The sequence below is a fragment of the Tiliqua scincoides genome, chromosome 3 (assembly GCF_035046505.1).
Source record: "Tiliqua scincoides isolate rTilSci1 chromosome 3, rTilSci1.hap2, whole genome shotgun sequence".
NCBI lineage: Eukaryota > Metazoa > Chordata > Lepidosauria > Squamata > Scincidae > Tiliqua > Tiliqua scincoides.
Genome location: NC_089823.1, coordinates 29,689,949 through 29,761,559, shown reverse-complemented (window position 1 = coordinate 29,761,559; position 71,611 = coordinate 29,689,949). Strand labels below are relative to the sequence as shown.

The window sequence follows — 71,611 nt, the reverse complement described above, 5'->3', positions numbered from 1 at the left end:
AGATGTGTTTTATGGAAATACTTAGATATAACAACAAAGAAAGTTGAATGTCAAATGCATTAAAATTAATAATGGCCCAGTCTTCATGGGGCTGGGCGGCAGCACCAGCTATGAAAGGTCTTCCAACCCTCCACATGTTTCGGAGTAGTTGGAAGAAGCTGCTGACCGGTAAACTGGCAGGGGAGATGGGATGAGGTGAGGGGAGGCTGGATGGGCAGGGCATGGGCATATCAGGTCAGGAAAGGGTTAAATTCAGTGGTGGTGGTGGCTGCCACCTAATCCTCTTCCTGAACCCAATCCTGCAGCATGGGTCCATGCAGACCTGCATCAGTTATTTTGCTAGCGCAAATCTGAATAGACCACCTCTGTGCATGAAGGCTTACCCTTGGGTAAGGGAATGATTGTTCCCTTATCCAAAGGAGATCCCTGCAACTGCCCCCACCACAGGATGCAGCTGTAGTCATTTTGGTGCCACTGCTTTGGCAGCAGCAGTAGAAAAAATAGAACTGAGCTGTGAGATACAAAGCTACAAAAGTAAAATTTATGTTACAGTTGCAATCTTTCAGATCTCTCCATGGTTTCTGCATGCATTACTATGTATTAAACATTCCTGAGACTCAGAAAAGGAACTCTTTGAAGGACTGCAACAAAAAGGCAAAAAGCATGCAAGCTTTTGAGCTTCTTAGCCCACATCTACAGGCTGAGGGGACAGGGAAGAGAAAATGGGTGTTTCTGTGTTCTGCTGTAGTATTTGTGCTAGACTAATTCTGTCTGCAGACTGCCAACTCTTAGAACTTAGCCTCTTTCTTCCTGTATTTTATCTCATCATCTTCTCACTACTTCATGGATTAAAGGATGATAGATGGTTCTGTCACTCCAAAAATTAGTTGTCCTCCCCTTTTGATATTGAAGCAATTGTTGTTCATATTTTAATGTTCCAGGAAATGCAGCTCATTGTTGAATTGTGTTTGCCATTTCACACCCTAGCTATCAGCATTCATTAATAGCTTTCCTCCTACAGTATCTTCAGATCTCATTTTATTAACTTGCCTTTTATTCCATCTCAGCCCATATGTGCATAGATACCTTCTTCAGTCTACTTCATGCTATGGATAAGAAAGAAGGGTTCCACTAAATCCAGGAGAGTGCCCGCATGGCTAACCAGCCAAGTTAGAGAGGCTGTGAAGGGCAAGGAAGCTTCCTTCCGTAAATGGAAGTCTTGCCCTAATGAAGAGAATAAAAAGGAACATAAACTGTGGCAAAAGAAATGTAAGAAGGTGATAGGGGAGGCCAAGCGAGACTATGAGGAACGCATGGCCAGCAACATTAAGGGGAATAATAAAAGCTTCTTCAAATATGTTAGAAGCAGGAAACCCGCCAGAGAAGCGGTTGGCCCTCTGGATGGTGAGGGAGGGCAAGGGGAGATAAAAGGAGACTTAGAGATGGCAGAGAAATTAAATGAGTTCTTTGCATCTGTCTTCACGGCAGAAGACCTCGGGCAGATACCGCTGCCCGAACGGCCCCTCCTGACCGAGGAGTTAAGTCAGATAGAGGTTAAAAGAGAAGATGTTTCAGACCTCATTGATAAATTAAAGATCAATAAGTCACCGGGCCCTGATGGCATACACCCAAGGGTTATTAAGGAATTGAAGAATGAAGTTGCAGATCTCTTGACTAAGGTATGCAACTTGTCCCTCAAAACAGCCACAGTACCAGAAGATTGGAGGATAGCAAATGTCACGCCTATTTTTAAAAAGGGAAAGAGGGGGGACCCAGGAAACTATAGGCCGGTCAGCCTAACATCCATACCGGGTAAGATGGTGGAATGCCTCATCAAAGATAGGATCTCAAAACACATAGACGAACAGGCCTTGCTGAGGGAGAGTCAGCATGGCTTCTGTAAGGGTAAGTCTTGCCTCACCAACCTTATAGAATTCTTTGAAAAGGTCAACAGGCATGTGGATGCGGGAGAACCCGTGGACATTATATATCTGGACTTTCAGAAGGCATTTGACACGGTCCCTCACCAAAGGCTACTGAAAAAACTCCACAGTCAGGGAATTAGAGGACAGGTCCTCTCGTGGATTGAGAAATGATTGGAGGCCAGGAAGCAGAGAGTGGGTGTCAATGGGCAATTTTCACAATGGAGAGAGGTGAAAAGCGGTGTGCCCCAAGGATCTGTCCTGGGACCGGTGCTTTTCAACCTCTTCATAAATGACCTGGAGACAGGGTTGAGCAGTGAAGTGGCTAAGTTTGCAGACGACACCAAACTTTTCCGAGTGGTAAAGACCAGAAGTGATTGTGAGGAGCTCCAGAAGGATCTCTCCAGACTGGCAGAATGGGCAGCAAAATGGCAGATGCGCTTCAATGTCAGTAAGTGTAAAGTCATGCACATTGGGGCAAAAAATCAAAACTTTAGATATAGGCTGATGGGTTCTGAGCTGTCTGTGACAGATCAGGAGAGAGATCTTGGGGTGGTGGTGGACAGGTCGATGAAAGTGTCGACCCAATGTGCGGCGGCAGTGAAGAAGGCCAATTCTATGCTTGGGATCATTAGGAAGGGTATTGAGAACAAAACGGCTAATATTATAATGCCGTTGTACAAATCGATGGTAAGGCCACACCTGGAGTATTGTGTCCAGTTCTGGTCGCCGCATCTCAAAAAAGACATAGTGGAAATGGAAAAGGTGCAAAAGAGAGCGACTAAGCTGATTACGGGGCTGGGGCACCTTCCTTATGAGGAAAGGCTACGGCGTTTGGGCCTCTTCAGCCTAGAAAAGAGACGCTTGAGGGGGGACATGATTGAGACATACAAAATTATGCAGGGGATGGACAGAGTGGATAGGGAGATGCTCTTTACACTCTCACATAATACCAGAACCAGGGGACATCCACTAAAATTGAGTGTTGGGCGGGTTAGGACAGACAAAAGAAAATATTTCTTTACTCAGCGCATGGTCAGTCTGTGGAACTCCTTGCCACAGGATGTGGTGCTGGCGTCTAACCTAGACGCCTTTAAAAGGGGATTGGACGAGTTTCTGGAGGAAAAATCCATTATGGGGTACAAGCCATGATGTGTATGCGCAACCTCCTGATTTTAGGAATGGGTTAAGTCAGAATGCCAGATGTAGGGGAGAGCACCAGGACGAGGTCTCTTGTTATCTGGTGTGCTCCCTGGGGCATTTGGTGGGCCGCTGTGAGATACAGGAAGCTGGACTAGATGGGCCTATGGCCTGATCCAGTGGGGCTGTTCTTATGTTCTTATGATAAAGGAGTTCTGGAAATGATCATGCCATATTAGTGAACTAGTGAATCTTTAAGGTGCCATGGGAGCATTTTTGAACTCAGTCTACACTGATGTTGTTTTGCATAAGTGCATTTGAAGTGAACAGGAGCTGCATGAGATCACATTCAGTTGTTCTCATTCTTCTCAAAGAGCCAAATTTCCTGTGAATTATTCTTGGTGTCTTTTTGCTGCAAGTAACTAATCTATTGAAGAAGATAACTTCTTTTTATCAAAGTCTTAGGAACCAGTTGTGTTCCTTTTTCCTATACTTCCCATATCAATGTCTGTCTGTCTGTCTGCCTGCCTGCCTGCCTGCCTGCCTGCCTGCCTGCTTGCTTTCTTTCTTTCTTTCTTTCTTTCTTTCTTTCTTTCTTTCTTTCTTTCTTTCTTTCTTTCTTTCTTTCTTTCTTTCTTTCTTTCTTTCTTCAGGACACTCTTCTGTTTTTTTTTCTTTTGCGCTCCTTTATATTTTTAATGCATGCAGTAGTCAAAAGCCTGCCTCTAAAGTTTGCCCCTGGTTAGGTTGCAGAAAAGCACATTATAGCAACTGATGTCCCAGAACTGAACCTCTAAGCAGACATAACTACTTGCAGTTTGTGGCTTGTGACATTGTAGTGGCAGAGAAAAATATACTTTAGCACAGTGTTTCTCAAGGTTTGTTCTCTGCCGCACTGGAAGTATCTGGTGATGACATCATTGCCAGTCACTTCTGGGTTGGGAGGCCAGATGCCACAAACACCAAGAAGAGGCTCAGGGTGGACGGGAGGGCTTTTTGAAGCACAGAAAAGCATGCTTTGGAGCTCTGCCCATCGAGTCAAGCCTCCTGCCAGTGTTTGTTGCATCATATTTCTGGTCTTGCTGCCAGACGGCAGGTGTGCAGGAGTCCTGTGAGTACCATGGGACACCACTTCAGGTATCACTGTGGTACTCATAACCACTGGTTGAGCAACACTGCTTTAGCACATTTTTTCCTTTGAACGTTTATTGGGCTGCAGGACCATATCCGATGCACCAGTAAGTACCCAGATTTATCCAGGATAAGCATCCACATTTGGTTTTACTGCTTGTAGTCTGTTCTGCCTGCTTATACCTGAGGAGGCTCACCTTACACCCAAGTGTAATGTGAGCCTCATTGGGTGTAAGCAGGCGGGCTAATTGTGGTGCTTTTCCACAGACAACGATGGGGCAGTTCTGTCTCAGCTGCCGCTCTTGTGTCATACATCCCTGGTTTCATGAGAAATTGTGGTGTTGTTTCACTTATAACAAAGGTTTGAAACAGTCTTAATTTGGATCAGTAACAGCTTTTTCAAACACTTTGTGACAAATCTGTTATTTATGAAGTTTTCCCCCTTTGAAAGCTGTGATTCTGATGGTATCAATCAGTATCAATTGTATCATTACTGTTAATAATATTTATGTATGGCACTGCAAAAACATTGCCTTCCAATATATCAAAATACCCAGACAAATCCACAAAGTCCTTCACAAGTATAGATTTCTAATGGTAATGTTAGAATGTACTTTGGTTAGAGTGAGTGAGTGAGTGAGTGAGTGAGTGAGTGAGTGAGTGAGTGTTCATGGTTCTATTCCCCACCCCCATGTCTTGGCATTTCAGTGGCACAGTAATCCCATTGCTGCCCAGTTGGCAAACAAAAATGAGTGGGAAGAGCTATATATTTTTCTGTGGTCCAACCCACCTAACATTAAGATGCCACATGGCTCCATGGGTGGGGATACAACCGCTCTGATGCAATTATTGACTGCAGAAGCACAATTCCTAAGGCCTCCTGCAGTGACTTCTCCTGTATATTGCAGGCAGAAGACAGCATTTTTTTTTCATTAGTTTAATTTGCTTTGGAAAATTTGACCCCAGTTTTCTGTGGTGTGGAAGCCCCATTCAGCTGCCAAGGTAGAAAGAAGACAAATGGTTCTGTGCCACTGTGGGTTCACCCTACATTCATATGCCAGCATTATTCAGTTAACCATCCTTTGTTCTTTGTACACATGCTTCTTCTTCTTTTCTTTTTAAAGTGACCCAGCTATCTTTCCCACAATTGGTACTAAGTTCTGTTGAAATTGAAGTACTTAGACACAGAGCAGAATGTAGGCCTTAAGGCCAAAGTCTAGAGAGCAACAGGACCAGAGCTTTTGGATTTATTATTTGCAGGGTAAACAGCAACTCTTTCTCCGCCTCCCTGTCAGGCAGACTAATGAAACTCAAGGGAGTTTTGAAAGCAGCTTGTAATATAATATGGAAGGCTGCTGTTCAAATAAATAAAGGCTCGTTGGGAAAGCACAGTCCCTTAGGTTTCATTTAAAGGAGCTCTTTGGGTTGTAGTCTAAATGGCACATTGTGCCCTAAAGAAGTGACACTAGAATTTTGCAGAATTCTTCAGATCGATGGAGTGTTGATTTTCCTGCAGTATCTGAAAGTCTGATTTTTTTATCTGAAGACAGTAAGACATTGACCAGTTGTGGTAGTGGTGATTGTTGGTGTACATCCACCCACATTTCTCAGCAGACTGGACCCATTATATAAAACACCAGTGTTATAGAGCTTTGCAGATTGGGGTATCCTCATATGTAAAGTCACCATCAGATGATTTGGCATTTTTGTGTAATTCTGCATTTTTTAAGGGCATCCATTATGAATGAGCCTTTAGGAAAAAAGTATGCTGTCCAGATGAAGAGCATTTGACAACTCTAAATGAGAGACCCTTGAGAGAAGATTAACAAGCCACTAAGAGGAGGAGGGCATATGGTTGTCACCAGATTTGTTTTTCTTCCCCTCCTGCAGAGGTTTCTGTGCTTTCAGTAGCTACATCATAGACAAATCAGGTGCAAGTTTTCCTAGCATAAAGAAGTTTATAGGTAAAATCTGCATGTTCATGCCAATTATGGTCAGATTTTGTTTACTTCAATATCATTGTTTAAGAGCTCAGAGGTCCCTTGTAATGACAGTGGTGGCCTTGGATTTCTCAAGTTTAAATCATCATACCACCCTTCAGAACACTCTTTATTTCCGAAATAGGCTACCACAAGCTACAAGATAGACACTTACGTTTTGTAAAGCAACTCTGTTATAATAGAGTTGTTTAGGGCGCAATCCTAAATAACTTCCCAGCACTGGCATAGCTGTGCCAGTGGGGCATATGCTGCATCCTGCAGTTGGGAGGCAGTCACAGAGGTCTCCTCAAGGTAAGGGAATGTTTGTTCCCTTACCTCAGAGTTGCGTTGCCTGTACCTTGCTGCTGGAAAGTTGGTTAGGATTGCACCCTTAGTTGTTTACAAATAAAAGTTCTTTATCAGAATAATATAATAGTAGTTTATAAATGTGTGAGATACAAAAATATATACTGTGTAGATTTTACAAATATATATAGTTTACAAAAATATATGCAGAAGTTCTAGGCATTACTTTGACTAAGAGCATAATCCCAAAGGAACACTTGGCTGGCACAAGTCCCTTGCACTGGCCTGGGAGGGTTGCAAATGTGCCATAAAGCATGTTTGCACCTCCTTGTGTGTCAGCTGGGCTGGCGCAGGGACATGTGCCAGCCCGCAGAGGCCAGATCCAGCCTCCATGCCTACAGGGACGGTTGGTATTTAATTTATTTAATTTAAATATTTAATTTAAGTATTTCATAATTTAAATTATTTTGTGGTTTCTGTTTTCCTTCGCTAAGAATTTTGTCTGGAGGCACTTGGATATACAAGCATGCCCCCCATCTACGGGGGATACAGAAATCATGACTATCAGAAACATACCCCCCCGCACCCCTGTGTGCCCATTAACATGTTTTAGAGCCAAATCATAGGCATATCTACTCAGAAGTAGGTCACATTACAGTCAGTGGGGCTTATTTCCAGGTAAGTATGGGTAGGATTGCCACCTCAGAGGCTTACCCCAGTAAAAATGCTCTTGCTTAACGGTCACTATAAACATACAAGCTTATTGCAACACTCGGGCTGCCTCCTTGCATCCTGGGCACTTAAAAAAAACCTAGATTGAGGTTAACAGGAAGTGGAAGTTACCTGCCACTTTCGTAATGGATCTAGTATCATTGCAAGCATTATTCCCTTCCAGCCCTGGTAGTGATTTGAACTGCCAGTCTTTGGGTTCTAGTAATAAGCAGTGCCTCCATGTTTTTCCATCATCCAGCAGTATATAAGAGCTTAGTGAGACATCTGTCTAGACAGTCCTCTCTTGAGCCTGTGGATTGATTTGGCACTTTTGGTGACATTGAGATCGATGACATCATCCAGCAGCTTGTTTCTACCATTGTATCTGAGTCATTTGTAAAGTCATTCAAATAAAATGAAAAATCTTATTAGCTCAGTAATATTTCCAATAGTTCATTTGTTTTAGAGAACAGCCTGTGCTTTATAAAAACAAAGATTAAAAAACGCTCCTGTCCTCCAGAGAAATATAATAATATAATAATAATAATAATATACAGTATTTATATACCGCCTTTCTTGGTCTTTATTCAAGACTTTATTCAAGGCGGTTTACATAGGCAGGCTTATTAAATCCACGCAGGGATTTTTACAAATTGAAAGAAGGTTCTTTCTTTCAAGAACCACTACATATTCAAGGTGTTACACTCCGATCTGGTTTAACATTCTGGCCTCCATCCTCCCACGCTCCGAGCAGATGGAACAGCTCAGCTGCAGCTTGCCAGCTGCTTCAAGGTCGCACAGTGCCGGTGGCCTCGAACTGGCGACCTTGTGGATGTTAATCTTCAGGCAAATGGAGGCTCTACCCTCTAGACCAGACCTCCTGCCCTCCTGGATAGAAACTTCATATATAATTGCATCACATGTGCATATATGAGCAGCACACTTGTCAACATACTTTCCCACTTACTACCCTGGCTAACCTCCTTCCCATCACACACAACATTGCAAGATTCTTTATGGTTCTGTCACACTTTTTGCTACTGTTGTAGCAAATGCTTATATTTTGTCCTACCTGCTTGTGCAAGATGGAAATACATGTTGCATGTAAAATATGAAGTTGTGAACCCCACATTTTCATCATAACTCCACAGGGAGAAGGAGCACTTGCTGGGGTAAGAGCTGTGGGTAGGAAGGAGTACCTAACCTTTTCTGGACTCAGCAGTTCTCTGCAAATGTCACATGCACACCCAGGCTCTTTAAATAATTTTTTCACTAAAGCATGATCCAAAACCAACAGTGAGGGCAGTTGCAGGGAAAACAACTAGTGAGGAGGAGGAACATTTGCAGGGGAGAATCATCAAGCTCAGGAGGGATGAAGTACATTGTCTTCCTGTCCTCCAGTACTCTACAATTGTATCAACTCATTTGCTAAGGTAGTGCTAATTTCTGCCTTCAGCAGGCTGGATGACAGCTTTCAATGTTGTTTTCCTTCTGAGAAGAGAACACTAAAACTATGGTTTAATGTTTTTACAGTGATTCTTTTGTTTGCAGTAGATATTTAAAATTTAAGTACAGTATCAGTCTACAGGTTGTGTAGGCTACCTGCAAGCAAGCAGGAAGCAGCAGTTGGGTATTATCTCCAAATGAAGAGCATTTGTAACTCTAGATGGGGAGACCCTTGAAAGCGGCTTGGGTATTAAAACAGAAGAAAGCAGTTTTTTTACTAGTTTGCTCCAAAAAAGATAGAACTGTTTTCTCTCCCTCTGGCAAATTCCAACTACTGTTAGATTTCTTGGCATAGAGAATCTCAGGCATGGTCTCTCACATCCACATAGGCATATAATCCTGATTTACGTTCCTTATACGTAGGGTAACTGATCATCATCTTCAAGAGCCATCCATGAACAGCAACCCACAGCAAGGCTAGGACAGATGTTTTGCAGAAAGTAGCGTGCCTGTAACGCTTGTTTTAAGATTTGCAAGAAAGTTTTCAGTATAAAATGTTAGCACCCACAAATATTCTTGTAACAGTAATTTAAATTAATTTTTCTAGCTGACATCCTTTTTGTGGTGTGTGGTTGTCATATTGTTTCTCTCAACAATATTTCCCGCATTTTTTCTGCTGTCCTTTACACTGCTAGTAAACAAATCAGGGCCCAATCCTATCCAATTTTCCAGTGCTGGTATAGCCATGCCAATGGGGTGTGCATTGTATCCTGTGGTGGGAAGGCAGGCACAGAGGCCTCCTCAAGGTATGAGAACATTTGTTCACTTACCTCAGGGCTGCATTGCAGCTACCCCTGTGCTGGAAAGTTGGATAGGATTGGGCCCTAAGTTGACACCAAGTCAGTTTCCAGGGTGCTGAAATTCTGCTTTGCCCAAGGAGAGCTGGCAGTCTTTCTCATGGCTTGTGCCTTAACCACAGGCCTTCCTAAGTGTTTCTTCCTTGCATTATATATCCTAAAAAACTGCTTCACTTGTTCTTTTGCAAACACAAAAGTAGAACTTGGGTCTCTGTGTGTTAGCATCATACATATAGGTCTGTTCCCTCCTGCATACATGCTGTGCCCAAATGGTTGACTGAAAAAACTCCACAGTCAGAGAATTAGAGGACAGGTCCTCTCCTGGACTGAGAACTGGTTGAAGGCCAGGAAACAGAGAGTGGGTGTCAATGGGCAATTTTCACAATGGGGAGAAGTGAAAAGCGGTGTGCCCCAAGGATCTGTCCTGGGACCGGTGCTTTTCAACCTCTTCATAAATAACCTGGAGACAGGGTTGAGCAGTGAGGTGGCAAAGTTTGCAGACGACACCAAACTTTTCTGAGTGGTGAAGACCAGAAGTGATTGTGAGGAGCTCCAGAAGGATCTCTCCAGACTGGCAGAATGGGCGGCAGAATGGCAGATGCGCTTCAATGTCCGTAAGTGTAAGGTCATGCACATTGGGGCAAAAAGCAAAACTTCACGTATAGTCTGATGGGTTCTGAGCTGTCTGTGGCAGATCAGGAGAGAGATCTTGGGGTGATGGTGGACAGGTCGATGAAAGTGTCGACTCAATGTGCGGCAGCAGTAAAGAAGGCCAATTCTATGCTTGGGATCATTAGAAAAGGTATTGAGAACAAAACGGCTAGTATTATAATGCCATTGTACAAATCTATGGTAAGGCCACACGTGGAGTATTGTGTCCAGTTCTGGCCACTGCATCTCAAAAAAGACATAGTGAAAATGGAAAAGGTGCAAAAGAGAGCGACTAAGATGATTACCGGGCTGGGGCACCTTCCTTATGAGGAAAGGCTACGGCGTTTGGGCCTCTTCAGCCTAGAAAAGAGGCGCCTTAGGAGGGGCATGATTGAGACATACAAAATTATGCAGGGGATGGACAGAGTGGATAGGGAGATGCTCTTTACACTCTCACATAACACCAGAACCAGGGGGCATCCACTAAAATTGAGTGTTGGGAGAGTTAGGACAGACAAAAGAAAATATTTCTTTACTCAGCGTGTGGTTGGTCTGTGGAACTCTTTGCCACAGGATGTGGTGATGGCGACTGGCCTGGATGCCTTTAAAAGGGGATTGGACAAGTTTCTGGAGGAAAAATCCATTACGGGTTACAAGCCATGATGTGTATGCGCAACCTCCTGATTTTAGAAATGGGCTATGTCAGAATGCCAGATGCAAGGGAGGGCACCAGGATGAGGTCTCTTGTTATCAGGTGTGCTCCCTGGGGCATTTGGTGGGCTGCTGTGAGAAACAGGAAGCTGGACTAGATGGGCCTATGGCCTGATCCAGTGGGGCTGCTCTTATGTTCTTAGGTTCTAACTGAACCATAGGGTGGTAGATTTATATTCATTCTCGTTAGGCACAGAATGATCTTTAGGTTCTTTATGGATATAGCTTAGACAGATCTCATTGTGCTGCAACTGCATTTCTTACCTGCCAAGGATGGAACCTGTTCCTCAAACTATAGTTTTATGTAGCTCCTGTGAAATTCAGAGGAGTGTTAAGGCAAAACTGTTTTTCCAGGGCCTTACATCATCTGCATAAGATAGTATTCTTTTGAAGCACGTCAGAAGCGAATCTTGTTTTAACGATCTTATATCTTTTAATTTCTTATTGCTGCCATTTATTTTCCACCAGTGCTATTACGCATATGGTATACTTTGCTGATCTTGCTGACTCATTGTGGCACGCTGTATCCTGGATGATAAGGGCCACTGTGTTATAGGTGTTGGAAGTGGAGGATCTTGACTCAGTGCCAGGGGCTGCCCTTGTCCTTCAGATACCTTCCAGTCCTGTAGTTCTATATGGTGCTGAATATCACAGCATTTACATCACTCAAACAAAGGAGGGCTGGATGTTTCAAAACAGAGGAGGAAATCTGCAGGGACACTTAGGGTAGATTGCTGAATACCTCATTGTGTTACGCAGCTTAGAAACAATAATACTAGAATCTTCCAGTGATTGTAGGTTTACCACAAAGTGCTTTCACTTTTAATTTATTATTTATCACAGTTGAATACCACCCTTCCTTCAAAGAGCTTGAAGCAATCTATAAGGGGCTATCCACACATTTTGTCTGCATAGCAACCCTATGAGGTAGGAGTGGCCTGAGAGGTGGTAACCTGCCAAGCCTTCCCAGAGAAATTCATAACTGAGAGGGGGTTTGTCGTGAGAGTCTCCATATCCAAGCTAGCAGTGAGCCACACTGGCTCTCCTTTTGATATTGGGAGCCAAACAACATGTGATATTCAATGTGTCATTAGCCCTGGTAGGGGTAGTTTTTCTTTAATCTGTAGCAGGAACTGCTTCCCCCTCCCTGAGCTAAGGACCATGTGGGGGGTGGAGGTTTAACCTTGCACACAAATGCACATGCACAACTGCAGTCCAACAGAAGCTTTTTCCAGGGTAAATAGCAGCTGGAATGGGGATCAGATCCTGGGGGTGGTTTGCGAAAATTAGGAAATTGCAAAATATACTCATTTCTGACTCCTAGCAAATGGCCTGCATGTGTACTTTTATTCTTTTTCCATAAATGCTTATAGCAGTGGTTCCCAAATTCACTGGGGCTGTGGGCCCTCTGCACTCATAGGGGTGACATGCAGTGCCCCTGTGAATGCACCGCAGTGCCCTGGGGCACCGTGGGGCGCGCTCTGGGAATCTCTGGCTTATAACATAACTTTCTCCTAGCAGTTGCAAAGTCATGCTGATGTCACAGACGACATTTCAGTCTGAATGAATGAGATAAACATGTTTATTTAAAGTCTTCTTGAAAGCAGGAGGGAAAAAAATACCTTAGGAAAAGACTCTTAAATGGAAATGTTTGTTCTAGGATCTGGTCTGATTGTATGACTATGACTAAAGTATGTAAGACTAAAGTTACATTAGCTTATCAGGAAACTCAGCAGTAAGTATATTAGCTGCTGTGTAATTACAGTACCTACATATAAGAAGTCTAACTCTCCCCATTCCTCTCCTCCTAGAGTTCATTCACAGAGCTGGAATGCTGTTCTCTCATATAAACTATTTTATACCATAAGCCAAGTTTTTTTTCCAATGCCTGCAATTCTTTTCCTATTGAATTTTGCTTGTGCTTCAGAGCCTGTTTGCCATATTAACTGGAAATGTGACCTGAAAGACAAGAGTATCACAATTTTTTTTTTTACACTCAAGTGAGAACAAAATGTGGGGTGGGTGGGGAGAAATAGGGTGCAGTTTCAAGATACATTAAAAATAGTTCTGTTTGAGGTCTGACCACATACTAATTTTGTTTTGTTTAGTTCATTTGCAGAATCATTCAAGATTTGAAGACACTGGAGATCAAAACTATTTCCAACAAGACCCAGGATATGCATGGAAGCATCTGAACGTGAGGGCGACTGCTCTTCTAAAACTATAATCCAAGCCTTGTACAAAAGAAAAGAGAATAGACCTTACTTTGCAATTGTACATATAATCTCTAATTCATATGCACTCCAGCACCCCTATCAGTTCTTTGTTCTCCTTCACCAGCCCAGCTGTGAAGAGACTGCTGGGTTGGAAGCAAGGAGATGAAGAGGAGAAATGGGCAGAAAAAGCTGTAGATTCTTTGGTGAAGAAGCTGAAGAAAAAGAAAGGTGCCATGGAGGAGCTGGAGAGGGCGCTGAGCTGTCCTGGGCAGCCCAGTAAGTGTGTTACAATTCCACGCTCTTTGGACGGGAGACTGCAAGTGTCTCATCGCAAAGGTCTGCCACATGTCATTTACTGTAGAGTATGGCGTTGGCCTGATTTACAGTCTCACCATGAATTAAAACCATTGGAATGTTGTGAGTTCCCATTTGGCTCAAAGCAGAAAGAAGTGTGCATTAATCCTTACCACTATCGGCGTGTTGAAACCCCAGGTAAGCATCTATAGATAATTTCAGTGAAGATATCACTGCATGGCATTTTGTATTTCCTAATCAATCTCTCTTTAAAACTCTCTGTAAAATTAGAAGAAAGATCCAGAACCCTTGGTGAAACAGTGAAATTGATTCTGTACTGATTTCAGCATGAGATTATGGCTGCTATCCTAGATGCACTTACCTGGGAGTAAGTCCCACTAATGGGGCTCACTTCTGAGTAGTTATTCATAGGAGAACACTGTAAAACTCTTAACCATTTATGAGGACTCTGGTCCTACAGCTGCTGGATAGAAAGAGCTTTGGTGGTTCAAACCATCTAACCCAATGTGCTTATTCTAGCAGAGACCAGGAAATATATCATGCTACAGAGCAGTAGTGAAAAAATCTTGCTTTTGCAAACTTACTTATGAAGCTCTTTTATATGGTGTTAGACCGTGGATCCATCCACCACTGTAATGTCTACGTTGAATGGCAGTGGCTTTCCAGGGTTTCTGATAAGGCTCTTTCCCCTGTGTAGAGATGCCAGGGATTAAATCTGAATCTTTTGCATGTACAGTATACATGCAGGGCCAGCATTATTTACAAGGGTTCTGTTCCAGGAACCCCTGCGGATACAGAAACCTGCAGATGTTGAAATATGTAGGTCTTAGGGGTCCTCTAATCCTCTTGAGGCAATGGGAGCAGTGCTCCCATTGCCTCCAGAGCATGTTCTGAGGGCAGGGAGGCTGTGTGCAGCCTCCCCAGCCTGTTAAGGCTCTCCAGAAGTGGAAGTCTTCCAAAGCCTTCCTAAAGGTGGCCAAAGGCCTCCTGAAGGTGCCCTCCCACCTTCGTGATGGTCTCCTGGAGGCCTCAGAACACCCTCTGGAAGTGACTAGAGCACAGCTCCAGTTGCCTCTGAAGGGTCCATGTTGGGCCGTTCAGGACCTGTACATGATCAAATCTGTGGATTCCAAATCTGTGGGTATTGTGGGTGGGGCCTGTATATGCATTTTAAGTGATAGCCCCATCCCCGATCCTTGTGGCACTTTCATTCTTGGGAATTTCTAAATAGAACAGTGCATGCACTATGTGCCCAATACAGTTAAGAGCCACAGACTATCTCATTTACTATAGCTAATTCACATGGCCCAGTTGGCACAGTGAAAATGAGGGTTGATCATATCTGGACTGAGCTACTATAACAAAATGCTTGTGCAATTGTTATGCCATTAGCATGTCTTGCAACTCAACTCATATTTATTGTGCTTTTGCAAAACTATTGAGAATAGGTTGAGACGTAGCAAACTTTATTTGGCCTTTGAGTTCTACTTACACCAAAGCAAACACATGGCCACATGACCAGAAGTACTCCTAGGCCCAAGATACACTCACAGCTCATCTTCTCGACATGCCAGTTTGATAATGAGAGCTAGTCATCTGTTTTTTGTTTTTTTTTTGAAGGATTGTATTTCACCAGTTGCTGCCACTCTACATGAGGGCTCTGTGCACTGACAGAAGAAAAAAAATGTTTTCTTCTTAAACATCACCGTGCTAACAAATGCTTGGAATGCAGATGAAACAGCAAAGAGCTGCTTTTCATTTGCTTTTTCAAAACATATGTCATAGTATATGCCTTTCTCATAGCCTTCCTCATTTTTGTACTTGTCCAGGGTGCTGAAACTTGGGAGTGTCTTAGCTTCCTATTTAAGGCCAAACTACATATTAAATGGAATATGTGTGATAATCTCTCTCTTTCTCACTCTCTGCTGGAAAGTGCTCATGGGCTCACTATTGGATTAAGGCAGTGATGCTGGGAGAGGGTGTATCTAGCGCTTTGCTCCGACACTGTTTAGTGCATACAGTACTAAGGTCCTGAGCTTGTTCCAGCTTGGACATACTCCCTTCCCTTTTTGCTGGTATAGTTTAGTTTTACAGTGTTTGCTGGCATTGCCCTCCTAACCCAGGTATTAATCTTAACTTTAATCTTTGTCTTTAAAAAATGTAACAATATTACTCTGAATCCTAATTCTCCCCCCCCCCCCATAGATAAAACTCCAGACTAGTCAAAGCAACATGCACTCAGGTGAAAAGGCAAACCATAATTTTAGAAAAAAATGAAATGATAGTATTTATTAACAGCCCAGTCCTAAGATCCCTGGTGCTGCCAGGTGCAGTGGGGCCAGGGAGGCCACTGAAGGTTTCCTCGGGGGAAGGGAACTTTTGTCTCCTTCCCTGAGGAAAGCCCCAGGCCCCACAATGGGGAAACTCGAGTCTACACCAGCTATTTTGCCAGCAGAGGCAAAAGAAGCCCCATGTCAGGCTTTGAAATCTGATGCAGGAGATGGGACTGATGGAGGCCTCCTCCACTGGATCCTGTCCCCCTCTTGGTGTTGTATGTGCATACCTGGGGAGGATAAGATTGAACCCTTAGGCACATCCTCCTGACCAAAAACAGATAGCATCCTTCCTCAGGTATCCACAAATCTAAAGATTATTTGGGTTGAACTATCATCTGGAGGCAAATCTGATTCAGGAGAGGGTCTCATGTAGAAGGGCATGCCTGAACACTTCTGGAATTGGGTACTTGTGCTAGATTGCTGAGCAGTGGAGCCTGTACATTCCCTTGATTCTTTTGTTGCTGGAGCTTTTTCTTGCCCCTAGAGCAGTGGTTCTCAAACTGATGGGTTGTGACCCACCGGTTCCTGTAAAGGTTCCCCTGTCCCTTTAAAGGGTGGGGGAAGGGGAGAGGCAGGGAAGCAATACCCAGGGTCACTATGGGGGGGGGCAAAGCAGGGTGCTTTCACTAACTTTATGTAGGTAGGGCTGCAGCAGGCTGCAGGAGGTGCGGAAAGCCCTTAATAGCTCTCCACAGCACTCCCTGAGGCTTGGAATCTTCAAGGGGCATAAAGCACTTCTAATTTGCAGGAAGTGCTTTGTGCTCACTTTTAATGAACATTCCAAGCCTCAGGGAGCACTGTGCAGGGCTCCCCACACCTCCTGCAGCCCTACCTATGTAAAGTAAGAGAAAGCACCTCCCTTAGCGATTCAATCCTGGTGATCCTGTTGCTGCCCTAGCCCCTCCGCCTCAAAGACTTACTGAGGGAGTAAAGCTTCCTCAAAGTTTGAGAAACACTGCCTTAGAGAACACTTGGGAAGCATTGGGGCTCCCTGAAAATTGGGCATAGAGTATGCCTGGTCTCTGAGACCATGAGCACAGGATATGCCTGTGTATAGTGGAATCTAGAGATTATATGTGTTTTACTGTTATGAGTTAGCTATAATCCTTTCAAATGGATCTTGGACTTTCTTTTTGGTATTCAACCCATTGTAGGGAGACTTTGAAATGCTAACTTGTTTTCCTGTTTACTTGCAGATTTAAAGTAGCATTTACTTTACAGCAACTGGGGAAGGAGGTTGCAATTTAGATCAAGAAAATGGTAGCAAGAAAAGGGTAAATGCCTTAGTATCATTTCCGCCCATTTGATAAAGAAAATGTTGGGTGATCAGTCATGAATCTCCTTTCATAAAGTTTAATTTGGCTCTGAGTTATCTTCTGTCCATGAGTCAGCAATTCTTCCTTTTTCAAATGCATTTTTTATTGCACCTGTTAATGGAGTTAACAAAATGTTGAAAATGCTTTATTGTGTTCTGGAATAAATCGGTTTGTCCCTGGATATTTATTGCCCTTTAAAGATTTCATAGGTTCCCTGATTTCTTCCATGACTGTTGACTTATCACATCTAGTATTTTTGGCTCTAGTTTGAGATGTTTTATAATCATTTGCAAACATTTGTAAATTCATTGGGCCATTTACTGATTATCGTCTGCAATAGAATGACCTTTTTCTGATGGAATGTAGAGCTTTCTTTTTATGTTTTATTTTATTTTGCTAGTTTAGAAGTTAGTAGTTTCCCAATTTCTTTTTACATTTCAAAAATTTTTCTTCAACAGGGTTTTCTGTAGTCTGTATGTTAGGATTCAAAACTTGGAAAATTTGTGGCAGTATATTTATGATCTTTAACCATTTTGTAGAATGTGGTGTCTACAATATGGGTACATATTCTTAGGGCACAATCCTAACCAGGTCTACTCAGAAGTAAGTCCTATTTTGTTCAATAGGGCTTAGGAAAGTGTGGTTAGGATTGCAGCCACAATTTTTTCAAATAGGATGTTTGGAATAAGTGATATTTTTTCTTATTTGAGACGCTGTACTCCAGGGTTTCTGAAACTGTGGGTTGCAACCTGATGTCTGGTGGGCCTTCCCAAATCAGAGCCCTCCAGACACAATTGGAAGCTGCACTTCCACAGGCCTCTATAAGCATTCAGAAAGTCACTTGAGAGTTTGTGAAAAGGACTTCCAGTTGCTTCCAGAGGCCTGACACCGGAGAAGGAGGTGGGTCATGGCATCCTCCAGTGCAGAACCAGTGGGTTGCAGGGGTGGGGGGAGTTTGAGAACCCCTGTTGTACCCTGAATTTATAAAAATCATCAAAAATGAGTGCCTGGGTAATCCAAATTCTATGCCTAGAAAAGCTGAAGTCTATAACCTGGATAAATTATGCAAGAAGCTAATTTGCAAGTATCCACTTATTTTCAGTGTAATTCTATGCATGTCTGCTCAGAAGTAAGCCCCATGGAGTTCAGTGGGACTTACTCCCAAGGTATGTGTAGGACTGTAGTCTTGGATTCTGTCTAGTCATAAGGAAGAATGAAGACTTTGGCATGGGGCTTCAGTCTTGCTTGCCAGTTTGCTCAGTTCTCTCTCACTGATATCTGAGAGTTTAAGGGCAATCACCAACATATTTTTAAGCAATTGAAAAAAAATTGAATTGGGTTTGTGACAGCTGTTTCTACTGGTTCTTTTTTGTCCTGGCCCCACTGGAGTAGTGGGAAAAGTGACTTGCTGCTGTGGGGAGGTCAGATTATGCCTGAATTTTTGAGGGTAAGGTGGTCCTTTGGCAATGGCTGCTGGTGGAGTCACTCATGAGTAAGCCAGACAGCCTGTTATACAGAATGATAAACATTTTCTCACAAGTACGTGCCATGAAAGTGTGTGCCTATTCATCTATAGGTGAGGCCTCAGTGGGGTAGAGAACTGGAAATGTGAGAAGGGGGAAAGAGAAAGGAAGTGTGAGAATCAGTAAGGAGAAGGTAGTAGAAGGGGAATCCATGAGGTTTCACAGGTCTCACTGCCTGTGGAATTCCTAAAATGTACTTACAGTTTGAGTCCACAGGTTTGTGTCAACATTCCAGGAATAACGTGAGAGAGAACGATATTTGGATAGCACAGCTGATGTGCCAGATCCCAGAGGAAGCACAGCTTGCAGTAACTCTTGTGAGAGTTGGTTTTTAAGTGACATATTCTTCTCTTCTTTTAGTGTTGCCTCCTGTGCTGGTTCCAAGACATAGTGAATTCAACCCACACCTCAGCCTCCTTGCCAAATTCCGGAACACGTCCCTTCACAGTGAGCCACTGATGCCTCACAATGCAACCTACCCTGATTCTTTTCAGCAGCCTCCCCGTACCCCTTTTCCACCATCACCTAACATGTTTTCTCAGTCACCTGGCAGCCTAAGCTACCCTGATTCCCCAGGAAGTTCTTCTGCACCAGAAAGTCCCTATCAGCTCACAGGTAAGAGATAACCTGCAGTCCCAGGACACCTTTCCTGGTACCCATGAATGGTACTACAGTGAACAACTTTGCATCCATAAGTTACAGGGTTTTCAACAAAGAAAATATAATTTCTAATGTGGCTCTGGGCTCATAAAAAGGGCCAATTGGTTCATATAAAGCAGTTTGTTTTGGCCCTTTCCCAGTGAACACATGATAGTCAGTGCCATGCAAAACCTATATCTTTCTCCTGTTTTTATTTTCCCAGTTGAAACGCCACCTCCACCTTACAATGTCAGAGATACACCAGGAAACCACAATGGAAACCGCCCTGTGCATGCGACGGCAGACAGTCAGTTAGTGCTGTCATTGCCCAATGGAGGTAAATCCGCTGGTGGAGAACCTGAAAGTATGTAAAGAAAAACTTGTGTTGTTTTATAGGGGGAAAGACTTGGGCAATGCCTGATTTATAGACCTCTGCTTGAAAAATATCAGCTGTTTTAACAATGGTCTTTGCAAAATTTATTCTTAACAAAAGTCCTTCTAGCTGACCTCCTGAAGCTGCTTTATTCTCCAATAGATCTGTTGGGTTTACTGGAATATTGGTAGGATTGCTGTACATGAACTGATTTGAAGACCTCAGTCTTACATCTGGGTTTGGACGGCAGATCACACATATCAGCCAATAGCAGAGAAGCCCAAGGAAATAGAAACTTGACCCAATAACTTCATGGCTAGACTTGGTACACCTTTTTTTCTTTAATAAACAATACTTTTAAATATTCACCAAAGATCAGCAAATCTGTCTGAGACAAATGTTGCATCTCTGAATATGGAGACAATGCTTCTGGCTGCCATGGCTAGTAACCTTTGACCTAGTATACAAAGAGCTACTGTAGGTTAGCACAACTTGGATCTTTGACTTTTCTTTTGAAACTTGACTCATTCTCATAAGCAGTTTGCCATCTAGCAGACATGGGGGTGCTGTTTATAAAAAAAATAAAAACCAGAAATGCCATCCTAGGCATGTTTATTCAGGTCCATTGCATTCAATGACGCTTACTCCCAGGTGAATGTACAGAATTGCAGCTCAAAGCTCTCTTGAGCATATTAGCTGTGTTGTTCTTTGGAACCTGGCCATTATATTTAAAGCTATATTTTAATGGTCCCTGTAGCATCCCATAATGGTGAATTTCACAAAGTATTGAACCACTTCCTTTTTTTTGATTTATTAAGTTTACTGCTGCAAGAACCTGGGATCTTACATTTTGGGAATGTGAATAATATACCTTTGTTCTCTCTCTACATCAAGTTGTTTTCATCTCTTTTTCCCCCCTCCTAACTAAACTTCTCCTTAAGCCTATCTTCCTACATTTCATACTGTGTCTTGAGCTTTGGATAAAGTGGGGTGTTACTTCTTGATCTATTGTTCTTTGGGTACTTACCTTCTCCATCACTAATATTATTTTTGGAAAAAATAATAGAGTCTTGTGGAACCTGCTGAGCTCTGGTCCACAAAGGTTTATGCTGAAATCAATTTGTTAGTCTTTAAAGCAGTGGTTCTCAAATGTTTTAAGCCCAGGACCCACTTTAAAATGAAACTCTGTTGGGACCCACCTAGGTTTACCAGACTTTTAAAAGAGATCTAGAAAGAAATAACATATTTTTTGCAATAAGCAGAAAAGAGACTCTCAAACATGTTGCCTCAAACATTTATCTTCTTGTTATCACATGCTTGCAATCTGCAGCAGCTAAACTCTTTGCAGGGTAGTTAGCATCTATCTTGCAGACTGCAGGAGCTGAGCTTTTTGCAGGGTTATTAGCAACTATCTGATTTTTGAATAGCTTCGGGCTTGAGTCAATTAGTTATCTGATCTTTCTGTCACCCTTATGTGACCCACCAAAAATCAGGTTGCTACCCACCAGTGGATCCCAACCCACAGTTAGGAAACCACTGCTTTAAGGTGTCACAAGTCACACTGTTTTTTGATTCAGCAAACATGTCTGCACCCCTGAATTGTATGACAACATATCACAGAAAACAGATGAACAGGTGTGGGCGCACAGAAGTGGAAGAGCCTTTTCACTGCTTCATGTCATACACACAACCACACTGATACTCTGTTTTAGTGTTGGTTCTTTTTTACAGGAAGGTCAAATTTGTTTGCCCATTTCACCACCACAGCTCAGTTGATGTTATGAGAATGCCTTGTTCTCAAGATCTCTTTCCTGCATTTTTATAGCTGAAATCAGTTCCAAACTATTGTACCTGCTCCCTGGGGTGCAAGTTGCTACTGCTGTACTATATTGAAGGAATTATATTAAGTGGCAGCTGTTCGGCTTATAACTCTCAATTTGAGTCTGATAAATCTGTTTCATCACTAGATACTCTTCAGAAGTGCTTCATCATACTTAGTGCCAGAATTCTCACCCACTAGCAAATAAAAGTAATACATTAACTCATTTCTGCCCAATTTCTGCAGCTGTAATTATTTGATCCCTATTGTGTATATGCAATGTTGAGCAGAAATGTCTTAAGGTATGCGCAGGGGTGCGCAGATCCACTTCTAATCACAAATGAGCTGAATGCATATCATGTAAAATGAATCAAGGTAGAGTCAGATGACTGAGAGTCACATGGTAGCTACATAAAAGCGTACATCATGTTACTTGGAGCCACATGGGATAGTGATTGTCTGCAGGGCTGTCTGCTTAGTTAATTCCCATCATTGCTTCTCCATGTAGACACACAGAGAATCTGTGGAAGTTAAGGCTGAGATGCTGGCATTAACTGCTACAGTGTATACCTTCCTTAGGGTGCAATCCAAACCTTTAGATAGGCATGTTTGCGCCTCCTTGAGGGGAAGTCAGGCCAGTGCTCTGAGAAGCGCCGGCCTGTGGAGGCTGGCAGACGCCTCCACGCCAGCTTGTGTCAACCCGCCTGCGCTGACACAAGTGGAAAATGTAGGGGTGGGGAGAAGGAGGGAGGGAGTTGTTCTTGGGTCGGGAGAGGGAGGGCGATGGGCGGCCCCAGGGGAGGGTGGGTGAGGAGAGGGAGGCGGGGCTGGGATCCGGCAGTTATGCCAGATCCCAAACCTCGTCCCCGGAGAGAACGGAGCGACTTCAAGCCACCTCTGTGCCACCTCTGGATGTGGCACAAGTCTGAGGAGACCCACTGTGGCCAGCAGCCAGGGGTAAGAGGAAATTTCCCCTTACCTCTGGCTGAGCTGCTTCTGGCCACAATCCTGCGCTGGATACAGTGCAAGCCTCCTGGCTTGCCTGTTCCAGCGCAAGTTAGGATTGCTCCCTTAGATGCATAACACTGTAGATGTAGAGGCACCACAAACTTTACAGGTAAATTTTAGAGCAGCTCCCTGTGACACCTATGTTTCAAAATACTACATAATAACTATGCTTGGGAACGATCAAGTTAAAAAAATCAGGAAGGAATAGAATTCCCAGGGACGCACCTGTCAACAACACATGTAAATAGTCATCGTGCTGTGATGAAGAGAGATCTTTGTTATCAGCACCACCCTTGCAATTCGTCTTCACCATTGTCCTCTCCTTCCAGACTTCCGACCTGTTTGTTACGAGGAACCACAGCACTGGTGCTCAGTAGCATACTACGAACTCAACAATCGAGTAGGGGAGACCTTTCAGGCCTCTTCTCGAAGTATACTTGTAGATGGCTTTACAGATCCATCAAACAATAAGAACAGGTTCTGTCTTGGACTGCTCTCGAATGTCAACAGGAACTCTACTATAGAAAACACCAGGAGACACATAGGAAAGGGTAAGAGCAAATGCCTCACTTTGATGATAAAAAACTGTTGTGCTGGAAAGCATTATATGAGCTTGAAATGTGTGAGGTTCTTCAAGCTCATTTGTTTATATGGCCCATGGGATAACTGAAATGTTTATACCACTGGATATCATATACCCTGCATGAAGTTCCCAAATGTATTTGCAGCTGCCTGTTGGGCTTCGAGAATAAGAATGTGCTCTGTGCAAGTGACACAGCGCTTTGTGCATACTGTACTTAGGAAAATGCATTCTAGTTGGCTTTTTTATCATTCTAATCTTGCTTTGTTCAGTGTTGAAGGCTATAGAGAATTACTTTCAGGTTTTTGCCTTCCTTTTTAAGGTGTTCACCTTTATTATGTTGGAGGAGAGGTTTATGCAGAATGCGTGAGTGACAGCAGCATTTTTGTACAGAGCCGCAACTGTAACTATCAGCATGGTTTTCACCCGGCCACTGTCTGTAAGATCCCCAGTGGCTGCAGCTTGAAGATTTTCAACAACCAACTCTTTGCCCAGTTGCTCGCCCAGTCTGTCAACCATGGCTTTGAGGTGGTGTATGAGCTGACCAAGATGTGTACCATCCGGATGAGCTTTGTTAAAGTAAGGACATCTTTTCTCTCCTACAGTTTTGTACAGCAAAATGTGGACATTCAGTCTTTTTGTTGTGGGAGCATTTTGCAATTGCAACCAACTCAAAATGTTGAACAAACCCAAAACCTAAACCTTATTAGTTTTGATGTAAGAGGGTGTGAGATATTAAAAGGCACCTTCATAGCTCTTTTCTTCCAGCCGTCTACCAGGGTGCAGGTATTGTAAATAGAATGAAATAGTGAAATTTGTGGTATTCAATGCCCCATCACAGAGTGGTATTTAACATAGGGATGGTCCCTCCAATTGCAGTTGTCACTGCCAGGAAACAAAGAACATGGGTTTCAGAGGTTGGGGTACAGTGCAGAAGAAACCAAGATGCCCATTGGCGGGTATTCCCAACAAACAAGGAATATATTGTCTAGTGAACTTTAGCAAGCCAAATTTGCTACATGCTACCATAATAGAAAACAATCTGAAAATGTTATCCAACCTGCTTCTTAAGATTAGGAGCGTCTTCTGTCCACTTTCTTGGCACTTTCTGTATCAGAAAGACTCCTGCAAGGAAGTTCAGAAAACCTGTTTGAAGGATAATAAAGCTATTTCCGGTTACAACCCTAAAACATTTTGCAAGCTGAAACAAGCTGGTGGGTCTTTTTTGAAGTTGCATGCAAGACTTCAAGATACTGCATGCAATATCAAGCTCTTGCTGCTGTTAGTGGTCAGTGAGCAATATTGACTCACAGGTGTGTAGGCAAAATTTTGTTCATTTGAAGACGTGAACAGGCTTGTTAAAACTACAGAAGCAAAGCCAGTTTCACCACAGCTTTTCTGTTTCCTCCGCATTTTCTCTGATAATATTCTGTATAGTTAAGTAGAGAAAAGTAGATCATGTGCTGTTCCCTCTATCACTTGGCATGATGGAAATAGTTGAAAACCATGTAATTCCTTGTTAGATCTCCCCCTCCCCCCGCATTTTTCAGTAACTCTAAAATATAAACAAGCAACCAAGGGACAACATAGTGATAGTTATGACAAAACGGATTTATTCCTGCACATACAGGGTGGCCACAAAGTCCGTATATGGCAGGGGTAGTGGTTTAGGAGGTGGACTTAGACCTGGAAGATCCAGGTTCAAATCCCCCCTCAGCCATGAAGCTTCCTGGGTGACCTTGGGCCAGTCACTTTATCTCAGCCTCACCTACCTCACAGGGTTGATGTGAGGATAAAAGGAGGGGAGCAGCTGTGTACACTGCCCTGAGCTCTTTGGAAGAATGGAGGTATAAAAATGTAAATAAATAAATAAATAACTAGGGTGTTGCAACCCCCCAGCCAGGAAAGCCCTGTCTCTGCCCCCTTGAGGGAATGGGTGACCCGATTGCCATGATCGCACCATTACCGGAGACAGAAGGAGAGAGATATACAGGGTGGCCACAAAATCCCTAAGCAGGCTTATGTGGCTTCAATTCCAAATCCACACATTCACATATAGCAGTGGTTCCCAAACGCTACAGGAGTTTGGGAACTACTCGAAGCCTTGATAGTGGTAGTTTGATCACTACAATTGCACTGCTGCAAAGACAGAACATCTTTTTTAACTTACCTCAGCCAGCGCTGGCCTCTGGGGATGTGTGCAGGGAGCCCTGTGGACTCTGCCGGGTTCCTCATGCCTCAGAAAAGCTAAACTTAGTTATTGAAACCTACGTTCAGTTTGCAATCACCCCTGTTTGGAGAGTTCGGAAACTGAAGCAATTTAAGCCCATATAGCTGAGGTATTCAATCTGTGCATCCCGCCTCCCTAGGGCGTCGCCAGGCATCTCGGGGAGAAAGGTGGCTGCAGCTGATTCTGCAGAGCTCTGCTCTGCTCAGCTGCACCTGCTGCCTGTTGACTTGCTGCTTTTCTGCAGCTGTGAAAGAGGTGGGTGGGGCAGCATGAGGCTGGGAGGGCTGTGAAACATGGTGGGGGGAGGTGGGAGAGAAGGCTGGCTGGGCATTCGCAGAGGTGCCGCATCTCATCATGGAGCTCTCTCCATGTGCAACCTCATCCCAGGGACTACATTTCCCAGTGTGCCCCTTGCCCTGGTCATCCTGGGATTGGTCAAGGCTGGAGGAGAGGAGAAGAGTGTGGAGGTGCTATATCTCATCAGCACAGGGTGCACTCCTGGCAGGCTTCAAACTGGGAGGGAAGAGTAAGCGAAGGAGGGAGCCAGCCTGCTCCTATCTGGTAGTGGAGGAGAAAGTGCTAGTGTTCTGTTTCTTCCTTTGAAAGGAAATAGTTTCTGGATTCTGACTTGCTGAATTTGAGATATGTACAAGAATGAACAGATCTCATTAAGCCAAATACGTTAACTGGCAGAAAAACAGAGGGGCCAGGGGTAAACAGTTTGCCCAAAGTCAGCTATCAGGACCATGTACAGAAACTGTGCCTGTGCAGTGCTCTGTACAAGATTCAGAAGCACAGTATGGAAAATTCCTAAAGTTTCTGTTGTACTTTGGAAAGAGGACTGTGTAATTCATAGCCCCAAAATCCAGGGAGAAATTCAGATTTTGGAAGCATTCCTAACTTAAAGGCTGGAAACTGCATTCTACAAAACATACACAATTAGAACGATATGTGGTTTGTACAGAACAGACACTTACATAAAGCAGACTCTTTTCAAACTGCCACAAGAGGGCGATGGAGAACAGTTTAATGAAACAAGAACTTGATAAGCAAGATGCTGTGTCAGCCAGTCTTCATCATGAAAAGTCAGAAGTACAACTAGATGCAGTGCCACAGATAGTCTCTTGTCTACACAGTGTAACTGCTTTCCTTCAGTGTGCTCAGATTCCTTAACTCTTAGTCCTACAAGCATCTTTTGGCTTATCAAGATGCATGATTGTAATAAATGCAAGCATCTCAGAAATTAAATGTGAGTGGTCTATGGAAGGGTGGTTACAGACCATTAACTGAAAGCATATACATTCAGAAATACACATTCGTTTAAGGATTTGGTAAGGCAAATCTTTACCAAATCAGAATGCCTGAGAAAAGCCTTTCTTGAACAGGAGAGAAATGTTACCTTTCTCATTGACAGTATAAACTGTTAAAGGTAACTTCTACTTTAGCATTTGACTCATAAGCTGGGTCAAAATGTGTCTACATTTTCTATAAATGTGTGCATGTACTCACTGAATGGTGTGCTGCATGTTAGGTCTGAGAGTTCAGTCACTTTTTGCTGAAGTGGGAATGGAATGGAAGGACAGGATTCAGTCCTCACTTCTTCCAAAACAAATAATTAGTCAGATTGTACTGTGGTAGTAAGAAATGCATTCATTAGTCAGTCAGCAGGGCTCATTGATCCCTGGCCATGGCATGCAGGGTTATGTTGCATGACCTGACAAAGATTCTTTTATATGTACCCATGAGGAAGATTGTTCTTTGTGCAAGTCATTTTTGCAGGATGGGAGAGCTTGTGAGTAAAAGTTTTGCACTAAACAGAGCTATTGGCTGATAGGTCTTGGCAGCTTTTTTGCATGGTAGATGTTGCTCACCACCCTCACTCCTGTCATTGGTCTGTCAGGATTTCTTCTCTGTGAGGATGTGGTGATCCATGGAAGGTGTAGCATGCTGCTGCTCCCTGTGATGCGGAATGAGCCACAGCTGCTTGAGGTTTGTTACAAGCCACTGTGGAGGTGCTTGGCAGTGATGTTATTGCTATGCGCCTCTGAAACTCAGCCAGGTGACAGCTCACCAGCTGTGTATTGGTGGCAGCAGGGAGCTGGTACCAGCCTTCAAAAGGGGCTACTGCTGAGGTATTCAATCTGTGTGTCCCACCTCCCTAGTGAGGCTTGGCTGGCTTCCAGGGGCTTCGCCAGGCATCACGCCAGGGAGAGATGTAGCCGGCAGCTACTCTGCTCTGCTGCTGAGCTCTGCTCTACGTGCTGCCTCCTGGCTTGCTGCTTTTCTGCAGCTGTGAACAAGGTGGGTGGGGCAGTGTGAGGCTGGGAGGGTGTGTGAAACATGGTGGGGGGAGGCAGGAGAGAAGGCTGGCTGGGTAGGCAGGCAGAGGTGCCGCATCTCATCATGGAGCTCTCTCCATGTGCAACCTCGCCACAAGGACTACATTTCCCAGTGTGCCCCTCACCCTGGGCATCCTGGGATTGTTCAAGGCTGCGTGGGAGGGAAGGAGCCAACCTGCTCCTAGGGGGGGGTGTCCAACTGCCCCACCCTGCACCCTCCGTCTTGCCTGGGAGGAACAGGGGTGGCATCTGCATGTTGGGTGTGTGTGTGTGAGCAGCCCCCATCTACTTTGGGGTGAGTTGTAATCTTGCTGTATGTGGTTGCAATCCTTTCCACACTTTCCTGGGAGTAAGCCCCATTGACTCAAATGGGGCTTACTTCTGAGTAGACCTACATAGGCTTGGGGTCTGTGTCAGCTTAACCCAGGATCCTCACCTTTTTCCTCCCCCCCAAAAAGAAAAAAAGCCACTCTTGATGGCTTTGTCTCCAAAAAATTGATTAAAAATTAAAATCCCCATTCCTTTTTAACCATTCCCCTTTTTCCTCCTACCTTCTTTTTTTTTGGGGGGGGGGAGGGGGGTACTCTGTTGGCTGCTATTGTAAGACAAAAGGCACAATCCTAGCTAGGTCTACACAGAAATAAGTCCTAGTGTGTTCAATGGGACTCACTCCCAGGAAAGTGGGGTTAGGATTCCAGCCAAAGTCTCTAGGTCTCAGTTTGCAATTAGCAGATGCACACAAAACAAAGTCTTCCCCTCCTGCAAATTCATCACTTCCCCCCTCCCTTTCCCAAACCCTCCAGGTGTGCGGCTAACAAACTCAGGGCACAATCCTAACCAGGTCTACTCAGAAGTAAGTCCTATTTTGTTCAGTGAGGCTTACTCTCAGGTAAGTGTGGTTAGGATTGCAGCCTCAGAGTGCTGGCAGCTGTTTTTTGTTTCTAGTGTATAACACCTTCATCCCCATTTTGGGGGTAACTGAGGTGAGGTGTTGTAATGGGGAGCCATGGCCAATGGCTACAAGAATCAGGGTAGGCACGAGCTGGAAAAGTTCATGAACCACTGGGCTACTGGCATGGAAATGGGGCACACAGAGAGGCAGAGATGTAAAAGTGAAAGAGGATGCTATGGGGGGTTGGAGAGCACCACGGCGGTAGGGGAGGCAAGGCAAAATGAAGAGGGAAAGGGGTAAGAAGAGAAGCAGTGCTGGAAGAGCAGCCAAACACTGAAACAGAACTTAGGTGGGAGAAGAAAAGGGGAAAGATGCAGAGAAGGAAAGCGGAGTGCAAACAGGAAGGAAACTGCAAGGGAAGCAAGAGGAATCATGAGGAGCAGACTGGGAATAGGAAAGAGAGCTGTTTGTCTACTGCAGAGCTTGGGGAGGCACCAACTGGCCAGGTGCAAGTACCAGCTAGGGGTTGGTGACTGGAGAGGGAGACCCAGTGGCCCATGCCATCCAGCAAGCTGATTGGAACTTAATGTTTCTCCTCCTGATTGGCAACAGCTCTCCCAGGACACAAGCAAATGCTGTTTCCAGCATTGCTAATTGAAATTCTTCTAACTTGAAATACCAAGGATTGAAGAGGAACTTTCTTTATGGAAAATGGGTGCTCTACCATTTTGCACGGTCCTTCCTTTAAAAAGTTCCTTCTTTTCACAGGCACTGTTCCTGAAGTGAGATGTGAACCCTTCTCTTGAGGTTTCTCCATTCACCCCAAGCGAGCTGTAGGGCTATCTGAAGTTCATTGATAAGTGCAGTATTTAAGTGATGTATGTGTGAATCAAGTCTGAATAAGTTCTAGTTATTCTCAGATCTAGACCTAGACCAGGGACATCAAACTAGTTTCATACACAGGGTGAAGTTAGCGTTCATGGTGCCTGCTGAGGGCCAGAAGTGACATCATTAAGTCGATGAGGGCCAGAAATAAGCACATAGAAACTCATTCACTGTAAATGACAGAAAATGTACAAATCTTGTTCATATTTTCAAGATATGTGAGCCCAATCATACTGGGAGAACCCAATTATAACAAATGCCGATAAATTGCTTCTGGGGGCAGCATTTGGCCCGTGGGCCTTATGTTTGATACCCCTTGTCCTAGACAATGATGGGATTACGTTTAAACTCTCTAAAATACAGAGATAATGCTGTGGGCCTCAAGCACAATACTGCAAATTGTATCTGGTCAATGAACAAATCTGCTCTTGCTGAGATTCACTTTTTTATTTTGTTTGGTCAATGGCTAAACTATAAAACTCCTGACACTGCTATTTTTCTAGAATGTAGCAGATGTTATTTTCACTGCATTCTGCAAAACTGGACCTTCTTTGATGGGATGAAGAATAAGATAACCTTTAACCTTTGTGACTATGATATTTGTTCATCTCTTTGAAGGGTTGGGGAGCTGAATATCATCGCCAGGATGTCACAAGTACCCCATGCTGGATTGAGATCCATCTGCACGGACCATTGCAATGGCTAGATAAGGTGTTGACACAAATGGGTTCCCCTCATAACCCAATATCCTCAGTCTCTTAAGAAACAACTCTGCAAACTACCTATGGAACGAATGCTATTGCAGGCAGTGGCTTGTAGAATTGTCATATTCTAGCCAACTTAATTTTCTGTATGTAGCTGTAAATATATGAATGTGTATATACATAGTTTATCTGTTTTTTCATGCTTTATTTGTGGTTATTAGTTAATAAGAAGTGAGTAGGATACATTGTGTTGCCAACTGATAACAAAGTCGTAGGCATTTATGTTTAAGCATACCTGTTTCTGGGTGTGGAAAGGCCAGTTTATATGTGCAAAATTCAATTATGCCCGAAGCAAAGCTAAATTCTGCAGTCTTTATAAATTTGGCAAATCAAATGATTTGGCATGTAAAATCATAAGAATGTCCTTATTAGGTAAGACCTTGGACATTTGCCTTTGCATGGGAAAGGTGGGGTAAAAAATTTTCAAATAAATCATGTCCACATTTTATTTCCAGCAACCATCAGCCAGATCTTTGTGGAAGCTCAGAAGCACTGTATGATGGCTTTGGTGTGTGTGCCTGCCCACCCCATCCTTATTGTCCATATCATGTGGTACTGAAAGGATGCTGTTTCTATCCAGGGAGATCCCATCATGTTATCTATTTTACCAGGAATGTAATACTTGTCCATTCAGTTTTTCATGTGTTTCCTAATTTAAGCAACTTATTTTACCTCCGCTACATTGCAGGGAGGGACAAAGCTGTGCCTCTTTTGAACTGTTCCTCCTTTTACTTACTGGAAATTGTGCTGATGCTTCTATTCCTGCCCCCCACCCCCTCCCAGGAAGCTTCTGAGATTTAATCAAGCATTTCTCACATAATTTCATGCCTGTCTTTGCAACCTTAGGGTTTAGAAACTTACCTGAAGGAAAGGTGAAACTGGAACTGTGCATTATGTGAAATGGGTAGTTGCTCCTGAAAATAACATCCATGTCTCACTTCCACATCCTTTGTGCGTTTTCCCAACACTGTTCCACATCATTTCCTAGTGGAGGGATGGGAATTACATCGCTAAATGCTTGGCATTCCCAAGTGCATATTTTAATTCCTTGTTTTGTAAGGTTCTGGACAACTTAACAGTGTCCTGATGCCAAGACATAGCGCAATACCTTTTTGTATCATTTTCTATCACAAGTGGGAAATGCAGTGCTGTGCTATCAGAACCTATGTGATTTGTCCAGGACATTTTGGGTGGGGGGGGGGCAGGAGGAATTAAAACAAAGCTGAACTGAAATGGCACTTCCCATATTTGTTGCTGGCAACAAAAATGACGGGTAGGGCCACAATTGGTGCAAATTCAAAACTCACAGGTGGCACTGTTTCTCCTAACTGTGGTTATTGCTTCCCATACCCTCCCCCAAAGTGCAATGCTATATCACATAGTGTCCTTACTAGGTGGGATTCTAGGATAGAAGACGAAACTCCCATTTTCTCCAGAACCACTTCATGAAGATGTGATGTTCAGATGGAGGCATTTTGTGGGAGGGTGGAATAATGGCTTCTGGGACATACAGTTGCTTTTCAGAGAAGCTGCTCTGCCTTTCTTGTGACATGTAGTTATGTCCCAAGACTCCTAGGAAGGAATATTTTGCACCCAAAACATTCAGCTCTGCACTTGGTCTTTGCGATCATGGAATAAACACAGCCCTGAACAAAGACTTCCTTCTCCCAGGTGAACTTGATGATAGATGAGCATTTCGATTGTGAAACTGGGTTCTTGTTATCCGTAGTGATGTACCTTTGTGTAGCATGCATATATGCAAGTTCATCTTCAACTTGTAGCATGTTGCTTGCTTGAGAAGTCACTTTGTACATGGATGGAAGTTTGCAGAAACCATCTTAAAACCCAATTTTGTGAGCCGCCACTGTGGCAGCATAGGGTCAGGACCAAAGGTTCTTTGCCTGGATGGCAGGCTACTTTAAGAGGCTGATCAATGCAGTACCAGATCACCAACCACCATTTGCTTTTCAAAGTCGAAAGTTAGTTACTGAGTACTTACTAATTTTTCTCCTTTTGTCAAAATATTTTGCGTACTCGGGGATACATTACAAACATCTTACATGGGTTTGTCCTGTAGCTGCTGGGCCTTGGCATCTGGTGGGATGTTCAGGACTTGACATGAAGGAGTTGTAGCAGAGCATCATGGAGCAGCTCACTCATTCTAAGCATTCTCATTAAGTTATTCATTCTTTGATATTCTGAGTCTACAGCTCAGTGGAGATAATTAATTTCATTCTTTAACATTTCCATTTCAATTTAACTTTAAATACTTCATTTTAGAAGGAACAAAAAATAGATATAATTAAAAAGTAATTAACATTAATTTGGTCTCAAACCTAGACAAAAGTGTATCATTCCAGTAAGCCAGATCTTACTCTTCAAAGTTGATGTCTTGTTTTTGAACTAGAAATGTCTGTAATTAAAGTATTTGTGCAAATGTCAAGGGTAGGTATCAAGAGGGGACTCAACCTGTGATTCAGAAAAGGGAAAGTAGGCGGTATGTATGCGCACATGCACAGTGCGCCTTACATATACATTTTTCGTACTGTGAATCTGAATAACAGTATAGTATTTATCATGTGATATTGCCTGTACTAGGTCCCTGGCAGAATTGGGAGCAACAGATTCTTAAACAGAAGGGGCTGTAAGAGTGATAGAATTCTCTGCTTTTATAATGTGATATCCTCAAAGAGTTTCCAGGATAATTTTCATATCTTGAAAGATTATTTCAGGCAGATTATTTTTATTACAGCCACAAGTTTGTTTCTCTGCTCCTTGTCAGGGGTTTGAGTGAACAGGAAAAAAATAGCCAGGTACAGAGAAATAGCCAGTTCAAAAAATAAAGTAACCATGGGCAAGTTGTGATTGTATTTCATGCACATTGCATCTTTAGATTGGCAATCTTAGACATAATTTGTCCAATCTATGACCCAAAGTTTTGTGCCTATAAACGTTTGTTAACTTTCAGAACTCATTTTGAGTTTACATATAAAAATGGGGAAGAACTTCCAGAGTAACACTTCCATGAATGTAAGCTCTCTCCATTCATATGAACTTGCATTCATAGTGTGCTTCCATTCATGGAAGCATTACTCTGGATTCTGCACTTACGTTTCTGTATTTCACCTAACTGGGTCACTGAAACTTTCCTGAAGAACTGGTTTGTTCTGGCCTGTCTCTCATCACACAGTATCTAGGTTACTTATTTCACAGTCTAATAAAGGAAATGTTTTCTGAAATCTTTACGCACCCGCTGTGTTAAGAAGAAAACACAGGCTCTTTTTGCACCTTCTAGAATCTGTGGGCTATATGCTAACAGTGATCTTTATTAACACTGTGTATGAAATTTCAGTGAACTTCCAACAGCCTTGTTTCAGAGGTTTCTAATAATGGAGAGCCTAATAACTACTAAATCATCTGCCACTTGTCAGTCAAAAGCTCTGTTCAGCTTCCTAGAAAAGAAGCTACTGAACTGCACACAAATTTCTGCCCAAGTACAGTTGAAAAATACCAAAAAGAGACCATTTGCTTCAGTATTTTTTTCAGGCTCCTCATATAAAAATGATAATCTTCCTTCTTGCTGCTGTAGTATCTCCCCATTTAAAATGGTACTTTTTATCCAGAAATGTGCATGTAGCTATCAAGCAGTATTAAATGTAAAGTGTTTAATGTTCTCTTAAAGACACAACTTTTGAGATAGGTTGCCCAAAAGATTTAAAAGCCATTTACTATAGAAAACCTGTTTATTGAAGCCAGTTTAAGGACAAGAAAACATGATTTCTTAAAAAGCAGTTATGGGTGTCAACAAGTTCAAAGCACATTCAATCTTCTTATAAATAACCTTTATTTGTTACTGGGAAGCAACCAAAAAAAAAATTCATCCTTGTTTTCAGGTCTGCTATTTTCCTTTCAAGGTATTGGTATTGGAATCTCCTGTAAAATAGTTTCCAATAGGCGGAAGGTAGCTTAGCTACTACCAACGTTTAAGCTATGTGAATTAAAGCTTATCAGTCATCCAAGGGATGCTCATAGATAATTTATTCTAAGCCTTTGTCTGCCTTAGTTGTCTGTCATGACTTAGTAAACTAGCTTTGCTGATAAATAAATTAATCCTGTCATTTGTGAATGATCCAGGGGGATATTAACGATATTGTGGAGAGGTGTCAGACAGTATGAAGAACCTTGTGTCAATGAAGCTTAAAGATTGCACTGTTAGGCCTGGGAGAAATGGAGATTGAAAGGAAGATATAGTAACTATGATTGTGACTGTGTTGGCAGCACCTAATTTGATCCAGTGGTTAATCTGAGCCTAGCTATGGAACAAAGTGAAAATTGGTGAGAAAATAAGAGAGTGCCTTTGGGTATGTGAAAACTGTTTTTCCTTCACCTGTCAATAGCTACAACTAGTCACAAATGTCTGGGATTAGAAAGAAAAGGTTTTCTGATCAGATGAATCAAGCTTTGTGGAAGTTTGAGGCCTAGGTCCACTAATTTTAGAAATTAAGCACAGAATGTTATTAGCCTTCTGAAACACTGCCAACTGTTAGCAGGGATGAAAACAGAAAATTCTCTGGCCTTGTACAGCTAGCTCACACAACCATTGCAACCTAGAAGTAATTAGGGAGCTGACAAGTAATAGTTTCATGAAAGTCAACAAATATTAGGTTTCAAGGGCAGACTGTTAATATGTTACAATTAGAAGCAGGCAAGTTTTTAAACTTGTAGATAGACAACTATGCTGGATGAGGATGAAGGTCCATTTAATACAATATCCTATTTCCAACAGTGGCCAGAGAATGCCTCCAGGAAGCCAACAGGTAGGGTATACAAGAAACATCTCTCCTCTGCTGCATGACTCTAGCAGCAGGTATATGGCACCACCGAAGATGGAGGGAATCATTGCAAATAACTATTGATCAGTGATAGTCTTATGGTAGCTTCTGGTGGGGGGCCGGGGCTAACATCAGCTTGGGGCTTAATTTGCATTGAATAAGAACAGCCCCACTGGATCAGGCCGTAGGTCCATCTAGTCCAGCTTCCTGTATCTCACAGCGGCCCACCAAATGCCCCAGGGAGCACACCAGATAACAAGAGACCTGCATCCTGGTGCCCTCCCTTGCATTGGCAGTCTGACATAGCCCATTCCTAAAATCAGGAGGTTGCACATACACATCATGGCTTGTAACCCATAATGGATTTTTCCTCCAGAAACTTGTCCAATCCCCTTTTAAAGGCATCCAGGCCAGATGCCGTCACCACATCCAGCAGCAAGGAGTTCCACAGACCAACCACACGCTGAGTAAAGAAATATTTTCTTTTGTCTGTCCTAACCCTCCCAACACTCAATTTTAGTGGATGTCCCCTGGTTCTGGTGTTATGTGAGAGTGTAAAGAGCATTTCTCTATCCACTTTGTCCACCCCCTGCATAATTTTGTATGTCTCAACCATGTCCCCCCTCAGGTGTCTCTTTTCTAAAGGCATCTACAGCAGTGGTTCTCAAACTGGTGGGTTGCAATCCACCAGTTCTTGTAACACTTCCCTTGTCCCTTTAAGGGGAAGGGGGAGGTAGAGGGGGGGAAAGAGGGGTGCTTTGTACTTACAGTTAACTAGATGGGACTGCTGGAGTCTGCAGGAGGTGCGGTGCTCTCTGAGGCTTGGAGTGTTCAGAAAAAATGGGCACAAAGTACTTCTATTTTACAGGTGCTTTGCTCCTGCTTTTTCTGAACGTTCCAAGCCTCAGCGAGGGCTGTGCAGGGCACCCTGCACCTCCTGCAGTTCCATCTAGTTAAATGTAAATACAAAGCACTCCTCACCCCTCTTTGCTGCCCTAGCCCTTCCCCTGCAAGGACTTACTGAGGGAGTAAAGCTCCCTCGAAGTTTGAGAAACACTGATCTACAGCATATGAAAGGATTAAATACCCCTTTCTGCTCACCATAATCCAGATCATAATAACTATTACACGCTGCTCCTATTTCACTTAAACCAAATATGTGTGGTTAAACCATGAATCCAACATAACATGAATCCATGTAGGTAGATGGTAATTGGTTGAAGAATGATTTACAAATCTTGACAATCAAGTTTCCATTTTGACAATCAAGTTTCCAGTTTCCATTTTCATTGACAATTGAATGGGTGAATTACTTTTTATTTAAGAAAAGGGAGTGCTAATTTTCAAGAAAACATGATTTTAGATATAATTTTTAGACAAAGTTATTTGAAACAGGTTGTTAAATACATCTAATAATACAGGGCCCAATCCTATTCAACCTTCCAGCACCTGTGTAGCCATAATGCAGCACTGAGGTAAGGGAACAAATGTTCCCATACCTTGAGGCCTTTGACTGCCTCCCCACCACAGGATGCAGTGCACGTCCCATTGGCATGGCTACACTGGCACTGAAAAATTGGATAGGATTGGGCCCACAGAGCATTACATGGCAGACTGTAAAATCCTATAAACATGAGTTTTCAAAACCCACATCCTGAAATGTGGCTTCAGGAACAAATTTACACTTTTACAATTTAGGGACTTTGAGGAAAAATGCTGTTTATGATAAACATTTGTATAATTGTTTTGTAATTTAGTCACTATAATCTTTCTCCTGCTTTTCTTGGAAAAGTTCCTATCCCAAGTTAACGTGCTGTGTTTATGTGCTAGCTAGGCCATAAAAGAAAGCACATTCAGAAGAACTTTGCAGTTCTATGGTAGCACTATTCCTTCTGACTGCATGAAGGAGACAAGACAATTATAATTCACAGGCACATCTGCATGGCTAATTTCCCATGCTTTCAAGTTAGAGTGTTGATGATAAATTTAAAATGTAGGCAGCAAGCATCTCATAAGTAATGGGTACTATCCTTTACCTAGGACAGGGGTCTCCAAACTTTTTGGCCAGAGGACCACATCAAATATCTGGCGTGGTGTGGAGGGCTGGGGAAAAAATTTAAATGTAAGATTTAAATAAATAAATTAGAGATGGAACATAGATGAGTGAATGAATGGGCTCATTTATTCAACGTCTCTTGACTCTCAGAAGACACCCCCCCCGTCACAATCAGCACAGTTCTGGTCACGTTCAGTTGAGTGGGCCAGAGGCTTTCAGGGTTGACGAGGTTGGCCGCGGGACAGAAAGAGGCTAGCTGCAGGCCGCATCGCCCCCGGGCCGGGGTGTAGAGACCCCTGACCTAGGACATTCCCACACTGATAAAGCAACAAGTGTTTTTCAGACTGCATGTTGGATTTATAGAATCTCCATTATCCATGTGAATAGATAAAGATTGAGAACAGACTGAAACCTGTAAGTGGAATACAGACCACGATACTCAATTCAGTTTCCAAAATTTACATGCACACAGCAACTTTGTATTCTAGCAGTGGGGACCTAGAGCAGGTGGAGCAGCTAGCTTATTTTAAGTAAAAGGAGCAAAGATCTCAATTCCTACAGTGGTACTAGGGTTCAAGCCAGGGCCTCTATCCTTCAAGTGTTTTTGCTCAATCTCAGAGTTCTCTTGAGTAAGATTTGTCAATGGAACTGTGCAAGGAAGAATGTACTAAGGAGAGCCCCCTATTTCAGCACGGACGCAAGTAAGCATTCCAGCAGGTCTCAGTGGGCACATGTTGAGGCTGAAGAGCTCTGGACCTGCCTTTAGTCAATAAGAAGGCAAAGAAAAACCCCAACAAAGGATCATTAAATTGATGCTATTTGGCTAGAAAGAGCAACGTATAAATTATTTTAAAAATTGATTAAACTGTCCAAAATAAGAAAAGTAAAACTACTGTTCTCCGAAACATAGTATTGACCCAAATCTTGAGGAACCCCAAGTTTTTTCCTTAATTATTCTACAGGTACTATAGCAACACACACTTGTACAGCCCTTGTTCCTAAAGAGTGGTTTTAGCTTTCAGTTACAAGAAAGTATCATCATCTGTTGGATATTTTCCTGCTAGTAACTTTGAAAACAAACAGGTAGAGAAACTTACCACACTAATAATTGATAACTATGGTTTTTACTGTTTACCCATGCAACTATAACTAGAACATATTACTCCTTCCAAATATTATCCTGTGATTCATTGTTCTGTCTTGTGGCTTTGGTGTGCTTCCATTGTTACCAATGTGAACTAGGACAGTTATTCATAAATATTTTTAATGTGCAGCATTTTTCACTCTCCATCAGACTGATTCCATCTCTTGAATGAGATAAACTCATAACATGTAAATAAATTCATCTAAATGCCATTGATATGAAATCCCTGTCCTTTGCACTGTTATGTTTATGATGGCTCTCTGTAGCAAACAGTTTTCCATGCAGAATGGGGTGCACAACCTATGGCCTGTGAGTTGAATGTGGGCCACTACCAAAAATAATCCTGCCTGTACTCCCAAAAAAGATGTATCTATCTGGTCCATAGTGGTCCTAAGAAAGAAATTCAAGATTGTAATTCTCTTTCTGTATGGCTTACAGTGTAAGCAGACCAATGGCAGAAGCTTTCTTTGAGCATCTTTCTCTGTCTGGGCACATGTCTCTTTGCACTGTGCCCATCTCTTTTGTTCTTTAGCTATATGGTCTAATCAGGAGGTTCATGCATGCATTCTTATTATTGGTGCCTGGCCTCTATGCCAACCCCTGGTTCATTAATTCACACATACAGCATCAATACCCTTTGTGAATAAGTGAACAAATACAATATAGATACACCAGAGAGATTACGTTCATTCTGGCTACTTAAAATAAATTTTAGTAAGTATTTTGTAAGGTATGAGTAGATGTACTCTTGTATACTCAATAGTGATGAACCGGAGTACATACTACTAATCCTATTTAATCTCAAGAAAGCAAGGAGGGGACTTCCTTCTCCCTTTTTCATTGGTAAAACTCGGCAGCATACTAACAGCACATACCTATGCATGTGACTTTGTATGGTTTGGTTTTGCCTATCAGAAATCATAGCAAGTTGAACAAAAAATCCAGACAGCAACTGGAATAAAATACAGTTTGCTATCTCATTAGTTTCTACACCCTCCTTTGCTAGAACAGCCAGAGCAAAGCTGTTCTAAGTTCTTGTGAGAGGTGTTAATAGCATACTGCAGACAGCTCAACAGATAGTGTCACTAGTATCTTTTCCTCAGGAGATTAACTCAAAACTCTTTTTTTAGCCTAAGAATTCAAAGCCACTAAATACTGCAACAGTCACAGAAAGCTCTGCAGTACATGACTTCTTGCTATCACTATAAGGCTACTAACCTGGTTGCATAACAAAGTGGGTGTTTGTGTTGTCTAGTTTGGTGTTTTAGAGACTGGCCAGTAAATAAATTTAACATGCCACCGCCAACAAATTCCTTTGACTAGACTTGCCCTGCTGTAACAGGAATCATGCCTTGTTTTTACTGTTAATAAAGTTACATCCTAAATAAAGTACACTGGTTTTATATTGGTTTTCATTGTGAGATTTACAGCAAATTTTGATTATACAGAGAATGTACCACATATTGTATGGGGGGGGGGGAACAGGATTGAAAAAATAAGTACATATTGAACAATGAAGATGCTACTAAATTGAAAAGCTGATGATAGTGACAATTTATCCCATGTCACTGCTAATCAAAGAGCCGATACTATGAAGCTGCTTGTTTCATTCTCTTTGATAGCTGAAGTAGCTAATACCAATTCCTGCAAATGCTGCTTGACTGCTGTATGAGACAATTGCTCCAGGGCTGTACAGCAGACAATTGATAACACTTGTGTTGATAAGTTACAGGTTAGTTATTCATCACATTCACAGTTTATTCAAAACAGATACCATTTCATCACTCTCAAAGTCCCTCTTAAGAGATGCTTTCATTTAATATTCCATTTTGTTTTTAGTAGTATAAAATTTCAAATGGTATAAACTATTTCTAATGGCTTTTGCTACTGAGCAATAGAATTCTGTGCAGTAACCACCTCTTCAAAACTTGCAATTTTTAAATGCATGTGATCACAATTGGTTTCAAGTCCAGTCAATACTTGATTGTTTCCAGTCAATAAATAATAAGGCAGCGTTCTTCTGGATAACGAGAACGAAAAACGTCCAGCCCATCAGTTATGTTCTTTTTTTATTTTATTTGCTGTTTGTACTTATTCGCAGCACTGATAGTGTCTGGCATAGTTTTTACTCAACAGACAAACATCTTTTAAAAGTGTAGCACTAATTGGTTCTGTAGTTTCTAATCTACTTTACACACTACAGTATAATGTTATTTTACATAATGTTAGTGTACAGAAACCAAAACTATGCACTTCTCTCTCAAAGATGAACACGAAAAAGGGAGCTGCACACAACACAACAGATAGGTTTGTAGTAACAATGTGGGCAGGTTACAAACATTAGAATGCAATTTAGAACCACTTCTTATGTCACTACCTTGAACAAAGTCTGCTTTGAACTGCCATTATTTTGATTGACCCCCATCATGTGGTTTGCCTCCATAATACCAACAAGCAATGTTGGCTATTTCACATGGGGCCTCATGCAGCAGCCATATCATGACAAATGCTTCTTATAAAGCAGAGTTACAACAAGATCCCTATTCTTTGTTGCAACTTTTAGTGGTGATAACCAAACACTGTCCCTCCTTGGATAATTCTTGCAAGCATAGAGACTACACTGTGTTCATGGAGCTTCCTTGCACACAATGGATTCCCCATTAATTTTATTTGCATTCATGAGTATGACTCTGCAACTAATTAAGAACATAAGAAGAGCCCTGCTGGATCAGGCCATAGGCCCATCTAGTCCAGCTTCCTATATCTCACAGTGGCCCACCAAATGCCCAAGGGAGCACACAAGACAACAAGAGACCTGTATCCTGGTGCCCTCCCTTGAGGTGTGTCTATGCAAATGAGTCTTGCATGTACTGACTAGGATATAAATAGCTACTGTATATATAAAAAGGTACTTGACTACACGTTTAAAGGAATATCTATTTTAATACAATTCTCAACTCTTGTCAAGCATTGCCCCAAATGCTGCTGAAAAGAGCCCTTGTGGATATCTCTGTTCTATGTTTGCTTCCAAGTGAACTCTGAAAGTACCCAATTCACCTCTCCTTACATATCTGCTTCCAAATCAAGCAGTCTTAATTTTTACCTCCATATCTGTTTGCCCCTGGTTCCTTAGCAAAATGTATCTCCTTGGTTCCAAAGTATACTTTCCATTAAAAGTCTCACACCTTTTACTAATCTCAATAAATACTGTAGGGAAGGGCTGACCAGTTATTCTCACTTAGACCTGATAGCATCTCCACTACTATTGGTGAGGGAACAGCCAGTCTTGCGTGATACAACTGCAGGATGGGAACATGTTTCATCAACAAAGATAGAAAGTGGACATCCAAGGAAACTAAAACTAGTTTTTAGCAGCAAAGGGACAGAACTTAGCAAATGCTGGAACACTTTCACCCATGCTTTTATCCCACTGCAGACTGCATTCAATGAAGTGTCTATCTATAAAAGCAGGCAGGCATGCAGAAAGTCTCTGCAAACAGTTGTATTTTATTTAGCCATTTTTCAAGTAGAATTAGAAAAAAAATCGTACCCAAATTGCAGATCTTCACAAACTGAAGAGTAAAACAGGTAAGCACCACATGCATTATAAATTTGATTATAATTTGTATCTCTTAGCACAGCTTAGGACCCAATGCTATCCAACTACCCAGCACCGATGCAGCCCCAAGATAAGGGAACAAACCTTCCCTTCCCTAGACGAGGCCTCTGGCCCCCACTACCACAGGATGTAGGCCACTGGCATGGCTGCATCAGCACTGGAAAGTTAGATAGAATTGAGCTGTCAGAGAGCAGCCTAAAATACCACAGGAATAATTTGTGCTTAGTCACAACTCCTCAAGAATTACTAAAGACAAAACAAGCCTACATTACATGACAAAGAATAGTTACAAACAAAACAATGGAGTACCAATTACATACAATATATACAACTGAAAAATGTACTAAAAGTTTAATTTACAAAAATTAACTTAATGATCCATTTGTTTTCCCAGAAAAAGTTAAAAAATTCACAATATGTTCTGAAATAGAATGAAAAAATTACAGTTATAAAAATGGTATCTTATATCTATGTATGAACACAATTTTGTTATTTAGTACAAATAAATCTTATTAAAATATAAAATTAATATAAATAGGCTCAAATGGATGCCTTTTAAGTGAATCATACCAGTAATATACTGAAGTATCCACAGATACTTAAAACCATGTTTACAAAATGCACATGAAATACAAACCTAGGATACATTATTTTATAATGCAACACAGAAAGTGATTTACTAGACTGGCCAGAGGGACAAATCTAAACCCAGTGTTAAGAGGAAAGGGCTAAACTTTGCTGAGCTCCCCACCCCCCAAATGCCCATCAATTCCCTCAGCAAAGTATGCTACTGGGTTGGCTCAAAGATTACATTTTACAACTTCCACAGAAAGTAAATACTGCTTTCTTCAATGACAATCATCAAAGAAATCACTTGAAGCAAGGCATTAAACTTTTCACACAACAAAATGTTTAGGTATACAAATTCATTTTATCTATTAATTTTTATGCCTCTCGCAAGACTTCAAATAAGCTTCCAGAATATTAATGGAAGACTTCAGTGGAAGGAGAAGGCAATAAAAAATCTTTTAAAAAACATCTGCCCCAATCTCAAAAGACAAGCCAAACGCTATTCTGAAAAATAAAGAGCTAATAGATTCCTCCAGGAATTTGTTGACTTGTTCAAGAAACAGAAAGTGAAGTCACACTCTACAACATCTAAAGCAGCTCACTGATATATGTTTAGATTTACTCCATCCACTTATCTGACATGAAACTGAGGGTCTTTGAACTCTGTCCCATCACACCGGTGCTCCTGAAAACTGTTGTTGTCTTTGTTCCAAAGCTTGTTGGCTTAACAGCTGCTGTCGTTTTTGAAGAAAATGCACAACATCTGGACTTCTCAGAAGTGACTAGAAAGAGACATATAGGTTGATGTTAAGACAACAAGGCTTCTCTTGATGTGACCAGCAGTTTCAGGAGATGATTTGGTGTCGGGACTCAGAGGTGTGGAAAACTAGATGTGCTAAAAGGAAGAGCACCGGCCTCATCTTACTATGCCTAGTCAAATGTACTATTGCACAGCTAAGAAACAGCAGGGAGAGGAAAGCTCATGCATTATGGCTACAAAAGCTTCTCTGTGTTCTCCTCTATGTGCAGAGGAAAAGAATAATAGTTAATGAAATACAGGTGCTATTTGCATTAGTCTTTGGGCAGATTGTTTGAGCAACTTCCATGGGAAGATCCCTTTCTTATTTTGCAAGAAGCAAACAGCAATGTACTATACCTGTTCAATGAGATAATCCAGTGGTTGGGGCCATTACTTTGGTTTTCTCCTTTTATTTCTCCCAGTTCCCATCCTACAGGTTGGTCATTATAATTTCATATGTTTTCAGAACCAGAAGGACTAAAAACTTAAATTACAGACTACTGGAATTCTGAACATGAAATACCTCAAAAACTGTATACTGTCCACCACTCCTAACATTTGATATTTGAAGCATCCAGTTTGTATGCAGAACCTACAAGTGCTACCAGTAAGGTTGGATATATTGTGTTTATTGACTGAGAATATTACTTGGGCTGCAATCCTATCTGCACTTTCCTGGGAGTAAACCTCATTGAACACAATGGAATCTACTTCTGAGTAGACATACATAGGATTGCACTTTCAGAGTCATTTTCTTATGCTGTGCTACCCTTTTCAAGTTAGCATGGTATCGAAGTTTATCAGGCTGCATTAGTACAGCAGTCAACATGCACCTTCCAAAGAACATTTTCAGAAAATAATTATACAGTAAATATAGAATAACTTACTTTAAGGAATTTGTGAACTATAGTTCTCCACTTGCCACCCTTGCAAGCATTACATCATCTTGTGCCAATAGTGGTGAGAAACCCCATACAACCCCATCTGTAGCCTGGAGTTGGGGAGGGGACAGATCATCCCAGCAGCTGTGAGGACACAGAAGAACTTCAGAAGACACAGCACAACTGCAGGGAAGAATTCCACACACTTCCAACTCCATGCTGGGGATAAAGGATGGGGTTGGCCATTTTGGTGCTGGATAGCCAAGGGATCCTGACTATTGTCCATCCAATACCAACAGCATCTCCAGTCTTTCTCTCCTGCTCTAGAGAGGAAGGTTGTGTCCAGTTGTTTCAATACCAGATAGCCAAAATGTCTTACCTTGAACACCTCACCTGCTCAGCATCAAACCAAAGGGAATTAGAGGACAGGTCCTCTCGTGGATTGAGAACTGGTTGGAGGCCAGGAAGCAGAGAGTGGGTGTCAATGGGCAATTTTCACAATGGAGAGAGGTGAAAAGCGGTGTGCCCCAAGGATCTGTCCTGGGACCGGTGCTTTTCAACCTCTTCATAAATGACCTGGAGACAGGGTTGAGCAGTGAAGTGGCTAAGTTTGCAGACGACACCAAACTTTTCCGAGTGGTAAAGACCAGAAGTGATTGTGAGGAGCTCCAGAAGGATCTCTCCAGACTGGCAGAATGGGCAGCAAAATGGCAGATGTGCTTCAATGTCAGTAAGTGTAAAGTCATGCACATTGGGGCAAAAAATCAAAACTTTAGATATAGGCTGATGGGTTCTGAGCTGTCTGTGACAGATCAGGAGAGAGATCTTGGGGTGGTGGTGGACAGGTCGATGAAAGTGTCGACCCAATGTGCGGCGGCAGTGAAGAAGGCCAATTCTATGCTTGGGATCATTAGGAAGGGTATTGAGAACAAAACAGCTAATATTATAATGCCGTTGTACAAATCTATGGTAAGGCCACACCTGGAGTATTGTGTCCAGTTCTGGTCGCTGCATCACAAAAAAGACATAGTGGAAATGGAAAAGGTGCAAAAGAGAGCGACTAAGATGATTACGGGGCTGGGGCACCTTCCTTATGAGGAAAGGCTACGGCGTTTGGGCCTCTTCAGCCTAGAAAAGAGACGCTTGAGGGGGGACATGATTGAGACATACAAAATTATGCAGGGGATGGACAGAGTGGATAGGGAGATGCTCTTTACACTCTCACGTAATACCAGAACCAGGGGACATCCACTAAAATTGAGTGTTGGGCGGGTTAGGACAGACAAAAGAAAATATTTCTTTACTCAGCGCGTGGTTGGTCTGTGGAACTCCTTGCCAGAGGATGTGGTGCTGGCGTCTAGCCTAGACGCCTTTAAAAGGGGATTGGACGAGTTTCTGGAGGAAAAATCCATTATGGGGTACAAGCCATGATGTGTATGCGCAACCTCCTGATTTTAGGAATGGGTTAAGTCAGAATGCCAGATGTAGGGGAGAGCACCAGGATGAGGTCTCTTGTTATCTGGTGTGCTCCCTGGGGCATTTGGTGGGCCGCTGTGAGATACAGGAAGCTGGACTAGATGGGCCTATGGCCTGATCCAGTGGGGCTGTTCTTATGTTCTTATGTTCTTACGTAATGTTTTGTTTCCTTTTCAGATCCAAATTTGGAGCTGGATAAGGAGAGTGGGCAGGGACAGTCCCCACAGCTGTGATAAGGTTCAATGACTATTCATACCCACTATGCCAGGGCTTTTCAGACTAGAGCGTCGTGACGCCCCAGCCTGTGGCCCCTGGCCTGTTTCCCCTTAAGGGGCGGGGGCAACCTGGAGGCAGCAGCACAATCCCCGGGATTGCTAAACCGAAAGTGGAGTGCAATCGCTCCACTTTCACTTTTGAAGCTTCAGGGAGCTCTGCAGACAGTCACACGGCTCCCTGCAACCCCAGGAGGCTGCAGGAGGCTCTGGTAAGTGTACGTAAGCCCCTGCAGCCCCCCCCCGAGCGGTGCAATCCCGGGAATCGCACCGCTGCCTCCCCCCATCCCTGTAAGAACTTACTGTGGCTTTCTAATTCCCTGGGAGTTTGAAAACCGCAGCACTATGCTCTCAGTTCCAAACCTGAAGCTAAGCAGGGAGCAGAAGATTGTCTCTGACTCTGCATGAAGACTTTGCATGAAGTCAGGGGCTAGGATTACCAGCCTATGCATGCTGTACCTTCACTGAACACTGCGAGACTTACTTCTAAGTGAACATACTGAAGCAGAGGGGCAGGGTCCTGCAACCATACATTTTGGTATGGCAACAAAGTTCAGTCCCTGGAAAACTGGATCTCTGAAAAACATGCACTGCATAGTAATGTAGCTAGACATTACTTAGGTCCATGCTATTTTCTGATTTTTAAAGTATGCAAAGGAATGTGCACATTCGCAGTGTTGTCATTTCTTGTTATACAAAACTTTTTTAACAGTAAGCATTCTTGCAAAAAAAAAAAAAACTTAAAAAAAAACCCTCTTGTTGAAGCTTTTTCCTTCACAGACCTAAAGCACTTACCAATCTTTTCTGGTTCAATACTTGTTCCAAAAGTGTAGGTTTTGCTGGCCGATCTCCAATAGAACCTGTTCTTTGCTTTGATGCAGAAACCGAACTTTCAGTGCAATCCTGAGCACAGAAAAACAAAGACAAAACCTCAAATTGTATTCATCAGTGTATTTCATACAATGAAATTGTATTCATTCAGTTCAATTCACCTTAGGGGGAAGTTCCCTAGACATCATCCTACTACCTCTTCTTGAAAGGTATTTCCTTTCAAAGCACAAAGGTATTTCTATGTAATTACCAACTTTTCTATTTGCCAACTATCCTTCTGAAAATCTAAACATGGAAGTCAATATATATGTAATAAATATTATATGGCCAGGAAAGATAGAGCGGATAGAGAGATGCTCTTTACAATCTCACTTAACACCAGAACCAGGGGACATCCACTAAAATTGAGTGTTGGGAGAGTTAGAACAGACAAAAGAAAATATTTCTTTACTCAGCGTGTGGTTGGTCTGTGGAACTCCTTGCCGCAGGATGTGGTGACAGCATCTGGCCTAGATGCCTTTAAAAGGCGACTAGACAAATTTCTGGAGGAAAAATCCATTATGGGTTACAAGTCATGATGTGTATGTGCAACCTCCTGATTTTAGAAATGGGCTATGTCAGGTGCAAGGGAGGGCACCAGGATGCAGGTCTCTTGTTATCTGGTGTGCTCCCTAGGGCATTTGGTGGGCCACTGTGAGATACAGGAAGCTGGACTAGGTGGGTCTATGGCCTGATCCAGCAGGGCTGTTCTTATGTTCTTACATATTTACAGTAATTATGTAAAAAGTTGTAAGACACTTTTCCACCCAAAAGGACTCTCAAGTTGAACATAAAAGAGGACAATAAAGAAATAAAAATTCCCAAACATTAAACACCATCATGGAAACACCATAGCAACAGAACAAATAGGAACAAAAACAAAGGGCTACTTTGGGGAAGCCGTAATATCAAAACTCATTTCGTACCAGGTTCAAACCAGTTTAAAGTTTGTAGTGTAGAAGTACCCCTGAAAAACTGAAAACATAGTTATGTAATACTTTTAAGGCCATCACTTCACATACAATTTTTTTCTAAATAATGTGTCTATAGTATCACAGCAAAGAGGTCATAGCTACGGTATGTAGTCAAAACAGATCTAACCATACTTCAGCAAATTCTCAGTATTACACTCTGTTGAGCATGCTTTACCTAACTGTACCCTACAAGTCAGTCAAACTTTTTGTTTCTTCTGTATAAAAGGGTCAGGACAAGAACTGTTCTAGCAATGGTGGTTGCTGAGGAAATCTGAGCTGAAACAGACCTGTGTCAGGAGACAACTAATTTGTGACCTAATCCTAGAAGCCATCAGAAAATATGCAGTCCTTGTCCATCTGCAGGACAGACCTACAAAGCACTGTGGGTCCCCAGCACTGAGAAGCAAATGCCACCTGTTCACACTTAAGAGTCTTCCACAGCATATACCAGTCAACATGGGCATAAACTAGGGCAAACATGAATGCTGAAAAAAGTGAGCAAATGGTGCTAAGACACAGGAATCAATGTGCCAAGCCTCAGACTATCGCAAGACACAGGTCATTGTATCAAGAACTGTTCTGTTCATTCCTAGCATCTCTTCAATTCACTGCGAAATACAAAGTCAGGCAGGAAATGAGGAGAAGGCTACCGCAGAATGCCAGATGCAAGGGTGGACACCAGGATGCAGGTTGTCTTGTGTCCTGAGGCATCTGGTGGGCAACTGTGAGATACAGGAAGCTGGACTACATGGGTCTTTGGCCTGATCCAGTGGGGCTCTTCTTATGTTCTTATAAGGTGCAACCAGTGAAAAACAGTATCCTAAAAGCATTTCCACTCCCAGAGAATGCACTGCTTAATTTGCAATAGGACTGACCATGTTTACTTAAAGATTTTTAACCTTTCCTTTAAGTTAAGCTTCTCAAAGAAGCTATGTTAAAAAAAAACCACCATAACAAATAAAAAACATAACATGCTGCTTTCTCAACCAGTGGTATGGGTACCACCAGTGGTACTTATTTATTATTTTATTCTTCACATTTTATACCGCCCTTCCTCCAAAGAGCTCAGGGCAGTGTACACAGCTGCTCCCCTCCTTCTTGTTCTCACAACAACCCTGAGGTAGGTGAGGCTGAGAGAAAGTGACTGGCCCAAAGTCACTCAGGAAGCTTCGTGGCTGAGGGGCGATTTGAACCTGGATCTTCCAGGCCTAAGTTCACCTCCGAAACCACTACGACACCCTGGCTCTCCACCCTGTATTTGAAGTGGTGTCTGGTGGTATTTACTGCCTGGCAGTAAGACCAGGAACGTGACACAACAAACAGCAGAAGGAGCCTTGGCTCAGTGGGCAGAACTCCAAAGCAAGCTTTTCCACACTTGAAAAAGCCTTCCCATCCACCGTGAGCCTGTTACTGGTGTTTGTCACATTGCATTTAACCTCCCAACCCAATGTGACTGGCAATTACATTACTTTTGGTTAATTCCAGTGACACTTTGAATAGGCTGACCATGTGAAGTGGTATGGCAGAGGACAAATGTTGAGAAACGCTTCTCTAAAGCAGTGTTTCTCAACATTTGTCCTCCATTGTACTAATTCAGGGATGTCAAACATAAGGCACGGGGGGCTGGATGCGGCCCGTGGAAGCTTTTTATCCGGCCCTCAGGCTCTTAGCTGCTGAGCAGTGCTAAGGTGTTACTGCTAAAAAGACAGCCCCACAAAAATTGGGCTCTCACATATCTTGACATATGACAAAGATTTGTGGGTTTTCTCTTTTGTCATTTGTAGTTAATGGATTCCTAAGTGAGAAAAAGTGCTTATTTTTGGTTATGAGTTGTTTAATGACATCACTTCCTGCCTAACGACATCACTTCCAGCCCTCAGCAGGCATCATGAATGCCAGTTGGCCCTCGGTATGAAACGGGTTTGACACCCCTGTACTAATTCACGTATCACTATTCAAAGTCCCACCAGAAGTAACTGGCTGTGACATCATTGCCAGTTACTTTGGGTTCGGAGGCCAGATGTGATGTGACAAACACCAGTAAGAGGCTCAGGGTGCACAGGAGGGCTTTTCTGAGTGCAGAAAAGCATGCTTTGGAGCCTTCTACCACTGTTCGTTGTATTGCATTTCTGATATTGCTGCTGGATGGCAGGTGTCCAGGCGTCCCATGAGTACCCACCAGATACCACCTCAAGTACTACTGGTGGTATCTGTACCACTGGTTGAGATACACTGCTTTAGAGGGTGGCAAATCTTAAAAGATGGAACTATACTGTCATTATACCAGAAAGCACTACCAGTGTAAGAGAAACAAGGATTGTTTTTCACTGCAGGAACTCCCATGCCTTTGGGAGAACAGCAGGATATCAATCAAGCAAACACACACACACCCACAGAAGTGACAAACTGGAGACAGGATGATCTCCTCCAGAGCCTCAGCAAAGGGAATGCAGAGCCCACAGTTTGCTCCCTTGATAGGCAACCCTTGTGTGTTCTGCTTTCAGATGGGACATAAGAAGATCCCTGCTGGATCAGGCCAAAGGCCCATCTAGGCCAGCTTCCTGTATCTCACAGTGGCCCACCAAGTGCTTCAAGGAGCACACAAGACGGCAAGAGACCTGCATCCCAGTGCTCCCCCTCGCATCTGGCATTCTGAGGCAGCCTAAAGTCAGGTGCTTGCACATACCTATCATGACTTGTAACCCGTGAAGGACTTTTCCTCCAGAAACCTGTCCAATCTCTTTTAAAGGCAACTACGCCAGGTGCCATCACCACATCCTGTGGCAAGGAGTTCCACAGACTAATTACATAGGAACAGCCCCACTGGATCAGGCCAAAGGCCCATGTATCAGCCCAGCTTCCTGTATCTCACAGTGGCCCACCAGATGCCTCAGGGAGCACACAGACAACAAAAGACCAGCACCCTGGTGCTCTCCTTTGCAACCGGCCTTCTGAAGTAGCCTCCTTCCAAAACCAGCAGGCTGCACATACCCATCAGGGCTTGTAACCCAGGATGGACTTTCCCTCCCGAAGTTTGTCCAGCCCCCTTTTAAAGGCATCCAGGCCAGACGCCATCACCGCATCCAGTGGCAAGGAGTTCCAAAGTCTAATCATAGGCTGGGTAAAAAATCAATGGGCCGCCAGCTGGGCATCAGGCCTCTCCCTTCCTGGCCTGCTCCTTACCTCCACCCTCCCGCCGCCTCCTGAAGCGCCTTGAGCGGGGGCTCCTGCAGCCCCGGCTCCGCCGCCTGCGCCGGCCCCCGCGCCCCCACCCAGGGCCTGGTCGCTCTTCTTGCGCTTGTACTTGTCCTTGTACATCTTGTTGCGGTGCCTCTTGCACATCCAGGGCTTGCGCTGCTTGGCCACCTGCGTGGTGGTCTCGCTGCAGCCCTGGTAGGTGCAGCTCTTGCAGCCGCCGCCCCCCGACTGCGCCCCGCTCTCGTCCTCGTCGTCCGCGTCCTCCAGGCCGGGGCTACCCGCGCTCTCGCCGCCGCCCCCCGCCGCCTCGCCCTCGGCCTCGGCCTCGCCGGCGGCGCCCAGCCCATAGAAGAGCATGAGGCTGCCCTGCGCGGGGGGCGCCTCGGAGGCCGCCTGCGCGCGCTGCAGCACGGCGCCCGCCGCCTCCCCGTCCCCGCCGCCGCAGGGCTGCATCACCAGCAGCGTCAGCGGCTGCGGCGGGGAAGGGGACGCCGAAGAGAAAGCGGCGGAGCTGCCGCCAGCACCCCCGGGGGCCTCCGTCCCGCCTGAGGGCCTCGCAGCCAGGCCTCGAAGGGCCGCAGCTGCCACAGCAACGGCGAAACTAGCCCGCCACGGCGGTGACAGGTTGAGTGCTACCGCGCAGGCGCGTCAGAGACACCGCGCGCGCCGTCGTGGGACCTTGCGCGATGTGCGCAGGCGCACCAGAGACAGAGCTCTCGCGCGCGCACCGACCGTTGAGGGACATTCGGCAATCTGCGCAGGCGCAACGACGAACCGTGCGTTGCCTCTATAGCGCATGCGCAAACTAAGCCGCCGACGTCACGTCCAATGTTGGGCCGTTGCCGTTCGGATTTGCGTGAGATGATTGACGTCTGCGCTCTGAGAGTGGGCGGGGACTCGCCTGCCTTTGACGTCATCCTCGTCTGCTTTCTGGTGATTGGACGCGAAGCCTTGGCAGGCAGCTTGACCTTTGATGGCAAGGCTGCGGTTGCAGCCCTATCCACTTACCTGGGAGTAAGCCCCATCGACTACAGTGGGACTTACTTCTGAGTAGGCACACATAGTCTTGGGGTCTTAATCTGTGTGCCTGGACAATTCCAATAGGGGACTGTAGTCCACTAGGGCTGCAATCCTCTATGCATGCTTACCTGGGAATAGGTCCCATTGAATTTAATGGGAGTTTACTTCTGAGTAGACATGCATAGGATTCGGTTGTAAATTGAGTGTCCACTCAATAAATTAGTTTCATCCATGAAAACTGAGTGTTGGGAGAGTTAGGACAGACAAAAGAAAATATTCTTTTACCCAGCACGTAATTGGTTTGTGGAACTCCTTGCCACAGGATGAGATTATGGCATCTGGCCTGGATGCCTTTAAAAGGGGATTGGACAAATTTCTGGAGAAAAAGTCCTTCACAGATTACAAGCCATGACAGATATGTGCAACCTCCTGGCTTCAGAAGGAGGTTACCTCAGAATGCCAGTTGCTAGGGAGTGGCACCAGGATGCAGGTCTGTTGTCTGGTGTGCTCCCTTATGTATCTTTTGGGCCAGTGTGAGATATAAGAAGCTGGACTAATGGGCCTTTGGCCTGATCCAGCAGGGCTCTTCTTATGTTCTTACTAAAGCTTATGTTAAAATAACAGATTTGGTCTTTAAGGTGCTGCATTCACAGCAACAGACTCGCACGGCTGTCCCTATGGAAGGTGCAAATAACAGGAACATCGAAGATGCATTAATTGCAGAGAACTTCAGCCCTAGGCAGCAGTTTACCAGAGAACGCATAGCAGTGGTAAGGCCACTCTTCTCCAAGGAACAGCATAGCTGGAGTATCAGCCAAAGCTAATAAACATGCTCCCTTGCTTGGGAGACTTTGCTTGGGAATCGAAGGAGTGGGTCAAATCCAGCCTGCTTTTTCAGAAGGAGTGCGCTGGCCTCATCCCAAGCAGGCATATCTACTGCTGTTCTTGCATTACTCAATGTAAGAGAGATTCTGTGTTGTAATTTGTTTGCCTTTTTGTCCAGCCCTTGACCAGCCTTAGGTAATGATCCAAAGATGAGACTGCTACGTCTGGTGACTGGAGAAATGGAGTTGGACCTCATCTGCAGATTTAGGACCCAATCCAACTTTCTAGTGCTGATACAGCTGCAATGCAGCCCTGAAGTAAGGGAACAAACATTCCCTTACCTTGAGAAGGCCTCCCTGACTGCAGAATGCAGTGCGCTCTGTGTTGGAACCTCTGCATCAGGCCTGTAAAGTTGGATAGGATTGAGTCCTAAATCTTCCCTAAAGCTCAAGACAGCCCCTCCCAGCAGCTTTGTGTAGCTGAAACACATTCATCACCCTCCCATCTAATATGCATGACACAAAATGTGTGGAGGATCCAGTTGAAAGCCCAGTACCTATAGTTATGCCAGACGTGTTGCCACTTTTCTAACATGCTGATTAGCTTTCTGTCTGCAAGGCATGTGCTCTGCTGTTGCTCCTCACTATTTCTGGTAGTGAGGAGCAACAGCAGAGAATATGCCTTGCAGACAGAATGTCCAAAGTTCAATTTGCCAACATCTCCAGTTAATGTGCCACAGGTAACATGCTCTGGGAAAGCTCTCTCTCTCTCTCTCTCTCTCTCTCTCTCTCTCTCTCTCTCTCTCTCTGAGTCCATGGAGAACCACAACCAGTCAAAAGCTGAGTGACAAATAATGGTGGGCTAGATGGTCCAGGACAGGCCCATCCATGCGGTTAACTGAGACAGTTGCCTAAGGCAGCAGATGGTACCTACCTCTATATGCCCCCTCATCTCCACTGCTCCCTTCCCTGGATTAGAAAAGGAAGACAGAAATAGAACCAAAGAGGACATGTGAAAGAGAGGAGTGTGATATGTCAGAACATCTCCAACCCTCTAGCCCAGTGGTTCCCAAACTGTGAGCCGTGGCTCCCTGGGGAGCCACATAAACCAGCCAGGAGAGCCGTGGAATCCTCACAATAAACCAGCCACCCTATACAATGTATAGGATTGTAGCCCTAATGGGGAGCCAATTGCCCAGTAGGTCAAGGGAGCCGCCAGTCAAAAAAGTTTAGGAACGACTGCTCTAGCCTACCACTCTACTTTCTAATCCGGGGGTGGGAGGAGCGAAGCTGACATGTCACCAGTTAAAGGGGGGCAGCATTTGTCATACTGCCACAAGTAGCAGGCAGGCTTGGTCAGCCCTGGATAGACCAGTGATCTGAATCTGTATAAGGTAACAACATATTACCTTAAGCAGCTAATATTTTTCCTGTGTAAACTGCTTATACATTTAGGGCGCAATCCTAACTCGCACTTGGGCCAGCACAAGTCCCTTGTACCGGCCCAGGAGGGTCGCAAACATGCTGTAAAGCACATTTATGCCTCCTCTAGAGTTGGCTGCACCAGTGCAGGGACATGAACCGGCCCACAGAGGCTGAATCCACCAACTCTTACACCGACTCAGCAAGTTTCTGGGGTGGGTGGGTAGGTGGCGGGAGGGAGGCCTTCCAGGGCAGGGGGAGGGTGGGCGGAGACGGGTTCTGGGGGCAGGTGGGTGGGGAGCAGGAGGCAGGGCTGGGACTTAGCAAATATGCTGGATCCTAGCCCCTGTTTCCCAAGCAGTGTGGAGAGGCTGCAAGCCGTTCCGCTCTCCTCGGACTCTCCTTGCTCTCCAGAGGTGGCGCAAGTCTGAGGAGACCCATTGGGGCTGCAGTGGTTTATCCCGGGGTAAGGAAAAGAGTTTCCCCTTGCTGCCGGCTGAACCACTTTGGGCCCCTATCTTGCATTGGATACAGCAGGCCCTGCCTGTTCCATCACAAGCTAGAATTGCACTGTTGAGTATACAGTAATCTTTCTGTGTATGTATGTGGGGGGGAGGTGTTCTACATAAAGGATTTTTTTTAATTTTTTCTATTTTTTTGCTTTTGTCCATCTGTAACATAAAAAATTTCAATGTGAAGCAGGGCTATGAAATGAATACACCTATTGACAGTGCTTTTTTTGTAAAAAAAAATAGGTGCAGGAACTCACAACTTGTTAATCTTTTATTTATTTATTTATTTATTTATTTATAACCATTTTTTATTGGAGAAATAAAATATTTTTATGTGCTTCCCCCCTAAAGATGAACTTACTTCTGAGTAGACATGCATAGGATTGGGTTGTCAATCTCCACATCCCCTTCCCCCTAGCTACTTTTTCTACACAAGGGGAAAAATACAGTGCAGGTGCACTTGTAGCGTGTAGTATGTAGTGTGGCACTACTTCGAGGAGAGGAAGCAGTGAATGGATTCTGGAAAATGGCTTACATGAGTTCCATGTAGTAAAATTACTCTAAGCAACTGTGGGAGTAAGAACAAAAAAGGAATTCTTACGCAATAGGGGTCCTTAGGTGCACATAGAAACATCTATGTTTGCAAACAAGCGATAAAATATGGTTTAATTCAGGTATCAGAATACACTGTGTCTTTGGGAAGGCGCTTGGCATGCAATTGTATGTTCTCTGCTGCCCTGAGCAGCTGCTGTGCATTGCTGGAGAGGAGCTGCAAACGCTGGCTGGCGGAGGGCATGCTTGTGGGGGAAGGATGAGGAGGATCTCTGGCAAGGCTGGACAGCACGTTGTACACACGTAGAATCCCTTTTCACCCTTACCTTTTTTATAAATAAAAGCATTTATAAATAAATTACCTTATTTATTTATAAGCAAAAGCATGCATGAGGACTGCAGCCTCAAAGCCAAAGCCTATGGCTGTCTACTCAGAAGTCAGTCCCAGTAGAGGCAGTGGGGCTTCCTCCCAGGAAAGTGTGGAGAGGACTGCAGTCTCAGAGCCCCTTCTCTGCCTGTCTACTCAGAAGTCAGTCCCACTAGAGGCAGTGGGGCTTCCTCCCAGGAAGGTGTGGAGAGGACTGCAGCCTCAGAGCCCTTCCTCTACCTGTCTACTCAGGCTGCAAGGCTATGACACTTTCCCGGGAGTAAGCCCCATTGAACACAATGGAACTTACTTCTGAGTAGACATGCATAGGCTTGGGCTCTCAGGCTGTAAGGCGATGCACCTTTTCCCAGGAGCAAGCCCCATTGAGCACAATGAGACTTACTTCTGAGTAGACACGCCTAGGCTTGTGCTGCAGATTGGCACAGGGGATGCAGCAGCCAGCTTCCTTCCCCTCCTCCTCCACCAAGCCAGTACCTGGGCATTCTGTGGGTGCCGCAGCCTGTCTCCCTGGCTGGCTGGCTGTCCGTCCTCCTCCTCGGTGTCGGCGTGTGTCCCCCGCGCCCTCCACCGGCTTGGAAGCTGCGTGGGGAAACAGAGCGCGGGGGGAGGGGAGGTGGGCTGGGCTCAGGCGAGAGCTTGGAGATGGGGGCAGGAGGGGGGTCGTTGTGCAGTTAGGTAGGGGCCAGGCGCCCGCCCACCCTGCACCCCCCAGCACCCACCCAGCGAATGCCTCTGTTTTGCTCCCCCCCTTCCTGGAATGCCTCCAAAGGGGAGGGGCCCCTGCAAAAAGGTGCCGGAACTCCGTCCCCCGCGTTCCATTAGAAAAAAAGCCCTGCCTATTGACATGTTAATCTTACAAGGAAAACCATCTAAATGCAAATTACTTTATTACATTTTTGATCCATTATAACATTCAAAAGATGAAACAAAAAGAATATTTGGGATGCTAAAACACTACTTTGAAAAATATGTGAGAATGTAAGAAAATACAATGTGCATAACACTGAGCATATCTCTATAGCCTAATTCTATGCCGAGTTAAAGCACACCTAATCCCATAATTTTTGGTGAGCTTTTGCTTGCCTAGCTCTGCATTGAATTCGGCTCCTAACAGCATTTCACAAAGGATTTTAATATCTGTTATATTTTAAATTGTATTGTATGTCCTATGCTAAAGAAAAGTTGCAGTAGAAATAAGATCTTGAATTAGGTTAGAAGAAAACATTTTGCAGGTGCCAAACTTTGATAATTTTTTTTTTTAATGATATAAAGCTCAGAAATGACATTAGGGGTACAATCCAGACAGGCAGATGGGCCAGCGCAAGTTCCTTGTGCCAATGCATCATTGTCGCAAAAGTACTATAAAGCATTTTCACGTGCAGGCCCTGGGCAGGGTGAGTTTGTGCCAGCCAAACTTGGCCAGCGCAGGGGTCTGGGGGGTCTGGGGAGGGCAAGGAGGAGACAGGAGGGAGCCATTTTGGGGCTGGGGGAGAGCAGGTGACGGACATTCCCAGGGGCAGGTGGGGAGTGGGAGGCGGGGCCACGATCCAGCACTTATGCTGGATTCTAGCCCCATTCTTGGGCTGCCCAGGGCAGTTCCAGGCTGCTCAGATTTGTGCCACCAATTTTGGTGGCGCAAATCTAAGTAGACCCACTGGAGCTGCTGCAACTCTCCCTGGGGTAAAGGGGAAAGTTTCCCCTTGCCTCGGGCCAAGCCTCAGAGAGCCCGTCGCTTGTGCTGGATACAGTGCAGGCCGGCAGGCCTGCCTGTTCCAGCACAAGATAGGACTGGGCTGCCCGGTAGTTATACAGTTGGCACGCTCATCCTATACAAAAATAGGTGTTCTACTGAAGCTTTTGAAATCAGTGGGTTTAGGCATGCCCAGATTATTTTAGGACTGCAGATAGGCAGCCAGATCCTAAATCTCCTGGCACCCACTGCTCCATCAGAGCCAAAATGGTGACTGGCGGATCCAATGGACACCAGACTAGTGCCAGGAGCCTCCATGGGGTAAGCGAACATTTGCTTCCTTACCCCAGGTAACACAGCTGTAGTGCCAATGGGTCTCCTCAGATATGTGCCTGCTTTTCAGGAGGCTTATATCAGGCTGCCTGGGCTGAGAAGGAAATTAGAATTCAGTAACAGAGCCTGCTGTTGTCTCCACCCCCCCTCCTGGGACCCTCCCTCCTCCCCGTTCCACCCACTCCTTGTCTCCTGCCACCCTGAAAATACCTCCAGCCAGTACTGCAGGAGCACTAACTTCAGCGCTACTGGTGCTGGCCCAGTGCTAGCAATCCCTCTTCTCCGGGTTACATGAACGTGCTTTATGGTATGTTCTTGATACCCAAAGCCGGCACTGCACTCCAAGCCCTCAGCGTTGGGCTCTTAGTCCCTTCTCTTGACAGCATCAGCAATTTTTCTTCATTTTTCAGGACTGTAATAGCATGCTAAACACTACAATACAGTAATCACTTTTCCACCTAGGACAGGAGCATTAAGGCTTCAGTCCTAAGCCTACATTACTGGAAGTAAGTCCCACTGAAATCAGTCACTGAAATAAATATTTTCTTGCTCACAAATAAGTATGAATTGGATCAGGGAGCAACAATCTTGCTCTGTGTTTTGAAACAGAGCATATGGTCCCCACACAGTACTTCCAGATCTGATTAAATTACTGGTTGTACCATAAACTCACAACCAGCTCGCCTTTAGAAGCTATGATGTGGTCACTTGGTTTAATACAGTTTCATCAAGGGAATGATGAAATCAGGGTCACACTTTTACTAGTTGAAAGTAAATCCAATTTTTAATTTAACCACTACCTTTTTTCAGCTTGTTGACAAGAGTAATCTTGGACATACAGTCATGAGTGCCTAGGAAAGCAGATTGGTTGAGAGAGCTGCCTAGGTCTTGTGTCTGCCACTTACCACCGTGTCAATGAGGATTTGGAGGCCCTTCATGAATGGAGGTGCAAACATGCTTGATTTTTTTAATTAAGCTACCACCTGGCTGTTCCATGAAAGGTTTTCTTCCAAAACCTAGAATAATGATTGCCGAAGGAGGATTAATTCAACCCAGAAGCCAACAATAGCAGTAAGTGGTCCCAACACACGCCTCAGCTTTTGTGGCAAGGTAATTAAAGCTTCTGTTTCCAGCTGAGAATCATAAAGATTGGGATTAGATATCCTTCTGATTCTGGAGATTAAGAAAGAACCCTTAAAATGAAATTACAGTTTTAGAAATGTCAGAAAGCACCTTAATCTCATGGTATGCACTCTTCTACCTTATTTATGGACATTTTTATTGGATTGGTACTCACTGTTCCTTGTTTTCTGCAATCAGAGCAATGCAGATTTTATGCAGAACGTGTGTTATGTGTATTATTATTTATGAGAAAACATAAGTTTATGTGTACCTAGAGAATCCTGCCATGAAAGATTCAATTTTCACAATATCTAACTGGTGTAGTGTAACAGTGTGAGCTAGGAAGTCACTGGCCCATATCTCCCCTCAACCATGGACCCAGTCCATGGTTTCAACCCCCCCCCCCATAACTGCTGCTAACATATGTCCTTTTGCATCATTTGGCATGAACTGCAGTCCTGCACAGTTGTATTCAGAAGTTCCATTGTTCCTGGTCTGGCTCCTGCTTTGTTGCAAAGCAGCATACCAGATGGGGTGGAAGAAGAGAGATTTTCTCCATTACTTCCTCCATTCCACTACCATTGCTGCTGGAGCAGCAAATGTTAGATAAGCTAGGGGAAGGGAGGGGGCAGGCAGGCAGAGAAGGCTTGGAGGTTCACCTGGGGTGGGATGAAGGAGGGCCCACACTTCGCCACTTTCCACATCATATTCATAAATGACCTTGGAGACAGGGTTGAGCAGAGAGGTGGCTAAGTTTGCAGATGACACCAAACTTTTCCGAGTGGTGAAGACCAGAAGTGATTGTGAGGAGCTCCAGAAGGATCTCTCCAAACTGGCAGAATGGGCAGCAAAATGGCAGATGCATTTCAATGTAAGTAAGTGTAAAGTCATGCACATTGGGGCAAAAAAATCAAAACTTCACATATAGGCTAATGGGTTTTGAGCTGTCTGTGACAGATCAGAAAAGAGATCTTGGGGTGGTGGTGGACAAGTTGATGAAAGTGTCGACCCAATGTGAGGCGGCAGTAAAGAAGGCCAATTCTATGCTTGGGGTCATTAGAAAAGTTATTGAGAACAAAACAGCTAATATTATAATGCCGTTGTACAAATCTATGGTAAGGCCACACCTGGAGTATTGTGTCCAGTTCTGGTCGCCGCATCTCAAAAAGGATATAGTGGAAATGGAAAAGGTGCAAAAGAGAGCAACTAAGATGATTGCTGGGCTTGGGCACCTTCCTTATGAGGAAAGGCTACAGCATTTGGGCATCTTCAGCCTAGAAAAGAGACGCCTGAGGGGGGACATGATTGAGACATACAAAATTATGCATGGGAAGGATAAAGTGGATAGAGAGATGCTCTTTACACTCTCACATAACACCAGAACCAGGGGACATCCACTAAAATTGAGTGTTGGGAGAGTTAGAACAGACAAAAGAAAATATTTCTTTACTCAGCGTGTGGTTGGTCTGTGGAACTCCTTGCCACAGGATGTGGTGATGGTATCTGGCCTGGATGCCTTTAAAAGGGGATTGGACAAGTTTCTGGAGGAAAAAATCCATTATGGGTTATAAGCCATGATGTGTATGTGGAACCTCCTGATTTTAGAAATGGGCTATGTCAGATGCAGGGGATGGCACCAGGATGCAGGTGTCTTGTTATCAGGTGTGCTCCCTAGGGCATTTGGTGGGCTGCTGTGAGATACAGGAAGCTGGACTAGATGGGCTATGGCCTGATCCAGTGGGGCTGTTCTTATGTTCTTATCAAGGACATGATGAGTCTGATTTGGATTAGAATAAACAGAGTTTATTTTTTGAGTTTTGGACGTTCATCCCATTTGGGCTGGAGTCACGAGTTGGCCAGGTTGGCACTGGCCATAGGCCCACACTCATCAGATGGCCCACCTAACCAGACTGACTCTTGGTTAGATACTGAATCCGCAGCTTTGGTGGAAGTGGTAGTACCCAGTGCACATCAGGGAGCAGATAGGAGCACATCATGGGGGACCAGTGGAGAGCCTGGCCACACGGCCTCAAGCAACCGGACACCAGCACTGCACACCGTCATTACTCTCAAGTAAGTGTGCATCAAGTCACAGCAAAAAATAATATCTTGCCCTTATTAAAAATTCAAACTTTTAAAGCACCAGCCTCATAAGACCCAATGCCAGTAGGTCAGTTTCCTTGTCTAGATCATTCTGATGTCTAGATTATTCTGATGTACAGTACAAGCTAAATCAGATAAGCTTTAGCTAATTTTACAGCAGCTGTAAAACAGTTGCCGCCTTTGCTATCTTGAAACTGGCACTGCAGTTCTGCAGTTCAGAATTTTATGTGACTTGAGAGTGAGTTGGCCAAATGCCAAACGGGCACCTGCCCTTTTGAAGACCATAAATGTTCTAAACAATTGGAAGTTGTGGCAGGGAAGAAACAGGAGGATTCCTGTAGCATTGGGAGAGGAGGGGTTGTTGAAGCACACATGAAAGATACACAATTGTTACTAAAATTACTTCCATCTGCTCATTTTGGCTCTAAATGTAAAAATGGTGTTTCAGCACAATAAAACTCTTTGATCATTTTCTTTCTGGAATAATTGCAGTAAAACCGATAGTATGATTTCTGCTATTCCATCTGTCTCACTGCATAAGCAAAAGCCTATGAGAATCAATGGACCGTTCTTCATCGTAGGCCTTACAGAAGAAAAGCAGCTGGGTCGCAAGCCAATTTCAGGTGGGTCTCCATTCATTTCAATATTTTATTTTTAATATATTAGACTTGATGCTACCATGGTATGTGACTAAATTTGAGGAAATGTGACAGATCTGTACTTTGAACAGGCTACTATGAAGATGCTTTTTACTCCTGGGTCCGTGTGGGTAGGATTACAGGCTAGGATTGTTAAAAATTTCCTTTCTCAATGATGTCACATCTGGTCATGACATCACTTCTGGTAGACAGATTATCATTCTAAAAAGTGGGTCCCAGTGCTAAAAGTGTGAGAATCACTGCTCTACTCATTATAACAAAAACCTCATGCAGTATTATGTGAAGAGTTTTAGTCTGGTTTTTTTTTCTCTTTCCTAAATTTGATTTTGTGAATGGAGGTGTATGTTAGCAAGACGGAGTGATTTTGTTCCTTCATCCATAATGTACAGGAAGGACAAATCTTGACTGCAAGGAATGATAAAAAAAATTGAGACCAGGATTAATGGGAAATATCCATACATTTACAATAAACCAGTGTTTTCCAAAATGTGAGTTGCAAACTGATTTTTGGTGGGCCACAGCCTGCCACAACCAGGAAGCCAGCAGGCATTATGGCACACGACATAAAAGAGAAAATGGAAGTGACTTTTTAATGCCTTATTGGGAGTCCCTTAAAAACCCCTGCAGGGCTCCCCAAGCATTAGAAAAGTTAAAAATAATGATCAGAAACCATTTCGGGTTTCATGATTGAAAACTGGAACCAGTTTCCAATAGCTATTTTTAACTTTTCTAAACCTTGGGGTGCCCTGAGGAGGCCTTTAAGGACAAATGTAAGTGAGCAGCAGTCAGTGCAGATGATCCACATGTTAAATTGAAGCAAGGCTTTGCCAAGGACAAGCCACGGTTGACAACTAAAGAATTCTTCAGAGAGACAAAGAGCAGAGAGTAGTACAGAGTGGACTGCAGGCACAGGTGTATCTCAGGAGTGTAGACAAATTGCAGGAAACCTAGGAGCGATAAGTACAAAAAGCAAGGTTCAAGCAAGGAAGAAATCAGTTTTTCACATTCTGCATTCTGATATGCTGCGCTATACTATTAAAGCCCATATGCTGTCAGTGTTGAAGGCATTCAGCAAAAAAGAATGTAAGAATGACCTTGCAGAATCATCCCCAAATCCATCTAGTTTAACATTTTATTTGTAGCAGTTTACAGCCAGATGGCTCTGGAAACTCAGAAGCAGGCATGACGGTGATGGCTGCTCACTGCCATTTGTCATCTGGTACTCAGTGATACCCTGCCTCCAAATTTCTAGATTTCTTTCTGCTATCATGGCAAATAGATCAGGTCCATAACCAGAAATATTGGGGGGGGGGCACTAAGAGTGCAATGAGTGGCGGCCAGGGAATCAAGGCACAACAGCCAAATCATAGCTACAAACAGATAAACATGTTAACTTGTTTATATTCAGTGTATTAATAAAAGGAAGAGTTTTATATACATTTAAAAATAAGGGCTTCACAGTTGTGGAGCACATGTGCTCTGGGGTTGCATTTCATGCAAGGATATGTACACTGTTTACAGACAAAATCCAAAAGGGAGATGAAACTGATGTGTGGGATTTTTTTACCCCTTACCATTGGAGACATTTTCTCCTTTCTGAGTGAAGTGTTGAACAACCTTTTCACAAACACTTCGAACAAAATTTGCTTGGGTCCCCAAAGGCTGGATAATGTTTCGGCAGGGGCCACATTCTGCCCATATGCCACCAGCAGACTGTGTTGGCTGTCTGTATTATTGTCATTTATTTACTTATATACCTACTTTTAAACTAAAAAGATGCAAAATGGTTTTCTGTTAAAATTAAATCATAAACACAATTTTATAGACAGCAATAAACACAACTTTAATACCACTGGGAGAGTCTAAAAATCAGTTAAAATAAAAAAGAACACCCCCCCCCCCCAAAAGACAGCAGCCATGAAGCATTCATTAAAATCCTTGGAGAATAAGCAGACCTTCACCTGTTGGTTAAACAACAATGGCATTGGCACCTCCTGGGCCAACTTTGGGATAGCATTCCATGCATGCAGTGGTACTACTCACCCTAATTGCCTTGTGCATCCACTCCAAAGCCAGGGGCACCCACAAGAAAACCCAGAAGATTAACCTGGGTGATGCCCTCAGGTAATCAGGTGATGCCCTCAGACATTTAGGTATGTCAAGGGCAAATGAAACAGTACCACAGCAATGACACTTGAAACACTTTGTAAATTATTGCAGGGAAGTGTATGTTGTTCCTTCCTTTTGATCCTTACAACAGCCCTGTAGGGTAGATTCAGCTGAGGAATTGTAAGTGGCTCAGGGTCACCCAGTGAACTTCACAGTCAAGTGGGCAACTTAACCTACACGTCCCCCCCTTCTAGTCAAATGTTCTAATTACGGCATTCAGAACTGGTATGATCAAACAGATACATACAGCAGTGTTCTTTGGGGAGGAGTCATTTATCTGTTTGTGTCCACGTGTGCATCAGCCAAAGAAAAGTGCACAAAATAATCCCTCATGATTATGACACAAGTCATTGCATGCAAGAAATCACTACCCTGTCCCCTGAAATTCAACTATCGCCAACCAGTGCTGTCCCCATGAATATTGCAGCAAGTCCTGACGTGTGTTGGCGGATCATAACCACTGATTATTTTTCCTTTGGGTGCCTCAGTGCTTTGAGTGCATTTCTGCAGAGATTTTGTGTAATGCCATGGCAAATTAAAATAATTCACGTTCGCATTCAGCTGATTCAGATGATGGCTTTTCGTGCTTTCAGCAGGCAGGAAAGAGCTTCTGAGGCAATGAAATACCCATCCCTGAAGGACGTTGGTTTCTGAGACACCATCACTGAATTAAGCACTTCATTAGCAAAAGTAGTACGTTCAACTGCCATCATCTGTCCGGGGGATTTTGAGCAAATTTCACAGCTGAAAATAGAATCAACACTGATTAAAAAAGACCTTGGAAGGTTGCCAATGAAAGCCACTTCCAGGGGAGGGGGGGGAACTATGTTAGGCTGCAATCCTAAACATTCTTGCCTAGTGGGTAAGCTCCACTGAACACAATATAACTTTCTTTTGAGTACACATGTATGTTAGTGTCTTGCAGTAAAACCAACTAACAGCCCAATCCTATTGAACCACCACCCCGACAATGCACCCACACCACCAGAGCGGGTGTTGCATCCGGGGGGGAGGGACAGTCCTGGAGGTGTCCTCCGAGTAAAGGAACATTTGTTGCTTTGCCCAGCAGTAAACCTGAACTGCCCTGCTGGGTCTACTTGGACCTGTACAGCTATATAGCTATGGTCTCAGGAAGGCAGATCGAGGCCAGGAAGAGGGATATTTATTTTTCACATTTTTATACCGCCCTTCCTCCAAAGAGCTCAATAGGAGACCAGCAGTTCAGCTGCTGCTGATACCGCCCCTTCCTGGCCTCAAATGGCTTCCCTCCCTGCCTCCCTCCAACTCCCTGTGCTACTTTACCAGTCCTCTTACCCAAAGGAGGCCTCCAGAGGCAGAAACTCCTTAGGATTCAGCAGGTACCAGATTGGCATGACTGCACTGCCATTAAGAATTAATAGAGTTAAGTAGGATTGGGCTGCCTTGGTGGAAAACAGAGAGGAAAGGGAAAGGAAAGAAGTAGATGGAAAGGAAAAGGAAAAGGAAAGGAAAGAAGTAGATGGAAACTCTCCATCTACTTCTGCTCAATACCGAAGCCTCCCATGACTGCTTTTCATTTTATTTTTAATGACACCGAAAACCCTGCATGCAGTTGCACCTCATCAGTGATCTCAAGTGATACAATTCAAAGTTGGAGGCCAGTTGTTACACTAATTGTGAATAAGCTTTCGACATCTAGCTGCAATCATGATTGAATTCATTTGTAAAAAAAAAAAATTGCTCTTAAAAAAAAGTTACTAATGTAAGTTTTGCACATGGACTATGCGTGATATTACCTGATATGTAATAATTTTGTTAAAATACATGGTAAAAAAAATTAAAAAGTGAACGAGTAATGCCTGTACACATGAGTGACAGAATGAACACTTCTTGCTGCAGAAAAAGGGCCGTTTTTCCTAGATGAGCTCATTGTTCCAGTTCTTGACAAGGACTTCTTGGGCATTGTTGGAATCAGCTCATTAGTTTAGCTCCACAAGTGCTTATTTTGCTGCCGTAAGTGCTCATTTTTCCATTGTTTTGAAACACATCAGACTGTCTCCAGTGTAAGGCAGAAAAGCAAAATACGAATGTTACCATGCCTAAAAAATAGCAGGAGATCTCTCAAACCCAAATCATTACCATATCAAAAGCCGAGACAGAATATGGAGCAGCGGAACTCCTAATGGGAAAAAGGCTAGAGGCTCCAAAGCAATTTCAGCTTAGTGAAGTAGGTGTTCTGAATGGGCTGTGTGAAGTTCAGTATTTCAGGGGGAAAAAAACAAACCTCTGTATAACGATGGCTATATAATGATGCAGACTCATTTGTTAAATTACTCAGCAGAAAGTCCATCAGTTACATAGAAGAAAGAAAAGAGTGAAAGATATTTTGTTACTTCATAGTTAAATGGTGTGCAGTTTAGGCTGGAAAATAAATTAGTAAAACTTCCTGCTTTGGGGGTGCAAATCTGCACAGTAGTTTCTGCAACAGCTTTGAGAATCTTCAACAAGGAATGTTTTGTCTAAATGACAGCTTCATTCCAAGCAGCTCTCAAAGTCCTCCATCCAGAAGTGCAGCCTCCCCCAATCAGGAGGTTGCGCATACACATCATGGCTTGTAATCTTTGAAGGATTTTTCCCCCATCAAGTTTATTATTTGGATAGAAGTGATATTTTGAGGAAACTGATTTGCCTCCTCTGGAGGGGAAAAAGGCTTTGTTTTGACAACTCATCCATGAGCTTCCTGGCACTTGCTGCTGCACCAAAGCAGCTACTGCTGTATCCAGTGGGCGCTGGGAAGCAGCCAGAGGTTTTCTCAGGAGAAAGGGACATATCTCCTTCCCCTGGGGAAAGCTCCAAGCCCCACAATTATGCATAAGAAGGATAGAGTGGATAGAGAGATGCTCTTTACCCTCTCACACAACACCAGAACCAGGGGACATCGACTAAAATTGAGTGTTGGGAGAGTTAAGACTGACAAAAGAAAATATTTTTTTACTTAGCGTGTAGTTGGTCTATGGAACTCCTTGCCACATGATGCGGTGATGGCATCTGGCCTGGATGCTTTCAAAAGGGGATTGGACAAATTTCTGGAGGAAAAATCCATCACAGGTTACAAGCCATGATGTGTATGTTTAACCTCCTGATTTTAGAAATGGGCTATGTCAGAATGCCAAATGCAAAGGAGGGCACCAGGATGCAGGTCTCTTTTTCTCTTGTGTACTCCCTGGGGCATTTGGTGGGCCACTGTGAGTTATAGGAAGCTGGACTAGATGGGCCTATGGCCTGATCCAGCGGGGCTTTTCTTATGTTCTTATAATGGGGTTCTTAAGTCGGTGCCAGTTATTTTGCTGGCACAGACTTGAGAGACTCCATTTCAGGCCTTCCAGCCTGACACAGAGTTCCAGATATGGCGGGGCAGGGCTATGCTGATCCCACACCCCTCCCACCCCGATCCTCCTCCCCACCTGCTCTCCCCCCACCCCCCAGAGGCACTTACCCCCAGCAGCAGTGAGTTCTCTTTCTGCCAGCACTGGGCTAGGCACCTGACTGACACAGGCTTAGTACCAGCACTCCTTACTTGCCAGGTGCCATAAACGTGCTTTACAGCACATTTACGACACTCAGTGCTGGCACGAGGGCTCAGCGCTGGCACTGGGCAAATTTAGGATTGGGCCCTAATTCAGCTCCATGGAAATAAGAGGCCAGATCTCGCAGATTCTATTTTCGTAAGGCTTTGTACAAAGAACAAAGGAGGAGGAAACATAAAAAACTGCCTTCCAGGCCATGCACACTATACAAGGCAGTTACCTCTCCTAGCATGGGATTTCACTTAAGTGCAATCCTATGCATGACTACTCAGAAGAAAATCCCATTGTGTTCAATTGGACCTGCTCCCAGGTAAGCATGGAATTGCAGCCTCAGGGCCCAATCCTATCCAATTTTTCAGTGTTGGTGCAGCTGTGCATTGCATCCTGTCATGGGGAGGCAGTCACAGAGGCCTCCTCAAGGTATGGGAACCTTAGGCTGCAATCCTAGCCACACTTTCCTGGGAGCAAGCCCCATTGACTATAATGAGACTTACTTTTGAGTAGACATGCATAGGATTGGGCTCTTACAGCCCATTTTTCCAATGCCGGTGTAACTGTGCCAATGGGGCATGCATTGCATCTTGTGGTGGGGCAGCAGTCACAGAGGCCTCCTTAAGGTATGGGAACACTTGTTCCCGTACCTTGGCTCTGCATTGCAGCTGCACCAGTGCTGGAAAATTGGATAGGATTGGGCCCTTAGTCTGCATTCCCAGCGGTATGATCCCTTTGAAGTCTTGCAAGTCATATTGTCTGCAGGATGCAGGACCAGTGAAGAGCTAATCATTTTAGAAGCCAGGAGGCTAGGTCTTCAGTCTGCCGCAGAAAGAGGAAAACACAAAGATTGGTTCTGATACCTAAAATTGCTGCTGTAACTCTGTGAACAATATTCTGTATATAGGTATAGTTACCAGACAGAAAAGGAGACAGAGTACCTATTTGTTTAACCATTGTGTAGAAGAGGGAATTATGCACTCTGTCTCCCTTTCCATCTGGTAACCCTATATACAGGATCGTACATTACATTGTTTTTGCAAAGTAAGTATGGCCTCTAGTCATTCATTTTTTAAACCATAAACTTTATTCTGGATTACTTGGCAGTTATATACACCAAGTTTTCATTTCAGGGAAATATAATGGCACTGGCAGGGCTGGGAAGACAGGGAAGATGCATTCTCTCCTATGTCTCACTTTTCTTTTTTGTATATGCTCTATTAAAATTCATAGACTTCACCCTGCACTAAGCAAAACTGCATTTGAAGTGATTGCTCAAGAATTCGTTCTCCAGTTTAGCCTTGAGATAGACATTATGCCAAACTTTACAATCAGATTACAAAAGTAGCTGTTTTATAGAAACTACTGCCATGTTTCATTAGTTTTTTCCCCCCTACTGAATGATAGAAGAAACTGGTACAAGTCCTGAATAACTCTAGCTCAGGGTTTTTCAAACTGTGTGTCCTGGGATGGTCCTCCCCATCCGCCCTTGCATTCAGTTGGCTCCAAATTGAAGCCCTCCGTATGCAATTGGAGGCTGTTTTGCCAAATCCCAAGCCACTGGGCCTTGTAAACCAGTCCAATCAATCAGAGTTGCCAATAAGCCAAGTTACTATCCAAAGTCAGGTTCTAGGTAGGTCAGTCCAATCAGTCAAGGTATCCAAATCAAAGTCCAAAGCCAAAGTCCAGTCACAATCCAGTCTGATTCCCAATTCCATAAACCAAGCCAGTCTCCTTTCCTACCTCCAACCTGCACTCCTTCAAAACCCACCATCCTTTCTATCTCAGGTGCTCCTTATATCCTGAGGGATCTCCTTTAGCCTCTAGTGGCTGCAGCTGTGCAGCACACCTCCAGCTACCACCTGGGCCTTAATCCTGCATTCACTTAGAGCAAGGGGCACTGTGGACACCACACCCTATCTCCTCGGTAATATCTTCCGCAATTCCAATACAATCCACCCCTTGGTGTCACAGTGGTTCCCTTGATCAATTGCTCTTTTTCTTGGGCCATCCACCCCTTGGTCTGTTTCATCTTTTCCATACCGGTTGCTGAAGCTCCCATACAGTCCAATCCATCCTGGTGCCCATTTGGTCTATCTATATCATGCCCCATCCCAGAGGGCAGCCTATCAATCCCAGTGGTCCTGCAATTAAGTCCAGAGGCCATCCTATTAATTGCAGGCATGCTGGCTCCTCCACTTCCATCTGTTCCCCTCTCTAGGGCATCCCCATTCTATTTCTTGGGGAGTCTCTTTCAAACCCCCTTCCAGCAGCAAAGCCCATTTTATTCATCCTGCCAAGCCCCATTCTAGGAGGATAATTGCCCAAACTCTCCATGCCATGGAAAGGGCCTTCCATTCCTCCCATTTTGTTCATCCTAAAATCCAAGCCTTCCATACCCATTGTTCCAGGTCCCAAGTTGCCTATCCCCATGCCCTTGGTCAAGTGGTTTGCATTAATAGGTCTCCCTCCTGGTCCCAGCCCCATACCAATGCCCCCAAGTCCATGAGGAAGCTGCTGGGGTTGCTCTGCAGGGAAGCAGTCTCTGTTTGATAAGGCTCGTTCATCCATCTTCACATGCATTCGTCTACCAAACAGTAACTGTCCATTGAACATGGAGATGGCCTGAACAGCTTCAATTACTTGCTCAAAAGTGACAGTGCCGATCCCTCGACTTCTGCCATCTTTGTCTTTAAAAATGTCCGCACGGACAACCACACCAGCCATGCTGAACACATCCTTCAGTTTCTTCCAGCCAACTTTGTACTTCAAATTGGCAACAAACACAGTGCTTCCCAATCTGCCAGCCTGAAAAGAGTCAAAGAGGCCCTCTTTGCTGCTCCTGCAGCCCCACCCCTTTATCTCTAGTCCAGACCGGCACTTCAGTTCAACCAGGCGTCCTGCCTGTGCCTTATACAGGCTCTCTGCAGCCTTTATATCTTTCTGGGCATTTGCAAAGGCCTTCACATATGTGAGATTCTTCTCTCTTTCAATGCAAATTAGCCCTTTTAACTTGGCAACTTCCTCCCTCAGAATTCTCTTTTCCACATCCTCCCCACCTGACCCCCTGAGCCTTTTCAGGGAAAGGATGCCATATTTAATGAGTCCACCCATATACTGCACCAGCTGGAAAATGGTCCAAAGAATGCTCAAAGTAGCCCAGACATTCCATAATAGGGCAGGAGCATTTGCTTTCCATACAGCAAGGTCCAGGGCCTCCCAGATCTGCCAGAGATCCATTTGCTTGCTCTCTTGTTACACAAGGGGATACTACTTGCCTTGGGCTTGTACCCCACTCCTGGTACCAATTGTTTTGCCAAATCCCAAGCCACTGGGCCTTGTAAACCAGTCCAATCAATCAGAGTTGCCAATAAGCCAAGTTACTATCCAAAGTCAGGTTCTAGGTAGGTCAGTCCAATCAGTCAAGGTATCCAAATCAAAGTCCAAAGCCAAAGTCCAGTCACAATCCAGTCTGATTCCCAATTCCATAAACCAAGCCAGTCTCCTTTCCTACCTCCAACCTGCACTCCTTCAAAACCCACCATCCTTTCTATCTCAGGTGCTCCTTATATCCTGAGGGATCTCCTTTAGCCTCTAGTGGCTGCAGCTGTGCAGCACACCTCCAGCTACCACCTGGGCCTTAATCCTGCATTCACTTAGAGCAAGGGGCACTGTGGACACCACACCCTATCTCCTCGGTAATATCTTCCGCAATTCCAATACAGAGGCTGCTCCGGGCCTCTGCAGACCTTCAGAAGCAGCTGGAAAGTCACGGCTTACTACCAGGTTTGTGAAAGTGACTTCCACTTGCTTCCAGTGGTCTGCGGAGGGCTTCTGAAGCCTGCAGACACCCAGCGCCGCACAAGGAGGCAAGTTGCAGTGCCCTCTGCCACAGAACAGGAAGGTCACAGCAGCGGGAAGTTTGAGAACCCCTGCTCTAGATCTATCGATTGTTCAAGTAGATCAACACAATTCTCATGTGTTGTCAGGTTACAGCTGTAACTTGGAACAGCTTGGACTGCTACATCAGCTGGATTCTAGCCTTATTGGAATTGGTCAGACATGGCTATGGTCACCTGTGCATTCATAACATCCAGACTGGATTACTGTAGCATACTCTGCTTGGGACTGCCTCTGAAGACTGTTTGGAACTTCAATTGGTATGGAACAGGGCCCTCCAAACCCCAGCCCATAGGCCGGATCCGTGGTTTGGGAAAAGCCCTTCCCCCCTTGAGCAGCGCATACCGTTCTGCTGCGGCTCTGCTTCTTTTTCACCTTGATTGCTGCACAGGGACGCTCTGGGCAGTTGCATCTGATTGGATATCCTGCTGCACAGCTTACTGCTATTTGTTGCATTGCATTCCTTGTCACTCTGCTGGGTGGCAGGTGTCCAGGGGTCCATTAAGTAAGCCCCGGTCAGAACAGGGAGGGCTCTTCTTGGACACAGAATATAACCACCAGTTATTAACTGGCTCCAGGG

At 44.0% G+C, this 71,611-nt stretch overlaps 2 protein-coding genes across 3 annotated transcripts; one reads left to right on the top strand and one right to left on the bottom strand.

Moving 5' to 3' along the window:
- Window positions 1-13,150: 13,150 nt before the first annotated feature.
- On the top strand, window positions 13,151-30,216 carry SMAD9 (SMAD family member 9). 2 transcript variants are annotated; one of them, XM_066619659.1, is made up of 6 exons: window positions 13,151-13,562; window positions 18,921-19,175; window positions 19,423-19,536; window positions 22,729-22,950; window positions 23,302-23,558; window positions 29,944-30,216. In XM_066619659.1, exons 1-6 carry the CDS (start codon window positions 13,151-13,153, stop codon window positions 30,085-30,087), a joined length of 1,404 nt encoding a protein of 467 aa, XP_066475756.1. In that variant the 3' UTR covers window positions 30,088-30,216. The 2 variants fall into 2 exon arrangements, with proteins under 2 accessions (XP_066475756.1, XP_066475755.1); XM_066619658.1 differs by having other exon boundaries at window positions 19,423-19,563.
- A 9,853-nt stretch (window positions 30,217-40,069) lies between these two features.
- Window positions 40,070-51,697, bottom strand: RFXAP (regulatory factor X associated protein). Its single transcript, XM_066621257.1, has 4 exons — window positions 51,483-51,697; window positions 50,766-51,381; window positions 46,534-46,641; window positions 40,070-43,092 (listed from the first exon to the last, which is right to left on the bottom strand). The coding sequence occupies exons 1-4, from the start codon at window positions 51,695-51,697 to the stop codon at window positions 42,982-42,984; spliced, it is 1,050 nt and encodes a 349-aa protein (XP_066477354.1). The 3' UTR covers window positions 40,070-42,981.
- Between the last annotated feature and the right edge of the window lie 19,914 nt (window positions 51,698-71,611).

Bases quoted from the DNA above. Each gene is read 5' to 3' on its own strand.
- SMAD9 (XM_066619658.1), top strand. From the start codon at position 13,151: ATGCACTCCAGCACCCCTATCAGTTCTTTGTTCTCCTTCACCAGCCCA. The intron at 22,951-23,301 runs GTAAGAGCAAAT...TTCCTTTTTAAG, and splicing joins CAGGAGACACATAGGAAAGG to GTGTTCACCTTTATTATGTT. The intron at 23,559-29,943 runs GTAAGGACATCT...ATCTCTTTGAAG, and splicing joins TCCGGATGAGCTTTGTTAAA to GGTTGGGGAGCTGAATATCA.
- RFXAP (XM_066621257.1), bottom strand. From the start codon at position 51,697: ATGACGTCAAAGGCAGGCGAGTCCCCGCCCACTCTCAGAGCGCAGACG. The intron at 51,382-51,482 runs GTGCGCCTGCGC...GTGGCGGGCTAG, and splicing joins GCGCGAGAGCTCTGTCTCTG to TTTCGCCGTTGCTGTGGCAG. The intron at 43,093-46,533 runs GTAAGTGCTTTA...GTCTCTTTCTAG, and splicing joins TATTGAACCAGAAAAGATTG to TCACTTCTGAGAAGTCCAGA.